Source organism: Alligator mississippiensis, chromosome 11 (assembly GCF_030867095.1).
Source record: "Alligator mississippiensis isolate rAllMis1 chromosome 11, rAllMis1, whole genome shotgun sequence".
In the NCBI taxonomy this organism is placed as follows: Eukaryota; Metazoa; Chordata; order Crocodylia; family Alligatoridae; genus Alligator; species Alligator mississippiensis.
The window spans coordinates 30,899,050-30,970,663 of NC_081834.1; the positions used below are offsets into that span (position 1 = coordinate 30,899,050).

The window sequence follows — 71,614 nt, forward strand, 5'->3', positions numbered from 1 at the left end:
CATCTGTGTCCCCCAAGCTTCTTGGATTAAACAAGGCAATAGTTAATAAGGCAGAATTGAATGATTTTGAAGGAGCCTCTGTAGTCTGTCAGGTTTACAATATAGTTTATTAAGAGCAGGGAAATTTATTTACATGATTAAACACAGCTATTATGGTCTGCTGGGTAAATGATGTGCTTTAAAAAAAGATAATTATTGAATTTCGGAGCTCATGACCGTGCAGGACTGATAGCATTGGACACAGCCAGTTTAATGCATGCAGGCACTGTGTAAGTAAGCACTCTCAGCCTGCTCTCCCCATGCCCATTAGCACGGATCTGCAACAACCCTGCCAAGATACTTAATTTAGTTGAGGAGCTGACAAAGACTCATAGTAATTGCTGTATGACCAATCCCTAGTAAAGTTTTGTACTAGAGAGCACTTTTAAAGTGTATGCCAGCAAACCATTGAGACTAGAGGCCCACTGGCCTCCAAGAGCTATTTCTATCTATCTGGCCAATAGCCTTATGATTAAAGGAAGCTGAAGAGCTACCCATAACTGATCCATCCACTTATAGTCCTCTCAGCTCCCAAGAAAACTCAGTCATGCTCCATTTTCAGGTATGGCCTGAGAATGATAGTTGCTACTATGCAGACAGCAAGTACAAGGCTTATGCATCTCTGATTGGGGTTGTTTGAGACAGAGATGGGGCACAGGCCTTGTACTAATCCCATGCAGAGAGGATATGGAATGGATATGTGCAGCATAATCATTTTTTCACCAGTTACCCAAAGAATCTCTAGCCTCCTATTTCATTCCTCACTACACTCCCAACTGAGCACCCCAGGGAAACTCCGTGAAAGATTCTACAAAAGCTGGAAACAAAAGCTGTTAGGAAATAAATCAAGCTGGGTAAACCGCCTCAGGCATGTCCAATGCCCAAGTGGCTGTTCCCAAATCAGGTTTCTAAATAGCTAATAGCTACGCAGATGTAGAAACCTGTGCATGGACAGGTCTACATCAACAGATTGTGCTAGGGAACACTGCAGGGAAGCATGGCATGCCCCTCCGCACATACAGTACCCTGAAATGGATGGATTGCATCTGTCCTTACCATGGTGAAGGCCACATGGTGATGAGTTTTCTGTCTTGGGTGTATATAATGGCATGCTCCCAGCCTTGCTTTAATGGACAGCTATGGAGTGTAGTGCTTACAGAGTGGGTACGCCATGCTTCACTGTAGTGTTACCTGGCAACAACTGGAGAAAGTGTAGACATGTCTTGTGTTTTTCTTAAGCCAGAGAAGCTGAGAAATGCAGACAGAAGGTTCTTAAAATCTCTTCTTCATTCCTTACAGGCAAAAGTAGTGAATTCACTTAGTGAGCTCAGCTCAGTCATCACATATTTATACTGTGGGCCATTTACCATACGTGATCTTGACAGCACCTATGTATGAGACTTGGTGCTTTGAGTACTCACAGGACCCTGAGCTGAAGCTCCAGGCTGTGACGGTGCAGACTATTTAGCTGTTGAATTGAGATTACTCTGTACAGCACGAGTATCAAATTTATCTGACCCTGTGAGCTGGATGAGTGGTGTGGCCAGGGGAGGCATGGGGGGCATGTGTCCCCCTCCCCCAGATTGGCCCCTGACTTGGTACCACTCAGAACAGGGCAGTTTTTTTGCTGCGTGGGCCAGTGGCATGTTGGAGGGACGCTAAGCCATGGCACAGCAGTATAGGAGTGAATATGGGGCTTTTGGCCCACCCACAAATTGTGTAGCCCCCTGGACTGAGGAGGCACCAGTTACCCTATGATGGGGCAGACAAGACTTGTATTCCAGTCCTGCTTCAGCCACCATAGGGCTGTGCCACATAGTCCAGGAGCCCTTGCCATGGGGCTATGCAGGGCCATCCAGCGTACCCCACATGCTGTTTGTGGGTCACTCCGAAGACCCACAGGCAGCACCAGGGGCCAGATGATACAGCTCTAGCCCACAGACCGTATCTTTGACACCCCTGCTCTACAGCTATCAAGAGAGATACATGATCACTTTTTGATGTAGGGATGGTTATGTTAGAAACTAGACAGTTTTCCCAGTCAGAGGCTTTTGGAGAGTCACATTTGCCTCCATTCATCCAATGGCTCTACATAAAACATTAGTGAAACCTCAGGGATCAGCATAAGAATTATCAAACATGTCAACATCTCTCCGAAGAGGTCCCAGGTCTATTCAGATTCACTTGTGTAGGCAGATGGACAAAGTTAACTTACGGACTTTGTCAGCTATTTGAGACTAATATAGGATTTTGGTCTCCAGAGATAAAAGGCTGTGTAAATTCTTCTAAATATCCAGGAAAAGGATGAATGAAATCAGATGAAAATTTCTTCATTTAAGACCTAACTGAACTCCTGTTGAAATCAGTGGAAAGGCTCCAAAACATGTTAGTCAAAGCAGGGCTAGGACCAGGAGGATTCCTCTGCCATCTGGACATAGGCAGGTATTTACTTAGTTCAAAAGCTTTTTACTGCAACTGACAGGACATAGAGAAGTTGCTGAATTTGTTTTTTTCCCTAATGGCACTGAATATTTGGCATTCCGTATAAATTGGAGCCATGAAATAGGAATCCCATTCTCTAATTTAATTTAGAGTTACGAATATCCTTTAGGAGGCTGCTCATCAGCCTGCTTCATGTGGCAATAAATTTATGGTTTAAGGACCCAATCCTCAGATGGTATAAATTAACAGAGCTCTGCCTATTGTAGTAGAGTTATTCTGATTTATTAATGGCTGAGGAACTGGCTTTCAGGATTTTCAAATCGTTGGTGTCCTAACTCCCATCCACCCTTATCCATCTTTATTTTGTTCATGAAAAAAAATGCTTGGAAAAAGGTCTTGAGTAAAACAGTTCTTCCCATTGTTAACCCTATGACCTTCTAAACTAACATCTCTTGCTCCTTCTATTAGAAGAGGCTTCTGGGTCTTATTAACTAAACAGGGTGAGTGACCATTCCCAACTGAAACCAGAGGCTCTGACAAGGAGCCCATTGTTTTCCAAGCTTCTTTCCCTCAATACTAGACCTGCATATTTCAGACTGAAATAGAAATAAGGAAGCCATTCTTTGTTCAGGCACTATCTGGAAAGCATCATGATAACTCAAGCCACATCTTCATCACTTAATCTCTGAGCAGTCATCTTTAAGGAAAACAAATGATTACAGCCACAGTTTTTAAGCTTAAATGTCTAAAGTTCTATAACAGTTAACATAAGCACCTATATAAAAAGGACCCAGTTTTCAGAGGGGTTAATCACCTGTACCTCCCATGATGGTCAGGAGAAGTTGTGGATATTCAGCATCTCTGAACATCAGGGCACCTTTATTAAATACTTAACTAGCACTTAAGTAACTCATTTTAAAGGCACAAATTTTAAAATTCTGGCCATGGCCTCAGATTTTAAGTAGACACCGAAAGTTAGGCTCTTGAATCCATGCTTCCAAACTTTCTTGATCAAAAGTGCCAAACAATTTCAGGCACCTATTTTTTAAAACTCTTGGCCCTCCTTTTTAGCTAAGGGATCACCAAGATCCAACACATCACATCTTAGGAATCAGCCTATCAAACTAGAGACCTTAGTCTATCACATCATGGAACTGCAGAGGATTCTGGCCAAGACATGGATGCATACCACTAAGGGGTTTCATTCCTCTAGGAGCAGTACCTCAGAATTCTGTCAACCAAGCAGCCGCTTAGTAGACAGAAGCCACTTTCCAAAGAGGCAATCTCATTTTATTCAGAAGTCCTTTCCTCAAAATTTGGATATTGCAATATTCATGCTATCTATCCTGCATGTCTCAAATTGTCATGAACTCCTCTTATTGTAAAGACAAACCCTCAAAGTGCATCTTCCATTTGTAATAATGGAGGAGACGATGGGGAGGAACTGGATGACATGCTACTTGAGCAGGTGAGTGAAGTTTCATGAGTAGACACCTATTGTAGACAGAGGGAGATGTAAGATATTATAGCTGAGTCTTTGAATGCATGATCGGAGAGAACTGACAGTAATGACACAATGACATGCAGGATGGGCATTAAAGGGAAATCACTGAAGTCTGCCTTTAGTTATTCTTGTGTAACCTTACTAACACAAAACACAGCAAATACATAAGGACTGGAAAGACTGCACTGGGGTTACATGAATGTAAAACAGTAATGCTCAGCCAGGGTGCTGTGGGGTCATGTTTAATATTGGCACTCATGGATGTAAACACCTACACATAATTCACAAGATAAAGCCAGAGATTTCAAATAGGGATCCACAGTATCAATAACATCCAGACCTGTTGGGGTGTTTCTGTAGCCAAAAAGCAAGTGAAAGCTAAGAGTGCGATTTTCTGAGGGGTGAGTCTAACAAGGGATGACTTGAGTCTTAGGAGGCCTGCCTTCAGTGTAAAAATGTTGAGAAGAGAACCTGCAGTAGAACTTCTGAGTAAAATCCTAAATTGCTTCCACTCTCAAGTTACTTCATTTCTTTTAAACATTTTACTTTTTATCTTACTGTGATATTATCTGCCTTTGCAAGAGGCTGCAATACATTCCCATTTTTTAAATATAATAAAGGGCAGATTTCAGTGCAATAAGCTAAACTTTTGCCTTACAGCATTAATTACTAAGAATGGCTGAGGGGAATGAGCACTGTCCTAATATAAGCTCAGCTTCTGTCACCTGAGTATCCCCTAGTCATGGCTTCCCAAACCATGAGGCAGAGTCTTTTTCTGCTTATAACAGGAACAAAATGCCAGGAATGTTGCATGGTGCAGACAGTTCAACTGTTTAGTACATTTACTGTCTGTGTTCCATTCCTGCGGTTTTAATGCAATGAGCAAAGGGGAACCTGAAAAATTGTTGAACAATTCAGTACATGCAGTCAAACATACTTCCAAACAAATGGTGCAGTTTCAGTTGGTAAATAGACACAGAATAAACCTTTGTCAATATGCCTTGCAATTTCTATTCTAGTACCATTCAAGAGTCTCACTCAGGATCTGGGTCCTAGCTGGGTAGATGGTGAATGTGTAGGTTTCTCTGCTTTTTTTGCTTTCACATATGGGTGCAAATGGGTGCAAGCAAATCAATGCATCTGGATCTGTCTACTGCATAGCCTCATTTCCACTAGTGATAGTTTGGGGACGTGTCTATGTCAAATTATGAATTCCATGTTGCTTTATGAACTTCATTTATGATTGTAACCTTCATTGTGGATTAAAACATCCATTTTGTCTCACAGACTTTATATCTCCTAGACAGATTAAGTATGAGGAGCTTTGACAAAGCCTTCAAGGGCCATCGACAACAAAGGGCTCTTCTCTACTGGAACAAGAGGGATTCCACCAGCAGTGGCTCTGACTTTAAATGAGTCTGCCTATATACAAACCTGTCTCTGAAGATGGGACTGGAATCCCCTGGTCTAAGCACAATGCTAGAATTGTAGTGGCCTAGCCTGAAGGCTAACAAAAGGAGAAATGCTACTTAGGGGGAAAGTTATTCAACCATAAGAAATGAGCAAGATGGACAGACCAGGAAGCAGAGCAAGATTGTCTAAGGATTTAGATCAAATCTTGGACTCACAGGGATGGTGTGACCAAGCCCAGGAAACTGTATTGAAGAGTTTGTTGTTTCTCAGAGATGTGTACTCATTTTTGCTTTAAGATAAAGAAAATAAGAAATTCCTTTGCTAAGCCTGTATGCCTTGCTTTACTGCCCTATTGACCCTGATGGGTATGACTGAGAAACCAGAGATCCCACAGCATCTGTCTAAGCAGCTGAGGTTAGGGAGGGCCATGGCACTGATTCCATGGTCTAGGCATTCATACTGTGGGGTCACACTGTGTAAGAGGGTGCCAGACATGGGATGTGTACTTGGGAGTATGGTTGAGAGAACCCATGATAGAAACTGTGGCCAGTCATTACCCAAACAATGGAACTTATAAACATGGGATTCAGAGGACAGATGCAATCACAAGACTAGCATCCATGCAAAAGGGAGAGGACCAAAGTGCGACACCCACAATCATTCTTGTCTACTGTTATTCACGTGAGAAGTTTCTGGGCATGAAAGAGAATACCCTGATAAAGGTTTTGCATCCTATTTCACAAACACTATTTGTCACTGGGAAGGTGGCTGATCATCACCGCCTAACATCTAAACATTTGTACTATCTAATTATAAATTTGTACACTGAAGAATATACAATCCACCATCACAGTCAGGGTGAACCATAAACATAAAAACTCTTCACGACTCATTGATGTTAAATCAGATTTGCATTCCACTGATAGACTTTGTCTTTGGCTATAGTTGGACAGTTTGTAGCTTCACAATAACCTTTAGTGTATTGCCCATATGGTATTATTATTATAATGACTGTGACAACCAGGCTTGCTGCTGGCCAAAGATTTAGAATTCTGTCCTATTTAACAATCAAAAAGGGTGAGTCTACTGTGTTTGCTCCCATGGAGTAGCATGGTACTCCACCAGTAATCACAATATAAGGCTTTACTCACTCAGGAGTGGCTGAATAGAGCCCACAATGAGTAAGGCATCACTCTATCCTTGCCTGGAAGCTTGCCTGTGTCTTTACCAAACATGCAGTTGGTCCAATAAAAGATAGTACTCACAAAAATTCTTGCTTCTCACATATCTCCTGGACCATCTCAGCAACCACAGATCTTACATGGTACGTCTGTCCTGACAGAACATTTGTTTGGCATGTTGGATGTCTAGCACATAGGAAAGTGGAGCCACCCAACTGAGCCAAGCTCCCTACGGCCTTCTAAACTTAGTGAAAGGCATGTTATCATGGTGGACTTGATGCAGATAGAAATGGAGAGAAAAGGTAAGAATGGGAAAAGAGGAGTAAAAGGGGAAACTGTTGGGGAAGAGGAACACAGTGGGCACATCTACATGTGCATTAGTGTGCTGTAATTACGGCACATTCAATCTAGTACCTGTAATAACAGGTACTAAGCGCTCTGTAATCAGTGCTACTGTGCAGTAGTGCCAGTGCATGTCTTTTACATGATGCTAATGCACAGTAAACTAATTCTACTGCACATTTGCACAGTTTTCACCATTATACACTAATGTACAGTAGAATTAGTCTACTGCACTTTTAGCATCTTGTGTAGATGCACTCAGTGAAAAGGAAAGAACAGATTGAATATCTAGTTAAGGCTGGAACCCAAATAATACCAATGGAATAACATTTGCAGTAAAAGACATTTCAGAGTGAGCCAAGAGTACTTGGCGCCCTGCAGGATTTAAGGATAATGCTTTAACTCTGTTCTTGTATTAAAAAAGGTTCTTCCTCCTTTCAACAACTAGTCAGTTGGAAAAGAAGGTCTAAGCCATAGCATGATAGTTCTGAATGTGTACACAACTCAGAATATGAACAGCAAGTCAGTTAGGGCTCATCTTAGGAGTTACTTTGGTTTTCAGTGTATTTGGGGCTTGGACAGTATATCTAAGATGGTGTGTTGCTGCTGCAGCAGTCTAGTAGCAAAGCAGCAGAAACAACACTCAGGTTTGAGAATAGATTAAAACCTTTCATTTTTTGGCCTTAGGCTTTGACAGCAGTAGAAAGGGGAAGGTCATTTATTCATGATATGACTGCTTGCTCTGGAGCAACTCTGCTTGACTGGTTCTTTGTAGTCTCTAGACACCATGTGGCATTGTAGCAGCTGACAAGTCAGACAGGCATTGTGTGTGTGCAGAAGGAGTGAGAAAGTGCTGAAAAGATTTATTTTACAATTTGCCATCTTGCCTACAAACCTCTATACTGGAGCAATTTTTTAATTCCTTGGTACTGTCCTTACTTCAATGGTCTCACTTTGGAGGACAAAAAAAAAATCAATATTTGAACTATTATACTATCAGAAAAATCACACCTTTTTCTGTACCAGCTGATATAACTGGGATCAAACACGTCATTCCTTATCTGAATATTGTGTTTATAGTAAAACACTGCACATTAAAAGACACCTTAATCTTAAAAAGAAATCACTCTTTTCTCTGGTGTTTTAATTATTCAAACAACACTCCAGTTTAGTGTAATGAAAGGAGTTAGAGGAAAAAAAAATATTCTTATGAGATTTGTTCAGTTGCCCTTTGTCTCCCAGTCCTGCAGCTTTGTCCATTTGGAAGACCCTGGCTCTAGGGCAATGATTCTCTACCAGGATCCCATACACCCTGGGGTGCTTTGAGCTGCTTTCAAGGGTGTCCCATGGTGCCACACAATATTATCACGGTTACGTGTATAAATATAATTCATAAGGTAAAACCCAGAGAATTCAAATAGGAATTCATAATGTTAAAATCCTTCTGACCTGTTGTGGGTTTTTTGAGTTCTTTGCAACAGAAAAATTGCTCTAGTACTTTTCTGTAGTAAAGAAATTAGTCAAAAACTAAGATCTGGCATTTTCAAAGGGGTACCTTGAGACTATCCAGCGTTGCCTTGAGTCTGAAAAGGTTGAGAATCACTGCTCTAGGGTAAAGTCCCAGTGACTCTGACTTTCACCCTTCAGGTCCAGCTGCAGGCTCAGCTTTCCAGGTTGTATCTTTTACACCCACATTAGGGAAGAGAAAATCATGTCGGAAAAGACAGAAATCTGGTTGAAGAGCCACAAAAAACAGTAAGGTGATGTAGGGCAGGTGGGTTACCTGAAACTATTTTTAGTTTGAACTTACTAAGCTGACTCTATCTCCCTAATGTAAGTATTCACAAGGACAATGTCTGGATAGATGATTAAGAACAATGAACACTTACTTTTAAAATACATGTAGACTGGGTTTGATAAAGAGAAAGGAGTTTGGCAACACAATTTTAGTAATTACTGTTATTGTACCATATCCACAGAAAAGCTGTTGAGAGAATGAGCTTTAGGTCATACAGAAGAAGAAAATTTAAAAAGACAGGAGCTGTCTCATTTTAACACTTCCAAATAAACAATGTGGCAGGAGTATGACTTTTCAACCCATACTCTAGTCTGTTTTGCTCCTCTGGGAATCTGTTGTTTGTCATTTGGATCTGTATTGTCAAGATCTGCTCATAAAGGAACAGATGTACCATTGTATCAATATCTGCTATCTTGTCCATCATAAAACACACACAGATGGATGCAACATCCATTTATCTTTTATAGATGTAATTTCCTCCCTCTTTTCCCAAACCTACAGAATTGTACATACCCAAATATAACAGAAATGCATTTCCACATAACTGATTTGCTTTGATTTAGAATATCATGAAAATTGGATCAATTTACATTTCCATTAAGTTCATATCATTAAATACAAGAGCAAAACAAATACATAAATATGTTTTTCCATTGATTTAAGGGGAAGCCATTAAAGAATGAGCTTCAAAATGCTGCCAGAATGGGAAGATACATTCAAAGGACAAGGGTAGGTAGATAGTCATATCACTTCCACCGTCCAAGAAGCCTTTTAGCAGCAATGATTCTTCAAGAAGAGTTGGTTTCAATCCATACTACTAAAAAACATTAGTCTTCAAGAAGAAGATCTGTAAATAAACTTTAATAACCTACAATCTTTAGTCATTATTTTCTCTACTGAAGTTGGTGTTGAAAGTCTAGTGAAGAGGGGCATAGACAGAAATAGGCCTTCAAATGTACAGAAAAGTACAGTTCACTTACAGTGACACACTTCTGTCACTATTCTAGAAGTCTAAATGGGTGATTCTCAACCAGGGTCCTACAGCACCCTGAGGTGTCTTGAGATTTTTTTCAGGGGTGCCATGCAGTGTTAGCACTGTTAGATGTGTAATTATGATTCACAAGATAAACCCAGAGATTTCAAATAGGAATTTCATAGCATTAAAAACATTCTGACCTGTTGTAGTTTTTCTGAGTTCTTTGTAAGAGAAAAATTGCTCTAGTACTTTTTTCTATAGTGTAAAAAAAAAAAAGTGAAAACTTAAATCTGGCATTTTCCAAGGGGCACTCTGAGTCTAACAAGGGGTATCTTGAATCTAGCGTGGTTGAGAACCAGTGATCCAAATCATGGATTCCTTGTTTGTAAAATTACTACTTCTAGTCATCTCTCAGTGTTTGTCTGTATCTCTGGGACCACAATGACAGCCTGTAATTTACTTAATGGCAGTTAATTAAGTGCTCATTAATGCTCATTTTTAAAGACAGCTCTATCATTATCATTATCATGAATAACTGCTGTTAGCAACTGCAAATAGAGTGGCTCTGAGCATGGGGAGATCAAAGAAAAATAAGCCAGCCTGTAGGTCCAGTAATGCTATATTTAATTATCTCTACAGTGAACAGTACAGTGAACCAAAAACCATTAAATACTGCAATTCTTGCTATATTTGAGTTCATATACCTCATTCAGTTACATTATTTATCCTCTGCTATTTTTCCTACACAAAGCTATTAGAAGATAGGAGCAGAAGGCTATTTTAGCAGTCAAGAGTCCCATCCATTGGCACTTTCCAACATGCTTGATTTATAAGTGATGTTAATATGTTGATGCATCCCTTCCTGTTATTTTACTCTTTTTTTCTCTCTCTAACTCTCTTACCATGCTGGTTTTAAGATCAGTTGTAATTATCTCATCTGGATGAGTTTATACACACTAATAAATAGGATCAGATTTTCTCATCCTTACTTAGAATGTGTCATACCCGTTTCCTTAAGTAGACTACTGAGTTCAGCTGGACCACTCCAGGAAGAATGAATCACTCCATGTGAGGAAGGGAAGCAGAGCTAGCCCAGAATTATCATCATGATTGTAATAACAACATGGCACTAAGGACCCCAGCCATGGACCATGTGCCAGGCACTGTGGAAGGTCAGAACAAAAAATGGTGCCTGTCCCAAAGAGCTTACAACAAGACAAGAGAAGATACAGATACAGCCAGACAGCACAAGGAGGCAATGATACATCACTGGCCAGCAGGATGGGTGTCTCAGTATGCCAACAGCACAGATCACAGTTAAGATTTCTGTAGCCATTCTGGCAATGGAGACTTTTGAGGAGGGAAATGAAGGAATCAGTTAAGTGGTTCTGAGGATGTTTATGAGGAGCTCCTCCTCCCAAGCACAAGGACTGAACAGAAGAAGGACAAAGGGGCTCGTTGGAACATTTGACAGGTGGGAAGAGTGGCAGCTGACACTGTGGGCTGATACAAGGCAGGGGTCAATATTTTGATAGCACAAGAGATGGCAGGTAGGAACAGGCTGTGAAGGACCTCTGAGAAAAAAGGTAAGCAGCTGATGTTTGATTGGATAGAGACCAGGAAGCAAGTTAAAGGATGCACACAGAGAGATGACATGTCCACAGCAATGAGTTAGGAGAAAAATTGTAGCAGCACATTTTATAGATGTCATGTCAGCTGCATTTGTCAAGGTCAAAAATAAAAGGATGTTACAGTCAGAGAGACATGAGATGACATCCTAAAAGTGATGCTTAGTTCTGTGGGTGGCCAGAAAAGGCTGATCTTAGACTTGTTAAACAAAAGAAGCTGTAAAATGTTGACATTGCCTGTTGTAGAGATCTAGATACGAAGATCTAGGGAAAAGTCTGTGTTGTCTAACACAAGAGGACTATAAAAGAAAAGCACCACAGTTATACTGCAATGTGAGGATAAGTCTACTCAAGTGTAAAAAGACAGCTTTAGACATAGTCCCATCCTCCTTCTGAGCAAGATTAAAATGGATGACTTTGGGAGAAGTCCATGAAATGTATGTGCAGATAATCACAGTTTGTAATTCCAAATGTGTTCTTATTTTACTGTCTTTTATATAAATGGTTTTGATGTGCTTATATAGGTGTGTTAGTAACAAACAAATAAATAAAAACCTTTGTCATGTGGATGATGCCTAGTAACAGGCCTCAGCAATATGGAGATCGGTGGGGTGTCCAGTATTGCTGCAGGAGCATGCAGTTAACGTAACAGCTAATGTGTGCCCCCAAGTGGCAGCTCCTTCTCCCCTTTTAAAGCAGTTAGGAGGTACACTTGTCTGTTGTAGCCAGATTAACAGATTGCTGATGACAGGAAGAGAAGTGAAGCTAGTGGTTGGACAACTCTGTAGGGCCAGTGTGAAAGTAATGTTTTCTGAGGTGAAACCTTCATTCAACATTGTTGGTTTTCAGATATGAGTGATTTAAAAAAGTCATTTTTAAGGCAGCATTCACCTAAAACCACAGATAATGTGCCTGCTATCTTAACTTCAGATTAGTTTCTATTGGTATACATTGCAATAGTATTCATATTTTAAGCCTGTTAACGCTAATGTGCTTCTGATTGAATCACATTAAATGATCCATGTGTTTTAATTAGTGTATGTAGAATGAGGAATTCATTTTCATAGGGGGAGGGTGTCCATGCCCATTCCCCAAAGTGCAGGACTGTAATTGCTCTTGCACAGCTGCAACTCTTTCGTAGCATGGATTTCTCATCTCTTTCCTTAAACACAGTGTGCTAAGAGGGGTAAAGAGGATCTGGTGGTAAAAGCCAGAAGCAAAATTGGGATAGCAACTTGCACCAACCTAAATGGGTAGTAGAGAACACACTCCCCCCCCTTCTACTTATGTACGCTAAGCACTGAGAGAAACTGAGGTTCCTAAAGCAGTCTCTCAGCCAGTGTTCCTGTGTATGGTGTTATTCCACTCTGCTCTGCCTTCCTACATAGAGCTCTCTGCAAATTTCAAGAGACAACACAACACCTATCACTGAGAGAAAAGGAAAAAAGAAAGGCATCATAGCCTAGAAAGTAATCCAAGGAAAAACATTGCATGTACACTTTTCTACTGAGTGTAACACTGAGAAGACTCAGATTTGCATGTAGTATACATCCCATACCCAACTCCACACTTTGCCTGTTGACTGCCTCCCAGATAAGATTTACCAGTCAAAAAAGTCCAGTTATATTTCCAGCATTTTGCAGAAAAGTTAGTCACTGAAGCATTTGGAAAGATACAACAGTGCATTTTCCAAAAGATTTCATTCCTTCCAGGGCACAGCGCACTGTTGCCTTTCCAGGCTTCTCTCCTGGAAGCGTCACATTTGATCTTGTTACAGTCTCTTGATGTGGATGTGACTTGAAAAGGAAGCAGTGACACAATTTGTACAAAAAAAACCCCAACAACTACCGCTACTGTTTGGTCAGACACCTACAGGAAAAGCAGGGTGGCAAAATGGCAATTCAAGGAAAAGATTGCATTTTTCTTTAAGGGGTTATGCACTGCAAAATACCCATAGCCATATTCTCTCCACTAACAAATGAGTGTTCCCCCTGTACCTTGAGCAGGAAATTTGGCCCTCCAATTCAAGATCTTGGCCTGTAACAGATTAGCACAGAGTAAAAACTGAAAGGTCTCTAATGAGTACTAAGGCAAAACTGTCCCCTTTGTAAATCAGTACTATGTCTGAAGTTGCCTCAATGTCTTTTGACTTGAAAAAGTAACTAATCTGCACTCACTGTGTCAGACTCTGCTCTTGTTTACAGTAATGTCAATCTAGAATAACCTGCCACGTGCTACAGAATAGTCCCATGGCAGTATTGGCTCCCCATGCTGTGCCATAGTATGGGAAGTGGGCATGGTGGAGTCCAGGAACTTGCAAAGATAAAAGCTCACAGAGCATAGGGGAAAAATAGCTGGCCACATTGCTGCTGCCTAACTCTTAGCATTTGAAGATAGATGACTTAGCAACATGAGACTGAAGCCCTGAAGCATGTCCAGCCAGATGAAGATCACCTCCCTAGGCCCCCTTTGGGCTTTAGTGCATTATCTCCCTTCTATTGGGCATAGCTCCAGTCCTTATGAAGAAGTGACCTGGAACAAAAGCAGTGGAAGGAAATAAGAACTGCCTGGAACTTGTTTCTTAAACGGGGAACCTGTCTTTTGTTTTTTTCCCAACAATGCAAGTAATTGCAATTCTAAGCATGTGTTGGAAAAGCTGCTTTTCAAAATCTAAAACTGCTGCATATGGTCACATGCCAAGTCTCTCTACTAATGCATGACTGAGCATCTGCACTGTCTTGAGAATGACAGTCATCTCCAAGGGCCAAATCCTGACAAGGGCCAAATTCCCTCAATACTTCAATGAGAAGTTTCCAGAATAGGAACTGCAGAATCTGGCCCCACAATAAAGAGCCACCACATTTTAATTGAAAACTTGGTCTATTTGGAGTTCCCTACACACAACCCCTAAAACCTGTTTTTCAGGATCTGAGCAATCTTTTGCATTGTTAATACAAGTTACATCCACTCTTACCACCAGCTCTTGTTACTGAGGTTCTGCTCCAACAACACATTTATGTGCACATTTCAGACTCCATCGACTACATGGGCCTACTCCCCTATTTAGTACATGCTTAAGTGCTTTAGGCAGTTTTCATGTAGCTGTTCCAATAGCATAGAAAGATCAAAGCAGAAACAGACAACCAGACCCAGCAAATACCCTCATATCCTTAATTCAAACATTAGACACTGACAGCTTAAATCCCCAATTTATGACCATTTCCCTCTTCTCCCCACAGTTGTTCAGAACCAAGTTATTTTTATCAAAACAGCAGCTGGTTTCCTTTCTAAATCTATCAATACTGGCAGAAGTTGAACTCACATTTTCTAGCAGTGGTTGATCAGTGGATTCTGTATTGCAGCACTACTCAGACATTTTTGCCATCATGCTGAAAACCTCTTTGTGGTGGTGAAATGCCTGCAGTCTAGCTTCATTTATGCAACCAACAGTAGAGTTGTATCAGTGCTGCATTATGGGAATAGCTTCCCTACTGTAGACAGAATTCTTCCCGGATTCATCCACTGATGTCATTCAGATTTGGAACATCCTAGTCATTTCTAGGACATCTAGACATCAGTCATTTCTGTGGCATCACAAACATCACCAGAGCTGAGAGGCACTCCTACAGTAAGATCTGAGTGGTGAATAGTCCTTGTTCTGGTTGCTGTGCTCAGCTGCAAATTTCTTCCTAAACAGAGAAGAAAGAAAGCAGCTTCTGTTTGCAAAAGTTCTCTCTTGTTCTATGTGCACTTCCAATTCAGGCACACCCCTCGTATATTCAGTAAAAGATTCCCCCATGTGATGAGCACACAGGATGAGACCCATCTCCACAAAGATGGTAAGAGAATTAGGACAGGGATTAAGGCTAGCAAATGGGGTTTAGTGCCTTTGTCAGGCTTGATGGTATGTGGCAAGGGTCTTAAAGGTCATTTTGCATTTCTGATCTCAGACATTTTGGAGCTAATGGGTCATGGTTTTCATGCAGAACCAGCCCTAGGCTAAGATGTTGCCCATCTTGGTGACAAATGCAAATGTAGCATTAAGATTTCTGCTGAGTGCAGTTCCACATGCGTACACTTTTCCTTTCTAATGAATCCTGAAGGACATGAAGTTCAGGTGCCATGTCAGAAATTCCAGCTTATACTTTTTAGACCACTGAATGAATAAGATTGTTGGGTTCTCCCAAATCACCTCTTTGTTCTTGAGAAAAGAGTTGTATAATAGATTAGCAGCTGGAAGCAGCAGTACCAGCGCACCACAGGACATGGTGTCCTGGCTTAGTCAGCCCACCCACAAGGCAGAGATTGTTAATATTGCAAGACACAGATTTTACAGCCTCATTTGGTAGATCTGAAATCCCATTAGGAAGAATATCTAGACTTTAAGGGTATATCCAGGCTAAACCTCCAAACTAGCCAGTTTCCCATGACTAGCCTAGGCTACCTGGTAGCCCCCCCCATACTAACTCAAATGCTGAAGGAGCCTTCCCACTAGGCTCTCATTGCTCATTAAGAGCATACAAATTTCACTAAAGTCATGCTTTGGTGTGTTTTGTGCTGCTGGCCAGAGTACCCATTCACAAGGGTTGATCCAAGGCCCAGTGAAGTTAATGGGACTCTTTCCCAGATTTATTTGGCTCTGGATCAGGCCAGTAGAGTTCAGGGACACAGAGGATAGTTGTTCCATATGCAAGGGTTGCTTCTTCTAATTCCTCTTATCCTTGGTGTACCCATATGCAGGTACCCATGCTACCAGTGTGTGGCTATCCCCTTCTTACAGGTCAGGATTTGTATTACTGTAATTTTGCACAGCCAAAAACAAAAAGCTATAGCCACTGCCATACTGGAGATCAATGAAATGGCCCTGGCAAGGAACTTCTAGCAGGGGGTGGAGAGGTAGGCTGGGGGGGGTGGGCAGAAGGGCAGGTGTACAACAACATACTAACATGCAGCATTTAAGGCATAGATGCAGCACAGCACTTAAGCGCACACTTGCATCCCATTAAAACCCATGAGACATAAGTGCATGCTTTGCCAAACAAGGATAATTGTTTAACCGGGGTTTTTAAATGAGATTCCCATCTCCATGATCATACAACAATTATATAAACACATATTATTTTTATATTAAGCAAACAGTTCCTCTGTGCTGATGTGCTGTACTTGATCCTACTCCTCCTGAAATCAATAATGGGAGTTTTGCTGCTGATGATTTTCCTAGGAGGTGGAACAGGCACCGCATTGGCATTTATCCTCCAAGGCAGGTTCAGTGTGCAAGGGTACTACTGGATGTGTGAGCCAGGCAAGCAAACTGGAAAAGAATGAGCCTCTCACTCCAGGACAAGGACATGGAAGAAGTTGCCTGGTAAAGGCATCAAAGCAAACAGCATGAATGAGACAGTGTTGATAGAGACAGAAGTGGCATTGAAGACTGCAATAATAAAGCAGGGGGGTGACGCAAAGATAAGTGGCAAAGGAACAGGCCGACTAAGCCAAGTGCATGTCCTTATGCTCAGCCTGCTAGCAGCCATAAAATGGGCACTGGGTATCAAAGCTCCAAGGAGTCTGCTTACTTTAGAAATAAGCAAGGTGTTGCTATGGAAAATGGAGGAATTTACCAAACAAAAAAAGGAGACTTTTAATAGTATCTGGGCTAATTACTATCGCTTAATTTTGCACCCACTGCCAATTAATGAAGGGTCCATTCTAAGTTTTCAATAAATCCTCATTTATATGTCTTGGGCAGCTAAAGGGCTTTGCCCTTTGAACCAGGGTCTGTTATGGCTCTGTACACAAAAAGCCTGCTGGAGTCAGTGTGATGCTATGTTTTTGAGGACTGATTCTGCTCCACTCTTGAGATGCTTTATACTAATCCAGTGACATGAAACAGATGGGAGAGCAGTTTAACCAGTTACCTGGGACTTGCTCTCGTGGGATGGAATTCCAAAGTGGCACAGAGCTAGCGTAACTGCTCTTATACTAAGGTTGAGCTATAGCACCCATGGGCTGCATAGGTGGCATGAAATCACCTTTGTTCCCTCTCCTATTCATGGACTGTGTACAGGTTGGCCAGACAAAGCATCTGGCCCAAGGGTCTGCAAGATTGCCCACCCTTAGTACTTCACATGGTCTAGTGCTTTGTTAGCCATTTTTCTGCAGAAATGAACATGCCTTTTTGTCCTTCTTGCCGCTACCCATCCCACAATTGCATGACCAGTGTGCACAGGTGGCCCTCTAGGTAAGGTAATGAATTTGAAGTTTTCACCCCCCTCTGCTGCACGCTTTCTTTGTGACCGTGGGCAACTTATGGAAACTCTCAGTTTCCCCCCACCAGTTATAAAATGGGGATACCGTTTTACTTGATAGGATGCTGTGTGGGGAATTTTGTTAATATTTGTGGAGTGCCCAGACAGGGTGGTGGTGGCCACTGCAAAAATTACTATAAATACATACTTGCATATAGGGGATGTAATAAGGAGCCTGGATCTCCTGTTACTTTAAGAGAGAGACTGCAACAGAAAGAGCACCAGGCAGTTGAACAGGAGTTAGCTGCAGAAAGCAAGGCATCAAGGGAGCAACTGCAGCCTAGATGGAATAAGCTGCCCTTAAAGTGAGGGGACATACCTGCAGCTGGTCAGGAGAACACCTGTCCAGAAGGGGGAGGAACCCAGGGGATATAAGCCTGGGTTCCTGAGGCAGAGAGGCAGTATAACTCTGAACTCTGTTGAGAGAGGAACTTCTACCAGTTCAGGCTGGTGGGGAGTGGGAGCTGCAGGTCATGGCAGGTACTCCCAGGGCTGAGAGTGCCAGAGCCTGAGCCCAGAGGAGACAACATAGCACCCAGGGGCCAAGAGGGCTGAAACTGGAAAGGCCAGGCCAGATCTAGTGGGCTGAGTCAACAGTCAGAGTAACCTGTAAGTTAAGGCTAAGAAGGCTGAAGCCTATATAGAGGTCAAACTGCGACCAAGTGACACCTGCAAGGTATGGGCATGGCTATGGGGGCAGCAGGAGTCCATGATTAAGAGCCCTAAAGCTTATATAAGGGCCACCCAAGCCACAGGTGGTGACCACTGGCACCATTAGGTCCACTGGGGTATGGGAGATACCTGTGGAGAACTGCCTGGTTTTGGAATAGTGGGCAGAGGGCCCAGTGACAAGAGATCTGTCAGGTTAGGCAAACACCAATGAGGGCACCCTGGTGAAGCCTCCCAATTAATACTGAGGAAACATCTAGGTGTGGCAGGCGAGATGCACAGTGAAGGATAAATAGAGGACCAGGATTGTGGGCAGAATTAAGGTGGCCCTAGGGGGTGACACAGCCATCCTGAGGCCCATCCTGCTGCAGGGGGCAATTCACTTACCCCTGCAGCATCGGGTACAGGCCACAGTCAGGGGACTAAATAGAGCAATAATACAATTTGGAAAAGGAGTGATTTGGCACCTATGTTCATGTCTTCATACAGTTTCTGGCTATAGCTTCTATAACAACCTACTACTTACTGACAGAGAAAGTAGTTTCCCTTTATCTCAAGAATTACAGGCCTTTGCTTTTGGTGCAGAAGGTCTTAGTTGGAAATCTGGCTGATTATCATCTGCATATGAAGATGTCAGAAGCGAACTAGCTAAGTCTGCAGATGGCAGCAAGTTATGGGGAAGTGTGGTCACTCTAGAGGATAGGCTGGCAATTCAGGCCGACCTGGACAGGCTCTCAAGATGGGTGGATCAAAACCTGATGACATTCAACACGGAAAAATGCAAAGTGCTCCACCTCAGAAAAAAAACCCCACATCATAGTTATAGGCTCGGCAGCGCTACACTCACCACCACCGTGACTGAAAAAGACTTGGGCATCATGATTGACGACAAGATGAACATGAGCCACCAATGTGATGCCACAGCTTGCAAAGTAAATAAAACTCTGGCTTGCATCTACTGATGCATCTCAATCAAGACCCAAAAAGTCATCCTTTTTCTTTACTTGGCCTTGGTGAGGCTGCAGCTGGAGTACTACATCCATTTCTGGGCTCTACTCTTTAGAAAGGATGTGGAGAAGCTTGAGGAAGTCCAGAGGAGAGCCACACACATGATTAGAGGTCAAGAAAACAGGCCTTATGAGGAAAGGCTAAGAGGCATGGGACTCTTTAGCCTGGAGAAGGCTCAGGGGTGACTTGGTGGCAGCCTATAAGTATATAAGGGGTGTGCATCAGGAACTGGGAGAATGTCTGTTCACCAGGGCACCCCAAGGGAAGACAAGGTGTAATGGTCACAAACTGCTGGAAGACTGTTTTATATTGGACATAAGGAAAAACTTCTTTACTGTCCGAATCTCCAGAGTCTGGAATAGACTCCCCCCAGAAGTTGTGCAAGCACCTACTCTGGGTTACTTTAAGAAATGCTTGGATGCGTATCTTGCTGGGGTTATCTGACCCCAGCTGACTTCCTGCCCCTTGGGCAGGGGGCTGGACCTGATGATCTCATGAGTTCCATTCCAGCCCTGATGTCTATGAAATCGATACAATGCCAGGATATAAACATTTTCTGTAATATATAAGTGTGATAGGGGGCAACTCCCTAGGCCTGGTCACAGTACCGGCCCACCCACCTGTCTAGGGCAGTCTGCCAGTCTCGTCTGCCACACCTTGTTGTTAAGATACTGGTTGTAATAATGCAGGAGGCTGCCCATTTAAGACCCCAATGCCTAGGGGTGTACACATGACTCTGACCTTCCCTTATTGTGTCCCATGCCTCGCAGATGACATCCTTCAGTTGCTCTTTGCTTCAGCTTGTGGCGAGGCCAAACTCAGCCTCTTGCTACACCTCATGCATTCATCCTTTCACTCAATCCCATCCGGCCTCATTCATACCACCCCCTGATCTAGTTCCCTCATTAGGGCTCCTGGATGATGTACTTGGGCTTTCTCTCTCCTTGGGCCCAACTCTTGCTCTGACCCCATTAGGATTTCATAACAGCCTGCTTGCTGGCTGACCCCTACCCTCTTCAGCTGTGATGCCCCCCCTTGAAGGGACCTTCATCTCTTATGGGCTCTGGCCCTGCCTCTGGGCCATTCAGGGTGCCAGATAGTTCACCGTGGCCCTGGCCTGCCCCTCACATTGGGCTTAATTGCTTTTTGGCCTTCTGGCCCTGGCCCTCTTGCATTGACCAGTGCGAGGGATCAGAAAGTCAGCCTAGCAGCTGCTGACCCCCATACTCCAGAGGGGTCTCTCCTGGGTCCCATCATAGAGCCCTCACCCTTATCCAGGTTAGCCTAACACCCCTACAATGCTGGTTGAGGCATAGCTCAACTGAGCCCCTGACTTCACCCCTGCTGGATCTACTCAGGGGCTTGCCTGCCCCTTTGTTGGCTTACAAGCTGTTAGCCCCATGCCTAGGCTAGACCTTGCTCTTACTAGGTCCTAGCCTTCTTCCAGGGGCTTGGGACCCCACTGGGCCCCCTAGGAACCTTTTGCCGCCCCCATAGTGCCTCCCTTATCTCCAAGGTGTTCCAAGCAGCAGCTCATCCGAGTGTAGTTGCTCCCTGGCTGCCAGCAGCAGACTGCTAGGTCAGCCCTGAGGCCTGAGCTAAAACGGAGGTTGCTCAGCCCCTGCCTCCAATCATATGGCCTGGCCTGTGGCCATGTGACTTTCTCATCAAGACTGGCCCACACCTGCCAGTTTCCCTGCTGTCTGCTCTCACCCTTATTGTGGCAGAGCACCTTTGGGTGCCTGCCACTTCAAGTATGTAAGACTCATCAAAAGCAAGGATTGTGTCTCTATTATTTTTAGTGTACAGGTAAACAAGTCACAAACATGTGGCATTTTTCAAGTGGCATATTTTGGTCCTTATAAAACAGCAATAGCAATTTCTTTGGTTGTCATTACATTTTGCACTAGTTCAGCATTTTAGAGCAAGAAGAAAAAACCCACGCTCCCTTACACAGAGTAGCACCACTTGGAAACAAAACAAAGAACTCTCCCCAATCACTCCTAACAAATAAGTGTGGGGGGAGATAAAAACAGTAAAGTCCTGCTTCCAAAAGGAAAAATGCAAACGGGGGAGAGAATAGGAGCTGCAGTTAGTTATCATCTAGCACAGACTAATGGGAAAACTGCTCTCTGGGACTTTGATTTTCTTCCAAATTCAGTTCTTAAGGTTCCCCCTGGTCTACAAATGCTATTAAATAGGAGATTAAAAGGCTTGCCGTTCTGTTTGACCATTTTGGTTTCCCTGCAGGAAATGCCAGGATTGAAGCTGCTTCCATTGAATTATGGAGCTCAGTTTCTAGGATTTATTTTGTTTAATTAACTGCTTTATCTTACTCTTTTCTTTCTGGAACAAGCTCTTTATTCACTTGGATTCCAGTGCCCACCACAGATTGTTGGGTGGAAAGTGCTTTCCAGGCCAAGCCCTTCCCATGCTTGCACCTTAAACAGACATATTTGACCAGACTACATACAGCACCAGCCAGGGAAGGATTTGTCTCTTGAAGCACCAAATACTGTCATTTTTCTTTCTGCTGGTCTCAGCTTCTAGACAGTTTAATTTTCTTTTCCATTTATGTCTGCCCCATGGAGTTGCTGCTGCTTATTGCCTGAATGGGAAGAAGGATTTGTCTATTGGCTGGAGTTCCAATTCAGTCAGCACTTGAAGACTTAAGCATATGCTTCAAATTATATACATGCTTAAATGGTTTGCTGAATCAGGGCACACTGTAAGAAATGAAGAAAAAAGTTCTCTTCCTGGCTCTATTCCTGCCTGACTCACTATGGGAGCTTGGATAAAAACTGGCCTCAGTTTTCTCCATCTTTGAAATGGCAGTGATGATTCTGCCCTAGTTCTCAGGGGAAAATGAATCCTAAATATGATTTCGTGTTCTTGGAGGAAAGCTTTTCTATTCTATTGTTTTCCTATTTTGGTTGTGTCTGGGCATGAAATTGGAGTTCAAGGACAGTTCTGATTTGAACTAGAATCCTACTTGTGTCCCATAAAATCTGTTGTGATTGGGCCAGGTGCCACAATCCAGATGATGGGCAATTAGCTAGTTTTAAGGTTGTTTTTAAAAATGAGGGAGATGAGCTCAAAACAAAAGCCTAGACTAGACCTCCCTGGATCTAAATTCTGCAGCTTGGGATCAGCTCTGATTAAAATCCTATCAGTGAGATGCTCTGAAAATGTTGACTGAGAAAAGAGGAGGAAGGAGGAGGATCAGAAAAATAAGTAAAGGAAGAAAAAAGCAATAAGCACGCAAAAAAAAAATATGAGCAAAGGCAAACTGGAAAGAATTTGCAATCTCCATCTGTGCCAGTCAGTGGGCATGTTTCAAAAAAGACGATGTGGAGCCAGAGATTGTACTTGGATCCATTTTTGAGAAGCATGAGGATTTTCCTTTAATTCTCATTTTCCTGGCTGCCCAAGCATATTGCAATGCTGCTGGCAGCACTACACGTGCTTATATAGTATCTTTCAAAGACACACACATGTTCTGTACGTGACTCCCTGGCTAGGACTTGGGTGAAGGAGACAGAGACTACTGAAATGAATGAGAAAGCAATGCTATATGACAAATTAATTCCAAAGGTGTCAGCTCCTTACGCAGCAGGCAGGTTTCCTGGGGGCACATCAGGCAATTCAAGCAAAGGATTCTTCCCTCCACCACAGCTGCACAGAGTCTGCATCTCCATGCTCATAACAGGGAAGTCTCGTAGTGATTAATGCTTCATTGTGAGAGCTAGACATTAGCTGCTTAGAGATTAACTTGATGGTGCTGCCCCGCAATGGACAGATGATGTAAAATCTGCATTCTGACTCTAGACAATATTAGGTTACAGTTTCTGTAACTGGCCTTTTCAGTAATCATGGACTTGTCTAAGCTGGGAAACCAAATCTGAAACTGATGAAACTGATGAAACAAAGGGAATAAGAACATACAACACAGGAACATATCACTGAGGGGACCTCCAGAATCATCAAGTCCAGTCTCCAAGTACCTCAGCCAACCATGTGCTATCATGTCATTCATTAAATGATCAAACTCAGTCTTAAAGCTAATCAGGGTAATGCCATATTAAGATAAATGCAGAGTGTGGAAATGAAAATGAAATTGGCTTTTAAAAGGTTCTCTCATTTTTAATTAATGTAATGCACTGATAGTCAAACAAGTTAAAGTTGGTGTTTTTACAATGCAACATTTTCAGATTGGTGCCTTTGAAGGCTGGTATTTTAATCTCAAAGTTAAAATATTTATATAAAGGAAAATTATAATTAAACCAAACATATGGATTTAAAAACATTGAGGTTAAGAGCTAAAGGAAAGTAGGTGCTGTTTAAATGCCTCACAGGTTATAAATGTCCAAATGTAAAATGACACAATGAACATTCACCAAAATCCAACATTCTTAATGTTGCCCCTAGGCCTGCTTTCTCTCAGCCTGGAGACCAAGGGGGAGTTTTACAAGTCTTCTCATGCCCATTTACCCTCTATAGTGCCTGTAATGTGGGCTGCACATTCATGGAAACTACCAATCACCCTTTTTAGCCTAAGATCCATTTTGTGGTCACCAGCCTATGATGCTAATATCTGACCCCCTCTTTATATCACAGCATCTTTTGACTGTGGTTATCCCTTTGAATGAGAAAGTACGCCTCCTAGTGGCATATCTCTATATAACAAATTACAAGGTGCTCTTGCCTGTGTTTGTCATCAGTTTGTTCTGGTTCTGTGCATATGCACATGCAAAGCAGGACACTGCAGTTTCTCCCCCAGGAAGACTAAAGATACCTCAACTCACACAACGCTTTTGGCATATGTAGTCCAAACCTCAAAGCGTTCCATAGAAATAGATCCTAAAGTCAGAATCTTAGAAACTGCTCTGCCCCAATTTATGCACCAACATACACAGCTCAGGCAACCAGTCATGTACTGAGTGCTAAGCTCTTTGGAAAACGTGGTCCTTGTTTCCTTAAATGTGAAAGCCTAAAAGCATTGAGGCTGAACACCTAAAAATGTAGGTGTTCAGTTAATCATCCATATTTACCATCCTGATAAGCCAGAGATACAAGACTATACACTCGCTCTCACCCAATCCATATGGTACTTCAAGCTTTGTGTACCTCGCTCATCACACCTTGCTAATAAATTCATATTTTGCTATGGAGAAGAAAAAGTTGTTGTTGACCGGTCAGCAGCCAACTGGTTCTGCAGGTGCTGTATTTGAATCCTGCAGAGCTCAAACATTTCACACAGCCAAAACTCACAGTCATCCAAATTCCTGATTCTATGAAAGTTTCACATGCCCTAAAGACATAGTTAAATCAAGTTGTGCCTGTATTTTTGTCGACTGATAAAGGTTAGGCTGGTAACAAGCTGTGATTGCTACTCTTGCCTCACAAAGCATAGTGCATACCCTATTATTTTTGTCACCCTACCTCCTTTGTTCTTAACCTGCACATTTATCTCATCTAGGCTCTGGGACAGGGACTGTCATTTGCTATGTTTATACAACTGCTAACATGATGCCCACTTGCAACCTACATAGTCTATGTTCAACAACAACATGAATGTTGATTCTTTGAAATGCTTCAGGTTTTTCTTGTAATATTTTTTCAAATACTGGGAGTTGGACACCAAATGTCCGTTTACATACATAGAACACAGATGCTCAGGAGTAGAGAGAAACAGATATAAATAACCACAACCCTGATATCAAAATCAACTTTCTGTCAAGGACCTTGCAAGAAGAAAGTTTTAGCTCTAGATCAAAAACATGACACACTTTGTTCCAGGCTACCCTGTGGTTCCCCACAAACTCATTCCATGCATACAAGGAAACTTTAATACATGTTTTTCTTGAAGAACTAAGAATTCTTATGTGCAAAAAAAAAAAAAAAAATGCGGATGAGCTTGCATGCAATGAGACATCTCTGGAGTTATTAGAATTTGGATCAAAGGTAGTGGTCAGGTATTTTAAATAGATGCTCACAGAGATGAGTTTTTAACCCAGAGGATCCAGGGGAGAAGAAAAATAGAGCTGAGGAGCACTTGTACATGTGAGGGGGGTTTAGTCCTTTGGGTTGCATTCTATGCCCCTAAATTGAAACCTCACCCTTTCAATTTCTATCATTGTATATACATGATTATCCTGCTGGCAACAGTAGCCTGCTGAAGGCAGAAGCAGTGAGGGGCCTGATCCTTTCTTTTTTTTCTGAGGAGCCTGCCCACTTCTCCCACAGCCAAGAGGCCATTAATCTTTAAATTTACCCCCCAGCCACAGAAGAGATGGGCAAGCTCCACCAAAGAAAAAAAGATTAGGTCCCTTGCTGCTTCTGCTTTAAAGCAGGCTCCTGCAGCTGGGAGGACACCTGGGAAAGGACCGGCTTGCCCTGGGGCAGCGTGGGAAGGTGGCAGTAGGGCAGCTGGGTTTGCTGGAAGCCAGAGAAGGTGGTGGGGGTGGTGCACAGGGTGCTGGAAGCCTGGGCAGGCTGTTAGTTGGCTAGGTGCTGCACCAGCTTGGAGGTGCCTGATTCAATGCTTGCCTGATCCCGCCCAGGCTTCCAGCATCCTGTATACCCTCACTGCTACCTTCTCCCAGCCACCAGCACACACAGCTTACCCCTGGAGCAGCCCAGAGTGGCAGTAGGAGAGTGGCTGGGTGTGTTGGCAGCTGGAAAAAGTGGTGGGGATGGTCACAGGGTGCTGGAAACCCAGGTGGGCTCAGGGAAGCATTGGGTTGGGCACCTCTGAGTTGGGACAGCACCCAGGCAGCTAGTAGCTTGCTAGGGCTTCCAGTGCCCTGTGCACCATTCCCATCACCTTCTCTGCCTGCCAGCAAACCCAGTTGCCCTCCTGCCACCTTTCCTCACTGCCCCAGCGACAAGCCGGCCAATTCCCAGGTGGCCTCAGGCATCCTGCTGGCTGCAGGAGCCTGCTTTAAAGCAAATGCAACAAGGAGCCAGATACCTTTTTTCTACGGAGCCTGCCCTCCTCTCCCACAGCCAGGGGCAAGCTGGCTAATGGCTGCATTGTTCCAAATTGCATTGTGGGAAACCAAACTATATCAGGATGTAGTTTATTTTGCAATGATGCATACTCATTTAAAACCCACAAAACTTGGGTACGTTATGTGTGATGTCATTAAGCCACAGAGGGAAATTTTTGTCACTTGTACATCGTGACATCGTGACATGTACAAGCACTGTTGTTCTAGAAGTGTTGGCTCCTGTTAAGGTTTCCATTGCACAGGGGGCAGCTACAGAGAAAACAGGCCTTCATTTAGTGGGTCAACTGCTTCTCTTGAAACAGTGCAGGGAGATAACTGCAAGTCACCTCCAGATAACCAGGCCCTTTTTGATGCACAACAGCTGTTCCAGAGACTTGGGGAGCAACAGGTGCCCTCGTTACTGTCTGGATTGTCATTCTTTGGCTTCAGCACTGTTGAGGCATGTTCAGGAAGCCTACCTGAACCAAGCAGGGCTTGGTGGGGCTTCTTCCATGCAGCTGTTTGCTAGCCAGGCACAGCCAGCCACTGCAAGGAGGATTTTGGCGCTCTGCGCGCGCGCACACACACTGAGGAAGCAAAGCATCACAAGGCAGGAGAGCACCTCAAGGCACAGCCCTCCCTCGGGTGACGCAACCCCACTACTCCCGGCCTGGCCCTTCTCAGCGCCAGCCTGGAAGGCACCGAAAGGTCCCGCCTCAGCCGCGAACCAGCCAATAACGGGAGAGAGCGCTGCCTGGCCCATGACAACGCGCCCCTGATTGGCTGCTGGGAGCACCAGTGGCAGCAGGAGGCGGAGGTCTGGAAACAACGTCAGCTTGGTCTGGTCAGTCTCCGAGGTGCAACCTGTCCCGGTCGCAGCCTTGCGGGGCGCGAGCGCCTCAGACACCAGCAGCCCCTTCCCAGCACGGTGCCAGACGAGGCACCGGGGCTTGCCCATCCCCTTGGCCCCGCGGCTGCCTGGCTGGGGAGACCCCGCCCCTTCTCGCCCGGGGGACGCGGCTGAGCGCCCCCAGCCCTCGGCCTAGGGCCCGGCGGAGGCTCTGTGCCGCGGGCGGGAAGGGCGCAAGGCGCCGCCAGGGGGCAGCCAGCCACTCCCTCGATGGGCAGCCGGCCGTTCTAGCCGGTGTCTCGGTAGTAACATACGTCATCAGGCGGCGACCCGGTTGCAGCGACGCGCGCGGAGCGGCGGCGGCCGGGAGCGGGGCTGCTCAGGTGGGTGCTCCGGCCCTACGGTGGCCCCTCAGGGTGCCCGCGCCGGGCTGGCTCTGCCGCGGTCCGCTGCCCACTCCTGACACCTGCCCGAGCGGGGCGGGGGCGTGTCGCTGAGGGTCACAGAAGAGGAGGCGGTGGCGGAGTTGCTTCTGCCCTCAGTGCTGCGGAGCCTGGGACGCGCGTCGGTGTGTGCGGGTCTGGGGCTGCCGCTCGGACCCCGCAGCCGGGACACCGGCTCGCTGCCTGGCGGGGGCCGGTGCTGTGGCCGCCCCCTTGACTCTCCTTTCCAAACCCCGCGTGTTTTGCTTCCAGAGCGTTCCTCGTCCTGGTGGACCTGCCCGAAGACATGACTACGCAGGTAAAGATGTAACTAACCCGACTCGCCTCTGGCTGGGGGCAGGGGGGTAGCGTTGACCACTTCAATAATGGATGCTCTTCTTTCCCGTTTCAGTACAGCATTCTCTTCAAGCAAGAGCAAGGTAAGAGAAACCCATGGGCTTTTAGGCCGTCCACTTTTCTTACATAACATTCTTATTTCCCTGAGAATTGATGTAACCAAAGAAACTCCTGTGATGTTTCAGGTGATGTTCTTGCCAAGTCTAGATTTTGAGTGGATTTAAAAAACTCTAGCAGCATTTAAACTGAGATGATGGGATGTGGCTGTAATGATGCAGCATTAGCCTTCCTTAACTTAAGTGAGCTGCCTTACTCTCTTCTTGCCTGGTTCAGGTACACTTGCAAATCCATGTATTGCCAAGAAGAGTAAAGCCCATCCCATTATCCACTTTCCTGATTACTGTAATCGTAGCGCTCTGTTCTGTGGTGCCATAGCATCTTTCTCCACAATCCCTTGTTTTCCTGAGCAAGTTCCAACTGCACAAAATGTCCTACTTCATTCCTGACAGCTTTTCAATGCTCTTATGGAGCTATTTATACTGGCAGTTCATCTCGCAAGAAATTTAGAGCCAATAAATAAATAAATACAGTGAATTACTTTCTTTTTTCTTTATTTCATCTTGAATCTAATTATTTTTAATCTCCTTTTTGTGGGTTTTGTTGCTTTATAAACTGCTTCTAGATATTGTCTAATATTGTATTAGCAACTTTCCCATTCTTATGTGGTCATAAAATACGTATATTCTTGGCATGCCATAATTTTAGGTTAACCGTGAAGCTACAACGTCTATTGTCTGATTCCGGACACTGATATAGGTTTCTACTGCCTGAGGCAGGAAATAAAAACAAGCAACTATTGTGGATAAATATATCAGTTAGATTTGAAGAGATAGCTAGGTCTTTTTCCCTAATTTTAATGCTTTATTTCAGCTCATGATGATGCCATCTGGTCAGTTGCATGGGGAAAGAATAAGAAAGATGGTTCTGAAACAGTAATCTCAGGCTCTTTAGATGATTTAGTGAAAGTCTGGAAATGGTAAGTGAGGTGTTCAGTAAGAACTAATTTAAAAATAAAAAAACAGTGTAGACTACCTTGCCAAACAGTATTTTTTCCCCCTCCCTTATTCTCAAGAACACCAGTATTGGTGTACTGCAGGGCAGCTCTATGATGAAACTTAGTACCATTCTGTTGTTTGAGCCTGTTTTCAGTGGTGCATACTTAGTCAGTAACTGACAGCATCCTGATGTATGTTGAGAATTTGATTTTTCTAAAATGCTTAAGAATAAAAATACACTGGGATATTATCCTTCACTAACAGAGGATGAATGATAAATCACGTTCTTTTAAGAAGCATTGACAAATACCCTTGTCTTTGAAAGTTAAATAGAAGGAAGACCTAGTGCAAAAGACTGCAAAAATAAAATAACACTTCCATTTAAAGAGCTTCTTATAAGTCATTTATTATTTAGAGAAGTTTTCATTGCATGAATTAATGCTTCATTGCAGCTAATTTGTAAAAAGAGAACAATCGTTTTGCTAAAATAGTGCTTGGAGGGGATACGCCCCCTCTACCTCCTCCTCACTCCATTGTAGGTTTTGAAAGCAGGTTGTGCTTAGCTGCCTGCCTTTTGTCACTTGCAGGGAGGTATAGATTTTAAGTTGAAGGTGTGTTTAGTACCTGAAACTCTTCTTAACTAGTGTTTTATTTCCTTTTTAACAAAAGGAATGATGAAAAATTAGACCTACAGTGGACATTAGAAGGTCATCAACTGGGTGTGGTGTCCGTGGATATCAGCCACACTGGTTCCATTGCAGCATCCAGTTCCCTCGATGCTCATATTCGCCTTTGGGATTTAGAAACTGGCAAACAAATCAAGTCAATAGATGCTGGTCCTGGTAAGATCCCTGTGTTCACTTGGTAACCTGTAATTTCTGCAATGCATGTACTGTACATATAGTATACCATTAGTGGACAATACAGATGATATAGTAGTTCTCTTTGTAAAACTGCAGCACCATGTACATTATTCAAGGGCAGCTACTCTGCTGATTCAGGGTAAACTAATATAGAACTATTTTAAACTGAGTCTATTCATGAGAGATTGCACTAATATGTCAGTCTTTTTAAAAGTTGATTGTAGTTAAATTATGCTAATTTACACAGGCAGGCAAGGTTTCTATCTAATCTTGTTTGTGTTACTTGCATGCTACCTCATTGAAAGGTCAGTTAGTGGTAAAGTGACTCATTTAGGGTGTAGACAGAAGTGCAGTTCCCCACTGTAACTGAGAATGCTTTGCAGGAAGTGTTCTGAGTTGCAACAATCCCTTGGAACAAACAGAAGTTCAACATGCAGCCAGTTTTCCCCTAGGAACAGCCCCTGTGCCCTGCTAGGCTTCAAAGTTTTCAGAATGGGAGGGGGAGAAAGGGAGTGGAGGGAGCTCATTCTAGGGGTTCCCCAGCCAGCAGTGGAGGGTGGGGTAGGGGAATTGGAGCCCCACACCTTGGGGGGGACACTGCAATGTACCCACCCCACCCTCCAACGGGCCAAAAACACCTCAGTGTGAATTCCCTCTGCTTCCTTTTTCCCCTGCCTCCCATTCTGAAAACAGCTTGAGGCTGGCAGGCAGCACAGACAGAAGTTACAGAAGACTGTTTTGAAATGTCTTCATTTGACCCCTCATGTGCTAAGGGGTCACATTTCCACCCCATTGGCCTTTTTTTTTTTTTTTTAAGCTGTCTGTAGCCGTGCACTTGTTTGGTCACAGCTAAAGACTGCTTTCTGTGGCCAGATTGGGTGAAAATTGTCACTTCTGTCTGTACCCTTAGTTGAGGATGCATAAAGTGAAGTAAAAGCCAGTTTGCCGTTTCATAGATGTATTAATCCAAGTGTTGTTAATCAGAATGTGGCAATGGAAGAATGACCATTTAAACACTGTGATGCACATTAAGACTATTGATGTGCTAGTGTAGTGCATCCTCCTTCTACACATTTGATCTTACTGGAAACTTGCAATATAACTCTTCTCATTGGGCCAAATACAATGTGTTTTATGTGAATAATCCTACAAAAATAAATATTATTGGCTAAGAAATATAAACAATATATACTGTTTTAAGTATTCTCTTTCTCTCTCAATACAGTTGATGCCTGGTCCTTGGCTTTTTCACCAGACTCCCAATATCTTGCAACAGGAAGTCATGTGGGAAAAGTAAATATTTTTGGTGTTGAGACTGGGAAAAAAGAATATTCCCTGGACACTAGAGGAAAATTCATCCTTAGCATTGCATATGTAAGAGACTTAACTGATATTCTCTTTTATTATAGTATCATCAGTGCATTCTAGTGTAAATCAAACTTTCAGATACTGTATTAGCCATTTTAACAAGAACTTTAAAAAAAATAAAGACTTCCTACTAAACATTTAATCACTAATTTCTTAAACTGAACATTGCACCTGTATTTGTAAACTTCATTGACCTTTCCTCTATGCATGGTGGTATTTACTACAGTAGATCCTCTGCTGAAATTTATCCAATGTTGTGGAAATGCCTTATGGAAACATACACTTCAGTATACTTGCACTTCCAGCAAAGACGCCAAAATGATTAGATTACCCCTTTAAAACTGAGTCCCCATAAGGTGGTGACCTTACTGATGGTAAAACTGAAATTTCATAAGATAAATGAGTTCTCCAAAGGGACAGAGAGAAATCTGAAATTCAAATAAAACATAAGCCCACAGTCTCTTTTTAAAATAAATATTTGCAATAGAAAACCCCTCATTACTATAAGTAAACTGGAATGAATGATGCATCTAGGGTAGGAATAATCATACTTTTAAGAGATTTAATTTCAAGCTGTATGATGTTCTTTAACATCAGGAGAATGAAATGTCTGAAGAATAAAATCAGTAATATGCACAAAAGTAAGATCCTTTTGAAAAACAGAGTCCGCACTGTTAAATATCTTGCCTTCCAGGCTGTCTTGATCTGTTTCTCTTCTCCACTCTCCCAGTATAAAATGTTAATATGAATATTTGTTAAATGTATAATGTTATATTGTTACAGAGTCCAGATGGAAAATATTTAGCGAGTGGAGCGATAGATGGCATTATCAATATTTTTGATATTGCAACTGGAAAACTTCTGCACACGCTAGAAGGTAAATACTTTGGAATATTTGTAAGCTGCAAGTTACAGATTCATTCTTGATTAAAGTGTTAGTTACGAAATGCTTGATCACTGTGTAATGAACTGAAATGTCAAGCTAATTTATGCCTGTCTTGGTTATTCATGCATAAGGTTACCCCAATAGCTCTGTTTCCAAACCAGTGTCCTTTTAAATATCTATTCTGATTGAAGCACTGTCCCTTTATTTGTAAATGTCACTGTCTGTTTCTAAGGGTTAAAGTGTGCATAAATCCAGTTATTAATCTCAGCATGTGTGTAGGTGACAGAGTAGTTACCAACTGACTGTGCCGATTCTCAATTTCAGGCCATGCAATGCCCATTCGCTCATTGACATTTTCTCCAGATTCCCAGCTACTTGTCACAGCTTCAGATGATGGATATATCAAAATTTATGATGTGTAAGTTATCATTTCACAAGATGCACCTGATGGAAGAATTAATATTCTAAGAATTTTTTTTGAACTTTTAACATTTTGGAGGGTCTCTTCTTTTTAGCTTAGTAGTTACAGATGCATTGTTTTATAATTAATAAAGCATCATGGAGTTAGACTCTTTAAAAGGTGCAATAGTACATGGCAGACGTGGCTTGAAAACTGACGGCTTCTACCTATATTTAGATGTGTGTGTGCACCAGCCTTCCCTTCAGCTTGCTCTTGTCTCGACTTCTGAGTTTCCACTGCACATTTGTGAATGAAACAGAACATCTTAATGTTTGCCCTTTATGCTCCGGTGACACTTGGTCTCTTTCATGCTACACTCCCATTCAGTGATCTGTTGCTCTCCTGACTCATCTTGTTGTCTGGACTCTCTCTTCTCATCTCTCCTCCTAGTGAAATTCCTTTCCAAATCACTATGCTCTGATTTTATAGCTAAGTCAAGATTTATGCTTTAATCCTCACTGCCTTTCACTTAGACATCATGATTCTGTCACCTGCAGAAGGAGAGGCCTGGTCTTGAATTACAGTGACCTCAGTCACAGAACTCTGTAGACAATAAGGTACATTCCTTGTACTGTACCTTAACAGATGGGCTGCATATTGAATCAACTTTTGAATAGCTTTTGAATAATTTTACAGAAAAACAGCAAAAGCAAGTGTTGAAAATTTACCTGTTCTAACTAAACATTTTTTCCCAGATCACTCTCTCTTGTCTAAGTTGCAATCTCTACTAGACTTTAAGAAAATGCACACACAGCCCCCTGTAGGTATGATGAAAATAAGATGGCATATCATTCTATAGCATGCTAACAGTGGTTGAAGACCAAAGTGCATCACGGATCTTCTCCAGCAACCTTATTAATAGTTTTAGACAGGATCCATTGTACACAACCTGTTATTCAATTGAGATGAACAATTGCACAGTTATGAACTCTTGGAAAAAAAATAACATGGCTGTTATAGGCTGCACTGAATGCAACCTTGTAGTTACTCACTCTTCTGGGATTTGCAAGCTGAAGTTTAATATACTTTCATTAAGTGACTGCTAAATCTAAACTCTTTCTCCCACAGACAACATGCAAACTTGGCAGGGACTCTAAGTGGTCATGGATCCTGGGTATTAAATGTGGCATTTTGTCCTGATGATACCCATTTCGTTTCCAGGTATTTCTTATTTTTAGACTTTTGGGAAAGGTAATCTTTCACTTATAATGCAGACAGATCACAGAATAAATGTGTTTAAAAAAACCAAACAAACAAAAAAAACCCCACACACACACAAAAACCCATTTGGAATTGAATGTACACTGACTGGAAAAGCCATTTTAAATTATTAGAGGGGAGACTGATATTACTTTGACAAGTACCTTGTATCATCCCACTGAAGTCAGCAAGAGTTGTTTTTTTGTGTGTGGTTTTTTTTTTTTTAAGAGTGAAATACTTCTGAATGTAAGGAAAGATACTGCACTCTTACTACATTAAACTAGAAAGTAAATAACAAAATCTAGTAGGCTGTAAACATACTGCGTTTGTTCCAGGATAAACCATTTTATCCCAGGACAAAGTGCAGTTGTTCAAACAAGCATCCATGTCTGTTCCAGGATAAATCCTAAAAAGATTCATGGGATAAGAAGTACTAACAGTTTATCCTGGGGCATTGCAAAATGTGTCTGGTTATTCCAGGATTGTATTATTTAATCAGTGGCAGAAAAGTGGTAGTGCATTCAGTCACTCACTAAACCCTGATAAAACCTTAGCCAGGGACATAAAGGCATGAATGCTCAAAGTGCATTGACAACTTAATTTGACAGTTGTAGCCTAATCTGATGCTTTGTGTCATTGTACTATAGTACATTGTAAATCTAATGAAGACTTAAAAACATTATTCTTCAGAACAAGACGAACTGTTGAATCTGATTGATGCAAATTGACTAAAAAACTTCAGACTGTGCTTGCTATGCTTGGAATTCTCCTTCATTTACTATGTTCATATAAAAATAACTTAACTTTGGTTTAAGAAATGCAATTTCTAGAGTTTGGTAAAGATCTGCATTTTATGTTGCTTCTCCCCAACTTTAATAGTTCTTTATACAGTGGTATGGGATCTTTGGGCTGTTGATTTTATATTGCAATTATATTGTTACTAATTTACATAGTGATTAACAATATTTTCCAGTTCATCTGACAAAAGTGTAAAAGTTTGGGATGCTGGAACAAGGACCTGTGTTCACACTTTCTTTGACCATCAGGATCAGGTATATTAAGAATGAATAATTGTGAATTGTGTGCATTCTTGCCTCATGCCTTAAATTGTACTAATAGAAGAACTTACACTTTTAGGATACATGGGTTTGATTTTAGTGGGGATAGGATATTGGTTTGGCTTTAAAGGTAGTGCCATGGTATTTTACAGCTGAGAATTTATTTACAATATTTGAAAAATTAATATCCTAAAAATATTAACTTTTTAAAACTTTGGCTGATCTCTTTCTGTATAATCCTTTGTACAGCCGCAACCAAAAGGCAGTTACAAAGGGCAAAATGGATTCTCGTCAGTCTATTAAATCAAAAGATCTTTGTACACACTTTTTGTAGTATACAGAGCACATGTCCTTTATGCATTTTTTTTCCACATATACACATTAAGAACAGGCCTGAAAACTGGTTTAGTGGCTTTTCCCTGTTAAATATCAAGATTATTGGTTCTTTAAAAGACTTGAATCTGAGCACTCTGTAGTGGGTAGCTAGCTTTCAACAGGGGAGAGGAAGAAGTAGTTGAGTCTTTACCAAGCTAATTTTTTCCTCCCACATTTTTTTTTAACATAAATCTTGACAAACTGAGAGCCAGAGGTGTGGAGTTCTTGTTTGTTTTTTGTTGTGTCCATCGTGTTGTGGTCGTGTCCGTTGTCGTCGTCCCCCCAGCATTAGCAATATTTTACTCTCTTGATATTCCTGAGCTGTTCGTTCTCCTAGCTGTCCGGTTAATCATAAAGTTTTTGATGAAGCACAGTAAAATGAGATTTGGATTTTTGAAGATAAAGTAAATTGTTCTCTCTTTGAGAGTCTATAGATCTCTTGTCTTTGGGTCTAACATGCACACTAATAACTCCTCTAGGAAGTGGGTGATGAGTAACAGCGCACATGAAGAAAAATTCCGCAAACACAGTTGTAGATAGTCTATTACCCTTTTTGGCAACAAGCTAATGTGCTGTTTTTGTATTCCTTGTACAAGATATTCTCAGTAGTTTGTTCAGACATTTGACCCTGTTAAGTCTCCCAGGTTCATATTGTTTGTGAAGTCCAGTAGATAGACCTCTAGGTTCTAGGTTACCTGGTGGTACCGGCAGCCATTCTTGTCTGGTGCACTCCTGCACACCTTCCAGCCTTGCATTTTTTCAGGTTTTTCTCTGTCCTGAAATGAAAATGTCTTTTCTTGGAATAAGGTAATTCCTCTTGTTTAGACTTGCTCATGTAGCTTTTTACTCCTTCATCCAAATCAAGTCCAGTTGCATTGGATGGTGTACAAGGCTGATTATTGGTTTGACAGAATTTGAACCGTAGCCACTGACAAGAATACCAGTGAAAAATGTAAAGATGACTAATGCATAAGACCTTATCAGACAAGCAGATGGCAGTGTTCTACTTCAACAGCTAAAGGGTGACATAAGAGGGGAATTACTTTGCATTAAGAACAGTGGAAAGAATGACCTTTAGCAAATGCCATCCACATTTCTTGTGTTCAGCAAACTTATGGACCACAAGGAATATGAAGAAATAATGTCCGATCTTGTTATCCGCTGTCGTGAGCTATTGTTTATATATTTGTATTGGCAGGTCTGGGGTGTGAAATACAATGGAAATGGTTCCAAAATTGTATCTGTTGGAGATGACCAAGAAATCCATATATATGACTGTCCAATTTAAATACCCTGAAGCAATCCTGATGGCCAACTGTAATCTACAGGTTTTCAGAAATACTGATTGCACTTCTCGTGTTGCCACTTAAAAAAAATGCTTCTTATTTTGTTAATGTGATAACATTTTAATAATGCTCTTCTGAATCTTGGACTCTGACATCAATAGAAAAATCCAAATACTTATACCATTTATATGTATTTTTGTCTTAGGTTTGGCATGAAAGAATTTACATTTTTAAATAAATGAAATAACTATTGTAGCTACAAAATATTTTGTCTCAAGTGCAGACGCTGGAATGTATGTATTTGGAAATATATACTTGTGTGTAGTATCTGCTCACTTAAGCTACCTCCATATCTTTTTTTTTTTTTTTTCTTCTTCTGAACTATATAAATAAATTTGAGTCTGAAATTGTTGACTAGCTCTGGCTAAAGCTAATTTAGGAAACGTTTCTGAACCTTAGACCACGTACACACGTCAGCCATCACCCCTGCTACTGTTAAATATTTGTCTTTATGTGAACAGGGTCATTAAGTTAACACCTGTTTTAGCAATTGTGCTAAGGCACATGGTTCACTAGTTGTGGCCTAGTCTATAAATTTTTCATTTGATTTCCCCCCCCTCCATAAAGTTAATATACTTACTTCTAGTGAAGATATATATAAACTGCATTTTAAAAAAAACAAAACTGTTTCTTAGTATGGTTTTGTAACGTAATATGTTACCATGCAACAGAAAGAGGTTACTTACTGTGGAAAAATCCTGCTGAATGCAGGGCAGGAGCTGCTTAATGTCTCTGAGATGTCTTTTCATTATGAATGCTCTGCTGTGTGCACATGTGCTGCATGCACGTTACCAGCTGTACCCATGTGACATTAGTATCCCCTGCCACTCCTTGAGCTTCACCGAGGTCATAAAAGAGAGTACTGCACCTTTGGCATGGACTTACAGATGTGCAGGACCTTGAGGAAGAGTGCTGAAGACTGGGCTGAGAAATGTGCATATGGACAACAGGGTGTGAAGATCTCAAATTACTGAAGGGTAAATAGCTTCACCCTGATGCTTTGTATGTTCCAGTTCATGATCTGTGGGTGACTACAAAGCAGTAACCAGTTATAGGAGAACAGCAGTTAGCACATGACTTTCAATGGAGGCTTCGGTCTGCAGGCTTTAGAAGCTTCATTGTACTTTTACCATTATGAGAACAGAGCTCCAGGTGGCTGCTTTTAAAAAAAATCTCTGAGTTGTATAAACACTACTGATACTGCCTGTGCTAATGTGACAGTCGGCATCGTGCAGGGCTGCATGCCCAAGATGGAGAGTTGTTAGTATGGCAAAACCTAGATTCTAATTGCAGGACCAGGGTGGCTGGTCAGGAACCTGTCTCGAGGAAGGGAGCCAGAGATGTTGTGGTTCTAGTGACCTCAGATATGTCTACAGGTTTGTTTTCTGGGTATTCACTCTTGGGCCAGAGTTCTAGATTCTAAATCATATATATTGAAAGCCACAGAAAACTTGCAGACTACTACTTTTTCAGTAGCCTGTCACTTAAATAAAGGTAAGCCAAAACAGTTTTCTGTGATGCGTAGTGCTCTAATTGCAAGTGCATTGGTGGGTTAGTATCCTCAGGTAGTGATTTGACCGATCACTAACAGGTAATTCCTGTGTGGTGTATGATGGGTATGTTGAAATAAGGCAACTTGAAGGCTGAGATGCCTTAACTAGTCCCTTAATGCCATGAGTGGGGATAATGGTGGCTAGTATCACCATCCTGAATTCCAGTCTACGTACAGGCAAGCTTCCAGATGCGAAATTAGTTACTGCTGCTTTTTTTTTTTTTCTCTACTAGGGATTGTGTGGTAGTTACTCTATAAACATCTCTGGTACTGATGGGGAACCCCTTCTATGTTAGTGATGAGACGATCAATAGGATTTAAATAATAGTTCATGAGAGAACCCTGAAGAGGGATGGGAATGAGGAAGGTGGCTGGGAACAAGCCCTGGCTGAAACAGCTTAAGGGATTTCACAGCTAGAAATGAAATGTAATAGTCTGTGGTAACACAGGAGCATCCAGGCCTGAAGTCAGCCCAGTAGTTCCTGAAGGGAAGTAATCAATTCTGGGATTTCACAAGTTGGTTCTAATGAATTACATTTGCCTCTGGCAACACTGTCTTCTCAAAAGCAGCTCACATCATCAGTGGTAGAAGAGAACCAACCCTCCCCACCATGTGATCCAACTTGCAGAGCAATTGCTCTTTCAGTGTTTACCTTTAGATGAACAAATACAAAAGAAGGCATTTCACACTGGAATGTGCAGGCGCAAAGAGCAGTTTCTCTCTTAGTGCTGAACAGTTCCACCTCCCTTAAGGTCAAGTTCTGTGCAGTCAGTCTACATGTTGCCAGAAGCCAGATCCTTGCTTTTGGGTAATTCATGCATGCTGCAGCATGAAAAATGTTCTCTCCATCAAGCAGGAGGCTACAGTGGCTGGGTTTAGGGCTGGCTGTTAGGAAGATAAATTGCTCAAAACTGCATTAAAAAAAAATCTGTTTCAATTATCTTTAGGACCATGGTAATATTCCAAGTTTCTCAAAAATAAACTGACCATTTCCAAATGGGATTGAAGGGATCTCCTAGGTGTGGTTCTCTCCATAAACTAAAATAGGGACAAATTCATTCTGCCCCATGGGCTGGATGAGTTGCATTGCCCTGTAAGCCAGATCCAGCATGTGTCCTAGAGCAGCCAGGGTGGGCACTATGTGCAACATTGCCCTGGTCCCACTATTCTGGGGGTGCAATGTACATGGCTGTCATGTGCAGCACATCTCCAGAGCTGCAGTGACCACTCCAGGGTCATCATGCAGCATGTGGCAGCCACTCCATTGCTCCAGGATATGTGCTGTATGTGGTACAGTCCCAGAGCGCCGCTGCCTCCACAACCTGTGGGTAGCACTAGAGGCCAGAACTGCCGTTATTTTGGATAAGTCTGGTCACAACCTTGTTCCACACGGCACCTATACGCGTGCTCTGACGTGTTTTGATTAGAACACATCGGAGCAGATGCTATTAATCAAGTCAGCTGGAGCATTCTAATCAGAATGCTCCCACATGCTGCAGCATCTCATGTATTCAGCATCCCTACATTTTAAAATGGCTGTGGGAATGCTTTAACTAAAGCTCATCAAGCAAGTTTAGTTAAAGCACCCCTGCTGCCATCTTGAAACAGGACCCTGAATATATGAGATGCTGCAGGTGCAACTTCAGAGAGGGAACTGGGCTTATTTAGTCTGCAGAAGAGAAGGCTGAGGTGGGATTTAATAGCAACCTTCAAATACCTGAAGGGTGGTTACAAAGAGAATAGAGTTAGACCAGTGGTCACCAACCTTTTTAGGTTCAAGATCATTTTTGGATTTAAAAGGAACTGAGGATCTACCCCCTCCTCCCAGCAGGTAAGTCTGTGGGCAGGGAGGTGGGGAAAGGGCTGGTGGGGGGGAGCAGATTGAGGCCCTAGACCTAGCCCCCAGTCCCTCACTGCTGGGGCCTTGATCTGCCCCCACCCTCCAGTGTCAGCGGGGGAGGAAGCACATCTGACATGAGGTGGGGGAACAGAGCTGCAAGTGGCTCATCCGAGGGCATGGGGGGCACGCAGCCCAGGAGGGCATGGCTGGGGGGCATGTGCCCCTGGATGTGTCTGCAGGGTGGGCTGCAGGCAGGGGGCACTGCAGTGTTCCTGGCCAGGCTGTACTCGGACCAGGTGGCGGTAGCACTGCTGCAAGCAAGGCCACGGAGGGGGTCATAGCCCAACCCCAACCCGTGCTCCCAGTGCTGTAGCTGCCCACTGGCCTGGCAGGAACAGCCCTGCATAAACTCTCAGCCTGCAGCTGTAGCCCCCATGCCCTCACCAGCCCCAGGCCCCCTTGTCTGCGGGAAAGGGGGGGGGGGTGTGTGCAGCACTAGGCTGTTCCACCAGGCCTGGCCCACACTGTGCTTGGGGGGACTGGGGGGGGGCACTACAGCCCCTCTCCATGGCCTCACGCCACTGTCTGGCTTAAGCACAGCCTGGCCAGGAGCAGTCTGGCAGGAACAGCCTACAGCCCATCTTGTGGGCAGAGATGGGGGCATGTGCCCCCCATGACCTCCCAGGCTGTGTGCTCCTCCTCCCTGCACCCCCTGGATGAACTGCTCTTGGCTCTGCCCCCTGCTGGCTGTGCAGGACCTGCCCCTGCTCCAGCCCTGCTACCTACCTCAGAGCTGCAGCTGTTGGCACTGCCCCTTGTTGGGGGGCGGGGGGGCGGCACGTGTGTGGCAGACAGCTCCTGCTGCAGGCTGGGCTTTGTACCCTAAGCTCTGGTGCATGTGCCCCCCCAGCTGCTGCCCCTTCCCTCCCCCACTGACTGACTTGCTGGGCTGGGGGAGGCATGTACATTCATGCATGCATGTGCTCAGCCCCAACCCAGGATTGGCTTCAAGAGGCTCTGGGATTTACCAGCTGATAGCGATGGACCACTTGATGACCACTGAGTTCCTGTTCTCCTTGATTGCAGATGACAGAACAAGGAGTAATGGTCTTAAGTTGCAGCAAGAGAAGCTTAAGTTGGATACTAGGAAAAACTTCCTCACTAGGAGGGTGGTGAAGCACTGGAATGGGTTATCTAGAGACGGTGGAATCTCCATCCTTGAAGGTAATTTTAAGGCCCAGCTGGACAAAACCCTGGTGGGGATGGTCCTGCTTTGGGCAGGGGGTTGGACTAGATGATCTCCCGAGGTCCCTTCCAACTGTAACTTTCTGATTCTAATTAAAAGGCTCCCCACCCCACATCAGAGCATGTGTAAAATGCCCTTTAAAGCATTCTAAGTCTTGTCATAGATTCAGATTCTAGCGTTAAAAGGGACCACAGTGGGCCATCTAGTCCGACCCCCTGCCCCTGGCAGGCAAGAAAAGAGTCACCAAACCTGGTGTCATGTGATCCTAGCCAGGGGCCTGTCCGGTATCCTTTGCTTTTAAGACAGCTTAGAAAAGGAAGAATAGAATAAGTCTCAAATGCCTCTTAACCAAGATAAAGGGCATCTCTATGGGAGGCAGCTATACCTCTTCCCATGTTTGTTTGTGGATGTTCAGCCACAAAGCAGAATGTAGGGTTCTAGGTAACACACACACACACACGCGTGCGTGCGTACATGTCAGAGGGACATTACCTGTAGTTTTCTCTCATGGCCACAGCCAGTAAAAAATAATTGAAGAAGTGCCTTAGCTCAGCTGTGTTCTGCATCACTTTTTGGAACAAGAGTGCAAGGGTGCTGATAGTTCAGGACTGGCTCCTGGTAGCTAAAACAGATTTGTGTGTACAGACTGATGTTTAAGCCTTTACTTAAAGCACTTTGAAACTTAGGAGAAATTTTCTTACATCTTTTACATTGAAATATAGTACAGCCTTCATTCTAGGCTGACACTACCCTTACCACTATCAACTAAATTTCACAATATGCTGCTGTCTTGCATGCAATTTGATCTCTGTTCCAGAATGATTGTTTTGCCAAAATTTAATACTACAACTTTGTAAAGTGGGAGAAAATCCTTTCATTTTTCTTTCAACTGGCTTACTCTTACCACCACCCTCTACTATTTAAACGCCCACTTCTAGCCTTAGTGAATGATGAGGTATAGATTTTTGAAGTGCACTGTGTAGTCAGAGTAGCTTGCCCACTGGCCCTTGTGTCACCTTCTCAACTAACATACCAGGATGCCCCAGCCAGTACAGGAATGAGGAGTATTTTGATTAACCCACAAAAATCTTGCTTCAGACTGGCAAAAATCAAGAACTTGCAAAAGTAATAACACACACTGAATAATTGTAACATACCAAGACACTAAAGGTCAGTTTTTAATAGAATATCCAAGTTGGAATTTCAAAGTCTTTCTGAGTTGAAACTGGAAAAAGGCCCCTTTTCCTCTGCTGAATCATTGTCCTATTTCCAAAGGAAATAGAACAGAGGTAGGGAGGCTATGCTAGACAGATTACATTTTGTAAAAGGAGTTGCCTTTTCAGACCAGGCTTGGATATGGTCGAGACTTTTATACAACACAGTCTAGATTTTAGTGCTTCTTGTTCCTTCTCAGGGTCTTGCCAGAATTACTACAGTTTGCTATGTAAATTCCATTATATACAGCTGCACATTAAGAAGCATCACTAGTGAAAATAGCATTTAAATTTAGTTGTAGCCCCTTCCAGTTTATGCATTTTCAAACTATGTACCTGTCTGACAAATACCATGCATATAGCAAACTATTAGAATTGGAAAAAGTTTATTTGCAGGAAGCATCCACTACGGCTGTGCAAAATGGCAGCGTTCCATTTCGAATTTTGTTTCGACTCAAAACAGTTACGCCATTTCGATGCTGTTTCAATCTTTTGCCCATAGGATATAATGGGAAAGGTCAAAACAGCCTATAACTTTGACATTTCTGGCTTGATTCGGTTGAAACTTGCAGGGATGGGAGCCCCTTCTGTGGGCATGAAGCCTGCCAGGTTTCCCCAAGCCCCCTGAACCTAGGTCTTGAAAGCAAAACCCCTGTCATGTGTATGTGTTAAGCCACAGCAGTGTCAAAACTGCAGGCATGCTAGCCCCTGCTGAGGCCACAAAGCCTGCCAAGTTTCAAGGAGATACATGCGGGAGGTTTGGGGGAAATTGCACCTCAAGCTGTGGACAGGCAAAACTTGTGACATGGGTGCTTGTGTAAGTGACTGTGTCTGCCTTGGGGTAGAGGGGGGTGAAAAACTACAGGCCTGTTAGGTCTTGCTGCAGCCATAATGTTGGCTATAAAAGGACCAACACGTAGGATTCATCATAAAATTCTAGTTTATTAGACAGATGCAAAAGTCAGATCTTAAACCTTGGCGCTGATCCGCTTAAACACACACACATGCTCACAGTAGCTAGCTATGAATACTAAGCACCGGTGTCAAGATATACCTATCCCCAAGCACTAGAGTCTGCTGTCGATAGCTAGTCAAAGCTTCTTTCAGTGCAATGTTGCCTCAGAAGGGGGTCACTGGCTGGTCCTTTTGGCTGGACAGGCAGGGTGCTCGTCAGGTCAAAGAGGGGGTCATGTTTCACTGCCTTTTATCTCTCTCCAGCAGACTTTGGTGACTCTGGGCCTACCCAATCCAGGGGCCATTGACTTCATGTGACATCCTCTTTGGTGGCTGCTAGATAGCAGCCGTCAGTTCCAGGGGTCATATGCACAAGTACATGCAGTCTTGAGAGTCCGTTGATGGATTTTGATTTTCGTTGCTGTAATGAATAGGGTTCTGGGAGCAGTTGATCAGCAGGTATTCAAGAGTCAGTCTCCAGCATTGGTTAGTTCATACAGGGGCTTCTGTACCTTCAACAGTGAAGTTTCAAGGAGTTCCCAGCTTTGTATAGATTCTTTTCTCTCCTTAGTTTGTGGCTTCCTAGGTGTTAATCCTTACTCATTGTGTAACACAGTAGCTAGCTATCATAATCAATCATGAATACTGGTCAGGCTGTGAAAGGACTATGGCTGCCAAGTGCAGCTCCTCCCTTTGATGTGATCTTCCATCTGCTGTAGAAGACCAGGGGCTTCTGTCAGGCTCATTGCAGCCAGTGGGAGGACTCCTATTCACAGCAGTGGGCACTGGAGCAAACCCTGAGGATTTTATGGTGAGGTGGGCCAGGTCAGGTTGAAAATTAACTGTACCTTTATAGAAGGCAGGAAATGGCATGCTAGCAGCAGCTGTGCATTACCAACAATAACCTCCAAGAGGTTAGCATGGTAGCATCCCTCCCTAACAGCTTGTTAATATTGTGTTTAGTCCCATCATGCCTGAATGAATAAACTGCAGCCCCAACTCATCCCAATAGCCTTTATTCAGTGTAAAGCTCTGAGGGCTTTCCAGATCAAGCAAGTGTGTTAGGTGAGTGGGTTGGGACAGGACAGGAAACAAGAACTGCCCTCATTTCACCAGACTCAGCACTGCATTAGATTGTGCTCTGGTTATACATATGCTTTGACTGCATGTTGCTACCAGCTCATGGTGAAGCTGGCTGTCCTCAGCCCTGATCAGCCACTACCTTCCTGACCGAACAGAGGGGCATCTGCCAGGGCTGGGGAAATGATACAGCATGCCATTCTCCAGCCATTCACTAACCTCATTCCTCCATCGTCTCCCTTCCGTGCATTAGTAAGGAGAGTACATGGGATAAGACTGGCTCTATGACAAGAACCATTCTTCAAGGAGCTGGGGTGGAGGCGAGTTGACCTCTGCTGACTTATGGCTCCTGGGGCAGGGGGCTGGATTTCATGATCTTCCAAGGTCCCTTCCAGCCCTAATGTGTATGAAATCTATGTATGATTCACTCAGGCACCAGCTCAATACAGGGAGGCAGCAGTTGGATTCCTGCCCTTGCTAACATAGTTATGTTTAAGTTGTACCATATAAGAGTACATTTGTTAGAAAGCATAAAATGTAAAATGGTGAAATGCCATGGCACATGCAACAAATAGACCAAATACAAGGAGGGTGACACATTCCTATGCAGAATACTATTTTACACCCATAAAAGCACCTACAAACTATATTTTTATTACAAGTATACCTTACTTTTAAACATAAAGTACATTTGTTATGAAGTTAAGTTATATCATATAACGTTAGCAAGGGCAGGAATCGAACCACTGCATCCCTGTATTGAGCTGGTCCCCTAGTGAATCATGACTGTGTAACACTAGCGAGCTATGATAACAAGTTAATGAGCCATGATTAACACCTAGGAAACCACAGACTAAGGAGAGGAAAGAATCAATATTGAGCAGGTAACTCCTTGAAGCTTCACTGTTAAAAGGTACAGAAACCCCCTTTTGAACTAATGAACACTGGAGGCCAACTCTTGAATACCTCCCAATCAACCGTTCCCAGAGCCCTATTCATCACAGCAGTGAATTAATCAAAATTCATCAATGGACTCCTGAGACTGCACGTACTCACAGATGTGACTCCTGGGGCTGACATCTGCCATCCAGCAGCCACCAAGAGGGATGTCCCATGAGGTCCATGACCCCTCAATTGGGTAAGCCTGAGAATTGGGGAGTCACTAAAGTCTGCCAGAGAGGGATAAAAGGCAGTGAAGAATGACCCCCCCAGTGGCATCCTTTGACCTAACCAGCACCCTGCCTGTCCAGCCAGAAGGACCAGCCAGCAACCCCCTTCTGAAGCATCATTGCACTGAAAGAAGCCTCAACAGCACACTCCAGTGCTTAGGGATAAGGTATATCTTGACACCAGTGCTTAGTATTCTGTGTGCATGTCCCCCAAGGTTTAAGATCTGACTTTCGCATCCATCTAATAAAGTTCTAGTTTTATGATGATCCTGCAAGTCAGTCCTTTGTAGTCAACATTGTGGCTGCAGCAGGGCCTAGCAGGCCTCCAGTTTTCACCCCCCTCTGCCCCAAGACAGGCACAGTTGCACAAGCACCCATGACACCAGTTTTGCCCATCAGCAGCTAGAGGTGCAGGGCCCCAGAACCCATAAGCCCCTGCACCCATCTCCTTGAAAGCTGGCAGGCTTCATGGCCTCAGCAAGGGCTAGTAGGCCTGCAGCCTTCACCCTGCTGTGACTTATACACACAACATGAGTTTTGCTTTCAAGACTTAGATGCAGGGGGTTTGAAGAAACTGCACCCCAATCTCCTTGAAACTTTGTAGGCTTCATGCCCTTAAGTGTGCAGGAATGGTAGTAGCCCCTTCTAATCCAAAAATCAGGATAGAAATAAAGTTGTAGGCTGTTTCAACCTTTCACATTATAGCCTACGGGTGAATGTCAAAACAGTAGAACATTTTGACTTGCCTTGTTTTGTTTCAAGGCTGTTTCAACAATATCTGTTTAGTTTTGATTTTGCTGTTTCAACCTCAGAACAAGCTGAAGCAACATCAAAAATTTGCACAGCCCTAGCATCCACTATTCTTTTACTGTGAATCCCTCTTCCCTCACAAATTCAACCAAGTGTTACTGTGTAACACCATGGTGCACTCAAGGTACTACATGTTCAGAGAGGTAGGTTTTTCTTAGGAGCCTACAACTACAAATAGAAATTCTTGTATCCTAGTATAGCCAAAAACTGTCTGAAACTTATAGAACCTAGTTCTGCATTGTGGTTGCTTTGAGGCAAGATTTCCTCTTAAGACATAACAATCCCCATTTTGATTTAGTGCCTCACAGTAAACTTTGAAGCCTAGCTTTCAAACTTCTTGAAGTTTGAAGTGAGAAAGGACACAGAATTTGTAATAGGCAACCTCCAATAGCAGAAGCTGAAGGAGCTGAGAGAAACAGAATAAGATTCACAGGTTGTGGAAGAGCTTGTTAAAGCTTCATACTAAAATAAAAAACCTGGGAGCGTATTACTGCAGCTAGAGTACTTTCCCTTGTTAAGCAACAGAAAGAAGGATAAGAAAGCCTTTGAGTTAAGCACAAGTGACAAAACAAGTTTGAGTGTAAGCTCACAGGCGATCAAGAGCAAAGCTTCCCAATTAAGTAGCTAAACTCCCTTGGGGAAGTAATTTAAAGGAGCTGGTAGACCTGGTATTTCCACATCTATGGCTAGTACCAGAAACGCTGGAGTTGCAAGAAACAGGTTTGAACATTTTTTTCCCCTCCCACCAATTTAAGGTAAAAGTGCAGCAGCTGTTAGTTTGGACTGCTGAGACAAGTGATAGGATTTGTTAAACTCCCATTTTAAAAACTTAACTTACAAAAAGCAACCAGTTATTAAATTTCAAGGGTCAGGAAGTATTGCCATGGGAAGCTCATTACTCCATAAGATCAATGAAGTTACAGATGTAATGCATGATTTGCCTATTATTAAGAACTTACTAGAACCAAAAGCAAAAAAAAGTTCCCCGAAAAGTAAGGTGGAATCTGTTCATGCATGTTTGTGCTTCCTGTAAAGTAAAGCAAAGCATTTCACAACTGCTCCAAGTATTACATTAAGTAGGTTTTTGGTTGGGTTTTTTTGTTTGTTTGTTTTTTTTAAGAACACATTGCTGTGTGAAGTTTGATGCATCTGAACCTTAAGACTGCTGCACCCAGGAGCTTTCTACAGCTCTTCCCATCTAGAAGAAAGGGAAGTTTCCCAATTTACTTACTGATCCATAAATTAAGAGGTTGCTTTTGCCCTCTGCACAGAATAGGGGTGGCCAATGCAGCTTCTGAAGAACTGAAGATATTCTTTTGCTCTGTGTTCCTTATTTTGTTTAGTTTCCTTCAGCTGTTATTCTTAGAGTCATTATTGCTGCTTGAGAACTGAACAGCTTTCAAGGAGCATGCATCTTGCAGCTAAATGGGTTAGGAAGTCTGCCACCCCAGTACAGAACATGGCACAGCTATACCTCCAAATGTGAAACTGCATCGTGCCATTTAAATTGCAGTATGAAAATAGCACTTTAAAAAATAAAAACAAGGTACAGAGCCCACCTGTCCTTTGGAAATGTGTCTAATTTCTACCTCAAGTTTAAGTCTGTTACAGAACATGAGAAAAAACAGGGGTAGGAGAATATTCATCTTAAACAGATGTACTGTAAAATTGGTATAAACAAAAACAGCACATTTCAAAAGTCTAAAACAAATGGATGGAGATAAGGGCATTCCACACTATGGTTTGGTTGTCAAGGATTAGATATGTATTCAAAAGGACACATTGTATGAAAGCAGGTATGAGAGCTTATCCAAGACTTACACTGGGTACAGGTTAAGGTATGAATTTATCTTAAGAGCCTGACTCTGCTGCTTGCTACAATAAAAAGAGTACATTTTTTGGTTTAGCTTGTAATTTTGGAAAGGAGTAAGCCAGACTAGGCCATTTATCAGAAACATGTCCATACAGGGAGATAAGTCAGATAAATGTCTCAGGTAGATAGAGCATGGTATTGAAGAAATTAAATACAGGTACTATAGAATTAAGTGACAAACTCCAATTTTACATGGCAAGACAACCAAATCATTCTGTTGCTTTAGTGAATAATTAATGCAACTTTATGTGCAACAGTATCTGTTCAATCCATTCTTCATTTTACCATGCAGTCTTATGCAAACTGCTAATTAAGTAAAGGCAATGGACAGTTCAAACTAAACATCTGATTAATTCTAGAAGGGCTGGAATTATTTGAGTGACTGATGGATAGACCAAATGACTTCAGTATATCTCGTGGTTCTGGGCTAGCATAGAATAAAGCAGGTATTTATGGACCTCCACCATACATGTGACAACAAATTATTAGCTGAACTTCTCAGAGTCAGAAAATGTGCTTGGAATTCATTTTTATTCTAGGAAATTAACTTTACAGTATGAAAAATATTTACACAAGATGTTAAGTTAGCCTGAACTGGTATTGCAGGAGTCTTACATAAATACAATAAATGAAGTCACTTTGCTTTGAGTGGCAATTCAGTATATTGCAGTTGCTTATAAAGGTTCACAAATATCTAACAAGTCCCTCTGTTCTCAGCTGCATAACCTGGAAGTGTTTAAGTTGCATATGAAAGAAAGCTACATGAACACACTTAAATAAAAAACTGGATTATATAAAAGTGATGGTGCAGCAACTCAATTTGCTGAACACAAGGAAAAAGAAACAAGAAAAATCAATGGCCATTTAAGCAATGTAGTTTTCCATTATGAAAAATGTACATCCATTTTATATCACTTCAAGATGTCTGGCACTGTACTCCTGTTCTAGGTCCTTCCTCATCATCTTCATATGCTTCTCCACTATTACGGTAGGTTTGCTCTCTTGGGTCAAAGTCTACAAGATCTACCTGATCCATGTCATCTGTAATCAGGACTTCTTTTCGTGGAGGAAGCAGACCTTCCAGCATACACAATTTCTCCCTTGGAAGCCAGTGGTGCTCTGGAAATTGGACCTACAATAAATAAATGTTATTCTGTAAATAATTATTCCTTAGCTGAAGTGCTACATAAGGCATGAAGGAGAATAAGACAAAAAGCTTACCAAGAACTGTACGATTAGACAACCTCTGTCCAATGGAGATTTGTAAATGGGCATCCCTTCACTGTTGATACATTTTAAGTCACCATGCTTTATCACTTCTCCTATCCAGAGAGAGGTATTAGTTTAAGCCTGAAAACTGGTACCTTTACATTGACTTTATAGCCCAACAGTTTTTATTAAAAAGAAACGTTCCCATTTGAAGAGCATCTCTCCATTTTGTGAAAACCCAGGCAGACATCGATGTGGTGGGGGCAGCTATTTTTAACAGTAGGTGAAAAAACCCTAACTTAAAAGAATGTTATCAATTCCCCTTTGAGAGGTATTCTTTCGATTTATCTGCTACATGTGGATTTACTAAATTCCTAGTTATTTGGTCCCAATGTCTAGCTTCTCAGAAGCTTGACATCTTTAGAGAACATGTGTACCCACAGACAACACCATTGTGCTAGACGACCTCACCTAAGGACTGACTCAACTTCTGAAGGACATCGACAAATTGCATTTTGAAAGCCAAAAAAACAGGAGGGTTTTTGATTAAAGCCATACACAGAGCTAACAGTTGCCAGAAATTTAACTGCTGTAACAAATTCAGAAACACAGCGGCACCTTCAATAGAAGCAACTGCATCAATGGTTAAAACCTACCTGGTCTAGTAGATATAATAAGGATCCTATTATCCAGTGTTTCAATAGTCTTTCTGAAGCCACATAAAGCCTCACAGAGTTGGATTCTCATTTTCATAATTAAATCATGTCCCCGTCTCTGAAAGACACTGTGATCCCTTTGATCAAGCACAATAATGACATCACCAGGTTCCAGGTCAGGTTCTTGATCACCTTCTCCATGAAATACCATTTTTTGCCCATCTTTCATGCCTAAAAGGAAAAAACAAGTTACAAATTGGTTTTATTAAAAAAAACCCTAATACTTTACAATCTATTTAGAGTCCCTAAAAATTTTACAACTCAGTTCCTTTGAGTTAAGAAACAAACTAGTTGCAAGGTTTTCAGGGTAGACCTGCTTAATTCTTACCTTTATCAATATGAACTTCTATGATCTTTTTCTCTCTAACAACTTTACATCCATTGCAGTTTCCACATCTATCTTTTGGATTTATTCTTTCACCTTGGCCTTTGCATTCTGAACACACTGTTTGAATTTGCTGCACCATGCCAGGTCCAATCTGTTGAACAATAACTTGCATTCCTCTTCCTTTACACATGGGACACTTTTCTATGGCTCCTCTCTTTCCACCGTATCCTTGATAGAGAAATAAAAAAGAATTCACCCGAAGCAAAGTTTTAAAAGGAAAGCTAGTCACTCAGCCATACCAGACTGAAATTTCCTATTAAGTCTCTAACTCTTTGCCTCTAAGGGAGGGAGGAGTACATTTAGGATAGGCTAGATCCACTGGAAATTCTGTAAAAACCTATGAAAGCTTAATTTTTGCATCATGTATCCATCTCTCACAGTTATTAAAATCCCCATCAAATTAAACCAGATTTTAGGTATACTACCATATTGCTCACACTGTCAGCTTTTATCCTTCCTTTCACTTCAGCAAGTGGTCATAAAATCTTTAACATAATTACAGCTTTTTGAAACCATGTCATTCACTAGATTTCTTTAAGCCCAGGTTGTTAGTATTTGCATATAACCCAACTTGTTCTTCCAGAGGTAGAGCGCCACATTAGGTGGTCATGTGACATTATCCATATGCCAAGACAACAAGACTCAAACTTTTACCTAATGCAAGTCAATAAAAGGCAGCTCAAAGAACACTCCTAGCTGTTGAATATTCTATAGCTCTTAATTTGATTCTTGTCTGTAAAGATCTTGATCTCTAGTCTCTATTAATATGCAAGTAAGATAACTGCTTCATCATCAGAGCTTTTTAATTAGTGACTGGGTACCACAGCAATTACTCAGTAGAGGTTCATATAAACCACTTTTGGAATTAGTTTGTACTTTAAAAGAAGTGAGGATTTTCTTTGTTGTTAAAATGCTTACCTTCACACTTTGCACAAATCACATTCTTCTGTAGTGCCAGCTTCCTTGTGACTCCATTATACAAGTCTTCAAGAGATACGCTTAACTGATGCACAACATTCTTCCCTTTAAGGAAAAGGATTTTAAATAGGTCAACACTGGGACAATTATAATTATCCATGACTTCTTATAAGGTTTCCAAGCAGATTGCTTGTTAGTGCAAGACAGTAGCATAAGAAAGACTGAGTATATTACAGACAACAAATACTAGAGGGCTACATTCATCCCTCTCAAATATGCACAACTTAACAGTTGTCAGTTTCACTTGCACAGGACTATAATTTGACTTTAAAAAAATCAAGCAAATGTCATTAATCCCATTTGCCAACTTGGTTACGTCAGCAAGAATAAGAGCACTATCAACTTGATATTTGATCTTAAAAAGTACTTTAATTAGACCCATCTTCAGATTTTCAAGCAGTGGCACAAGCAGGGTTTTCCTGGGTAAACCTTTCTGGAGTGTAAGGAAGGGGGCGTAGGTTCCAAGAGCAGGCATCCTCCCCACACTTCCATCTCCAGCTGCTGCTTCAGCCCCATGTGTTCTGCTTACCCCCTAGCCCATGCTCTTAAAAAGAGCAGCAGCATGGTGCCTGTGCATCAGCTGCTGCAGCTACAAGAACATCACTGGGGCAGCTCTTATTGCTGGGGTGCAGACTCTATAGGGATGAGGGATAATTTTGGCACCTTTTAAGCCAGTGCCAAACGCTATGGTTTTCATGCCACTGCCACAGCATTAGTGACAGGAAAAAGAATTTTTCTGAAACCATGTATTAAACTGGCAAATGGTGGTGAAATGGTGACAGTGCTACCAAAAGCAAGACATGAGCTCAAGTAAAATTTTAATGAAGTTATTTGTAGTAACCCCAAATATTACAATCTTATGACAGTAGACACATATAGCGAGCAATTTTTCAAGTTGATGGTGCCCTTTGAGGCTATCTGCCTGAAGTACATCAGTAAGTCAGGGATTTGCCTTGTAAGTATTACCCACAAGTCTTAACTCCCATTCCTCTGTTCTGACAGCCTCTCTACCTAGTACCTTTCTTCTCTGGATTTCCATGTCCCACTTAAGAAAAGAAATAAAGTTAGCAACATGTCTTAAATCGCATTATCTATATTGTTAGACTCTAGTTTCTATAGAAAATGGATCAGTTCATGCCTTGCAAAAGTTGCTGTTACAACAGGTAACATCTACACTATGTTCATTTAGTAATTGTACTAAAAACACACTTGCTTCTTATTATGCACTAGTGTGTGGTTAAGTTCTAGAATTTGTTTAGAACTATGTACCTCTTCTCTCTCTAGTCATTCGGCCTCCACCACCAAAGAACATGTCAAAGATGTCCATGGGTGAAGAGAAGTTGCCGCCACTCAAGCCTCCTTCTTTAATAGCCTGTTCCCCACCCTGGTCATAAAGGTCCCTTTTCTTTGGGTCCGACAGAACTTCATATGCCTGGGATATGAGCTTAAACTAAAAAAAAAGAGAAAGAGACGCTCTGAGCAACTATGACCAAAAGCATGAATAACTAATCCAGTTATACAAGTTAACTGCCTCAGGATTTCAACTGGAACAAAAAAACAAAACAAAAAAAACCTCTTGCAGGACTTGCAATTCATTTATAGAAAGCTTTTTAAACAGTTTGTAAACATATGCAAGACAGACTAGCAAGGTATTTTGTTCCATGGGCATGTACTCCCCCCTCCCCTCCATATAACCAGCTCCCTCAAAGTGTCTGCCCACTAGAGTTTGAATGTTGTTTGCAACCGTTACACCATTTTATGCACCTGAAGGCCTAGTAGAATATTGTAACTAAACCTTAGATAAAAAAATCCAGTACTTTGGGGGAGGAGGTTGGGTCCCAAAGAATCCTAAAGCTGTTCACCTAGCTCTTGCAGCAATCTCTAGTAGTACATAGCAACATAAACAGCAACAAAGGAGTCTATGGCCATTAGAACTACAGAGAAGTTTAAATGACCTCAACCAGGGAGTTCATCTTTTTCCAACTAGAAAACCTGTTGTAAGTGCTTCTATTACATTAAGCAGTCTGTATCGATTATGTCTTGCCCCCCCCAATCAAAGAATATGTAAAGCCTGTCTTAAAAGTGATTTTATGAATCCAGACTTCTACATTTCTTGTAATCATGAAATGTGTTCAAGGCAAAATAGAAAGATGCATTCAAAATTATACACATTAATGAGCTACAAAACTGACAAGCATGAATCAAACTATACTTCCACTGTATTCCACAGAAAGCCTATCAATCCTATTATCTACTCATCAGTTTTTCTTCTGACCCAGACTCTACTGTGTAGCAATTACATTTCTAAAATCAATAGCTCAATTTCCTTTCTTTAATAAATTATCTGCACATCAGAAAAGAATTCCCTAGTCTCCAAAAAGCATTCTTCCCACACCTCTGTGGAGCAGAACATATGAAGCAAACACTGGAGTACACAATTAGAATCCTCTAGTTTCATCCTAGTGAAAGCTTCAATGAATTGTGCTATTTGTACGCTAGACCTATCTACTACGCATCCTGTGCGCTGACTGATGAAGCTGGTTTAGAATTACTTGGAAGTAGTTTTCAGAAGCTTCACCAAGTTTGTGAGCGCATCACTGGAACTATGATTAACTTTCACAGCTTTCTTATTACACTGCCCTTTTCTCAGGTGATAGATGAAAAAAGGAGTTCTCTTTTTTTACTATCTCCTAAAGGTTAGCAAAACCTTTATAAATCTAAAGGCACCTAAAATGGCTCCCTCTGGAGTTACCTTGCCCATCAACACTAGCCTTTTCCATGCAAATATCATGTTGTTCTGAAGGACAGCTCCACCACTTCAAAGCAAAGGGATCTAAATAAATACTAGGGGCAGCTGCCAGTCCTTTTATACTGGATGACTTTTTACTGAAGTTTATACCATCCAATCTCTTAGGCCTTCTCTTCAGCATGGCTTGGAAACTCTAGGAACTGAAACAAGTTTTAAAGCAGGGGGGGAAAGAGAAGAGAGGAAGAAGGAATAAGAAGTACCATAAATCAGGCCAGATCATAATAGCCAGCTCTGAGTTAGCCTATTTCTTCCACAAGTTAGCCCCCCTAAATTAGCTTTAGTTTGACAGCTGAATTAGCAATGCTCCCTTTAAGTCCAGCAAAGCAGAACAAGCTGCAAAAGGAAAGTTTCATTTGAATACTTATTTCCTCTCCAAAAGGCCTAGAAGATCCAATATACTTAGTGATGAATGTACCACAGTGCACTTGGAGGCCCCTGTATTCATCTACTAAATATAGGACAGAATTAAGGAGAGAACACCAAGGGCTGCGTAACACCATACTTGACACTTGTATAAAGCATCTAATGCTTGCGCAGGCTGTAATCACCTGTGTGGAAGCAGCTAAATAAAGTCCCTAGCTTCTCACCACCAAGCTTAACACCGGGGGCTCCTGGGATCTTATTTTGATAACAATGCCGTTTCCATAGGCACAGAGTCAGTGCCCCGCGGGCCCCGGCACAGCTGCGGCCGCGGGTCCGGAGGGCAGACAAGGTCTCCGCGCACAGGCGGTCAGAGGCTGCACAGACCCCCAGAGGCCGCGCCGCTGGGGACAACGCGCCGGCTCCGCCCAGCACGGAGCGGGCCCCGGTTACCAGGGCTCCCATGTCTCCCAGGAGTGCTGCACCGCCGCCGGCTGCCCGGCCCCTCCGCGGAGCAGGTGTAAGGAGCTGCCCGCGTAGCGCTCCGGAGGATCCCCGCCGCCCCGCACCTACCCGCTCGCCCTCGCTCGGGTTCTTGTCGGGGTGGTACTTGAGCGCCAGCTTGCGATAGGCGCGCTTTATCTCGTCCGAGCTGGCGCTGGGCTTCACCTGCAGGATGTCGTAGTAGCCGGTCTCCTTCACCATGGCGCCTGCGGCGCGGCGCGGCCGTTGACGCGACCCCAGACCAGAACCGACCCCTGCCCGCAAACTCCGCCCGCCCCTAGCACCGCCTCCCGCTCCGCTCGCGCGCCTCGCCTGCCCGCCGCTTTTATACCGGCAGCGCCGAAGCTTCTGGAATGACGCCGCCCTACGCCACAGGCTGTGGAACGGTCTAGAATTCCCGCGCGTGACGTCACGGCCCCCCCACCCCAGAAGAGGAGCCGAGGCGGGGCCTCGCTTGAGTTCTCAGAGTGGGTGGGTGTTTCCTTGCAGCCTCACGGGTTCTCCCCCTGCAGGGGCGCAACGTCCCCTGCGCTTCCTATCCTGCTCTCCTGCTGCTCCTTGAGTTGTAGGAAGTCAGGGTTGGAAGGGACCTCAGGAGGTCATTTAGACTAGTGTTTCTCAACCAGTGGGACACGAAAGTCACGTAGGTGGGACTTCAACTCTAAATATTAATGATTAATGTCAATTTTCAAATGATACTAAAATGCATGTAAACGTAAAAATACACTTTTTGGGAAAAATGGGGTTTTGTTTGCATCGTGGTGGGGACCAGGGTTTTTTGATGAAATGGTTGGCGGGAGGTAAGGTGCAGAAAGCTGAGAACCTGACATAGTCCAACATCCTGCTCAAAGCAGGGCGGTCCCCAACTAATCCCAGCCAAAGCTTTGTCTAGCCAGGGCTTACATACCTCTAATGATGGAGAGTCCACAACCTCCCTGGGTAACCTGTCCCAGTGCTTTACTACCCTCCTAGTGAGAACATTCTTCCTTAAGCATCCAGCAGAGCCCCACCCCATCCTTACACGCAATAAACGCCTCACTGCTGCTCCCTATACTCCCCCCCCCCCCCCTGCACCCCCAGACATCCTCAGAAAACTGGGACCCAAAGACTCCCTCTGACCCCTTGGCTCTCCTTCAGCCAAACAAAATAAATCCTATTAAGGTGCTCCCTGCTCAGCCACCCCCAGCAAGTACCTGAGGTACCTTTCTTTCCTGGTTCCCCATCCTCAGTGTCCACAGATTCTGTCTTGGTGCCCCTGTTGCAAGGACAAATTTTAAGGTCGGTGAACCTCAAAACATGACCTCGCTAAGGTAGGTGCTTAGGTGGTTTCTCCAGGAGGTTGAATCATGCTGTTTAACTGTGCAGATCTACGCTGTCAAATGGGATTCCCAGCCTGACTTGAGTTGATAATGGAATAACAAGGGAGCAGTGTTGAAAGGTGCAAACACAGGATTTTTTAGGGAGAACAGGTAACAAAGGGAAAAGGGGAATATTAATGAAGTGAAGGGGAGAATGAACACTAACAACAGGCAACCAATATACTTTCCACTGTCATCTGTTCTTAGTTTGGTAAAAGAACAACCCTGTATCAGCAAATGCAACTGGCGAACAGCAATGGTGGCAACCCAATGACAAATCCAATAGGCGCTCACTCCAAAGGTCAAAATCCAATATAGGTGGCAGGAAAGTCCCTCAAGGGACTGGGCTTCTGAGCCACAGTCTCACTAAGACACCAGCCCTGCCAAACCTCACACGCTAACAAACACATACAATTTGAACACATCTTAATAAACCAACTTCCACACATAAACACGCACTGCCAGGACCACACTCCACACACAACAGCTCCAAGCTGCAGGTTTTAAAGGCCTCAGTTACATCACTTTCATCGACCAGTCATCTGAGGTAAAGGATCTGTCAATCAATACCAACCAAGTGTGCAACCTAACTATGGGTGGTTGAGCCCAATCTATTCGAGTAGGTCGGGGACAAAAGGGTTTGGGCCTTTCCTCCTTCTTCTGTCTCTCCCTCTGTCAACAGAAACACACCGGGTAGGCAGTGAGATAAGAAAATCGCTTTACTCACTATTCAGGCAACAATCTCGTACAGCTGTGTCAGGAATCTAGTTCGCCGATTCCTCGGGAACTCTTGAGCATACTCGGATGGTATACCAAATCGTGATGGGGCCGTCCAGGTTTTCGCGGACGCAGGACCTCCGGTGAGGGTGATCAGTCCTCTCCGATATTATGCGGGTCCCCCTCGTTGTTTTGGCGCGCTCCCCTTTTAACCGGGCAGTGTCTGCCCGCCCCCTGCCAATCAGTACGAGCGGGAACACTGCTAACCGCGCCCATCACTCCTCCTCCCCATGCTATGAGCACGGCTTGCTCTCACGTTGGTGTTTGGTCATATCTTTCTTATTTCTTTACCACATGCCCCCTTGACCAAATGCCAATCTCGAGCATGGTTGGGCTCAAGAACTCCCTTCAAATACAGCATCTAATACAGGTATATAATAAAATACTAAACAATGACTAAGTCTAATCAAGTCTGTCTAGCTGCAGCACGACGTTTCTGCCGGGAGGTCATCACCAATGGGTTCAGTCGCAGCAACGAACTTCACATTGTGTTATGCATCGACGACTTCATGCCGCTTCGGGCTGGAAAACAAAACTCGGGGTTCATTAATAACATGTACTAAACTGTACTGCGTCGACTTAGCCAATTATGATGAGCTAAGACGGTGCGTGTGGGTGTGACTGCTTCAAGGGAAACAAGATAGGTTTTTGGGTACTTGCCGGGCACAAGTACAACACCGGGAACTGGAGTCGGACGCTTACTGGTAGCTGTGGGAATGGTCAGCCACACTGTTTCTTGGGATGAGTAACATGGCTTCCAGGCCAGACGTGGCACCGGGGTGAGTTCATCCCATAAAGCTTTAGTGGCGTTCATGGCAATTAGTACATCATTATTGTACTTGGTCCAGTTCTTAAACGATCCATTTTCCCTCGGTCTTAGCTGTTCCTTGTACAGTCCTATCTGGCGCTCCACGACACCATTCGACTGCGAATGGTAAGGTAGATGATGATGCCACTGAATATTGTGCTCTGTCACAAACCGCTCTAAACTTCTGGAGATAAAGGTGGCCTTCCATCGGAATGTATGACATGGGGTACTTGCCAATGAGCGAAGGCAAGCTGTAGACATCCCTGAATTACGGGAGCAGTGGTCTTCCTCATGGGGAGAACGAGGATTTGACGAGTTCCCTAGTCCACAATTACTAATCCCTTATTCGGTGGTTTGGCTCCTGGGAGTGGCCCGAGCAGGTCTACTTGCCACACCTTTCCTGGAGCAAAGTGTGCTGGTTCATAGACGCCTCTTTGGTGCTTGTGATGCACCGGTTTCTCTCGTGCACAAGCGGAGCAGGCTTGGACTATCTTTCTCCATTGTTTTACACTTGGTCCTTCGCTGCCTTCTTCCCTCCAGCGTGCTTGTGCTCTTTTTGCTCCAAGGTGTCCCCAGCGCTCGTGGAGCCAAACGAGAAAGGGATCAATGTCTACAACGTCGGCGACATGTAACTGAGGCACTTCCTTCTCATCCATGGATCCTTGGTGTGCCAGCAACTGATCTATAATGGCATGCACAGGATCTGTATCGGGTTGGTGAGACCGTGTGTGTTTGATTAAGGGGCGAACAGAGAAGTGTGACAAAATGGTCTTGACATCGTCCCAGAGAGTCATGTGTTCCGTAGCTTGCGCCTTTCCGGTGACAATCCTGTATATATATTCTGAATCTACGGCTATAACAGGTACCGGAAGCGTCCCGTCATGGTGACGGTAGGCATGTTCAAGAGCTAGTTGGAAACCTCGTAGTTCAGATGCTTGAACTGACTCCTCTGGATGGGATGTTTTGAGCTCGTAGTCATGACAAGGGTCACAATAATGTCCATATCCTCCGCCATCGCGGGATGTGCCGTCTGAAGCTATCCATGCCGGGGACATGGTCCCATACAATCGCGGGACACTGGAATCGTCCTCTTCAGTGACCGAGATCACCTCTCCATCAGCAACTTGCCACGCCGACCAGTGATACTGGTGATGAAGGACTAGGGCGCTCCAAGTCTTCTCCGTGCCCTGATACTCTGGATGGACCCTGCTAGGATTAAGCAGTCCTAGTGTGGTGCCGCTGGGTGCGACAAACACACCTGGGCCTGCTGCGAGGTGTTCCCCCAGTTGGGCTGCGAGCATAACCTTCCCTAGACAACCATATCGATGTTGGTGGCTTTTTAGTGTGCGATGACCTGTATATGCGAGTTCCCCTGTTTCAGTGTCATTGGCTGTAAGCCAGATATGCTCCGTGGTGTAGCCTACATGGATCGTCAGGAGGCTACCGGCGGGGGGCGCAATCAGGAGCATCACTTTGACCTCTGCCATAACCTGTTCTAGTGCAGCTTGGTCATGCTCACTCCATGGGACTCTACGTCGCATCTTCTTACGGATTTGCTGTTGCAGACGCTGGATAATTTTTAGATGTGATGGCATCATGAAGTTACGGAACCAATTTAGCTGGCCTAGCAAGCCTTGAAAGTCTGCCTGCATAGTAGGCCAAGGCGAGGACAGCTCCGGGGTAGCATTGTGTGCTGTCCCCGATTGCCATGGTCCAGTGAATCGTGTCCCTAAAAACTTGATGTCCGAGGACGGCTAACTCATGGACTTTGTCGGATTCACTGTCCATCCTTGATCGCTCAAGTGGTCCTTTAGGTTTGCAGTAGTGATGCGGACCGCGGCACGGTCGTGCCCCATAATAACAACATCGTCAACATAGGTCCAGATGTGGACGTCTGCGGTCTTTGGGCGGGTATGGACAAAGCTGTCGATTGTCCCATTCATTGCTGCAACTGCTAGGGCTGGTGCGTTGCGGTAACCTTGGGGATAAACCTTCCAGGAAAACATCTGTCCGCCCACACGCATATTAAGGATCCCATACGGATCATGTATAGGAATCGAGTAAAACATGTCCTTTAAATCTAGCGTGGTGGCAAACCACTCTCCGCCTCTCTGTATCTCGGCCATGCCGTCGAGGATGTCCAAGACAGTCTGCATGGTGGACATCTGGAGCGGCTTACAGCGACGATTCGCTTGTCGGTAGTCCACCACTAGACGAGCCTCCGTCGGCTTTCCCGGTTTGGGGATTCCCCATCCGGCTGAGCGGTAGGTGGAGGACTTCACGGGCTGGATGCATTCTCGCTTGCACAAATCAGCCAGAAGATCTCGGATTTGGAGCTTCAAATCAGTGCGCATCGGGATTGGCTGATACCGCCAGGGTGTAGAGCTCACTAGCGCTGGCTGGTGTTTTTCCCCTGACATCACAGTCAATGGGAGTGCTAGATATATGACGTTTTTTAAGGCCAACGTCTTTATTGCAGGGATACCCAAGATATTTATGCCCCCTAAGACTCCATGCAATACCCTTTTGTTGATCCAAAACTTGACCACGGGCGCAGATGTCATGGCATTCAGCCCTTGTACAAAGATGACCTTGGATGTCTTAACGTGGGGTGTCTCAGATCTCAACACATTTACTTGAGCTCCCGTATCTAGCAAAAAGCGTACAGGGGTAGGGGTAGAATCTGCAGTCGCACTCACATCATAAGTTGCATGTGGGCGTTCATCATTGGTAGGTCGGCTGTCGTTGCCCATCTCAACAGCCGCTACTCGTTTTTTTCCCTGTCTAGCTCCTGCTCCCTAAGCTTGAAGCCTAGGTTCAGTGCCAGCGTCCTTTGCCCCTCATCTAACCCATGAAGCTGATTCTTTGTCAGACCGCTCTTGCTCAGCAGGAAACTAAACATAGCGCGTTCCTTAAGTGTGCGGTCTGGTGATCGTCCACATGGTGAACGATCAGTTCGGGGTTTTCTAGGCGTTGCTTTCCACACTCCTATGGCCTGTACCGCCTGTACGATCGCTGGCGAGGTAGGCTTGTTTTCTGCTTTACACGCTGTGGTGAGCTTTCCCAAACTGCTAAGAACATTCCCTATCAGCCCTCCTACCAGTGGGTGTAATAACAAGCAGAACATGGGTGTATTCGTACCTCCATAAATCTCAACGCAGGCCTCCACTGCTGACATTGATACAGGAACTTTACCAGGATCCTTACACCAGCGATGCGGCCAAACATTGTTCGCCTGAAGTGAAGTCAGGGTTAGTGGGTCCTGTCCGGCATCCCAAGTCAAGTAACTGACTCCCGCTATCGTGTACAGGAGCTGTGCGGGTGATGGATCATTGGGCGGGTCCACGTGCCAAGCGTGAGTTCGGCTCAGCAGAGCTGGAACCGTGGTGGCACACAGAGGGATTGGCCAAGCCTGGCTGTGCAGTACTTGAGTCATGTTGCTACACGCTCCCCGCACTCCATGCGGGCTGGCACATTAGGATAGCACACCCTTCCAGGTCTACTAGGTCTGCCCCGTGCTCTAGTATCAGTCGTCCTAACCATATTGCCAGTGTTTCACCCGGATTTAGTCGGGTATCCCTTGTTAATTCTTGGAGTTCCCCTCTAGTGCGCGTGTGGAAGGTAGTGAAGGTGCGGGTTCCCGCGCCATCGATGACAGTCTTCACTATGGCTACAGGGTTCGCATGCAGAATGGATGTGCCTGTGTCGGTGGGGAGGGCAGAGCGTGGCTCCGGCGGGATGTTATATGGAGGAGGTTCCTCGGGCGGGGCTGACGGGGTCTCTCTAACGTCGGGGTTTCCCGCCCAGGGCTCTTTGGCCACGCCTTCTTCTTCGCCCGTGGCGCCATCTTTAAGCGGCGGCTCAGGCTGTGCGGCGCTCTGATGCTCAGCCGTTCTAGTCAACGTATCTATTATGCTGGCTTGGTTCGCCGCATGCCGCAGCAAGGTAGTCACTGAGCGAAACAGGATATTAATCATTTTCCCCTTGTTCCACCTCTGTCCTGTCCACCCCGTGGCATCCCGTCCATCGGCCTCAAGACTCTCACGGAGTGCCGTTAGGATTTCATTCTCAGTGCCCCCGAGATTGAGATCGGGGCAGCTGAATTTATCGGGAGGGGTTTCGCAGCTGCTCCCTTCCTCTAGGTACTGTATACACTTGGCATACTCTTTTGCGGGAGTACGGTCATCCGTGCCTGCGAGCCTGACACGGCTAAGTAACACCTCGGGCTTTTTATCGGGTGGATGATAAAGAACTGCAGGGCTGGAAAGGAGACATCCTAGGGCTGCAGGACTGAGGCCCGACACGACCCATTCTTTAGGCGGCTCCTCGCTATCTTCGGTCGGGAGGATGGAAACATAGCCTCCCATCTTCCCATCCTGCCCAGCTTGATGATACACCACATGAGCCCATAAATTGTCGGTGTTTGTGGTTGGGGGCCGGTGATGGTTTCCCCACGGGCAATGACTAATTAACTCGTCAGCATCTCCTTCGTTTCCCCTTTTCCCCGAGGATCCCATCCTCGTCACCATGTGCAACCTAACTATGGGTGGTTGAGCCCAATCTATTCGAGTAGGTCGGGGACAAAAGGGTTCAGGCCTTTCCTCCTTCTTCTGTCTCTCCCTCCGTCGACAGAAACACACCGGGTAGGCAGTGAGATAAGAAAATCGCTTTACTCACTATTTAGGCAACAATCTCGTACAGCTGTGTCAGGAATCTAGTTCGCCGATTCCTCGGGAGCTCTTGAGCATACTCGGATGGTATACCAAATCGTGATGGGGCCGTCCAGGTTTTCGCGGATGCAGGACCTCCGGTGAGGGTGATCAGTCCTCTCCGATATTATGCGGGTCCCCCTCGTTGTTTTGGCGCACTCCCCTTTTAACCGGGCAGTGTCTGCCCGCCCCCTGCCAATCAGCATGAGTGGGAACGCTGCTAACCGCGCCCATCACTCCTCCTCCCCATGCTATGAGCACGGCTTGCTCTCACGTTGGTGTTTGGTCATATCTTTCTTATTTCTTTACCACACCAAGCAGCATCCAACCATTTCATCAATTCACTTTTGCACTATATACATTCACCTGTCAATCACAGCGATCTCCCATCTATACCCCAGAACATACACTTCACATTCCTGCCAAGCACTCTCTCAACTGCGCAGGCCCAACTCTAATAACTCAGGCAGCAGTTCAAAAGGTCAACTTCTTCTGGAACTTCAGATGGCAACACTTACTGCATGGGGTCAATAATGTCAACTTCAACTTTTATGAACTGAATCGAAACTCTCTTGCTACACCCACAGATTTTTGGTGCTTCTTGAAGCTTCATTGGCCTTCTGTGCCACCCATCCTACCCGAACAGCAAATTAACTGCTGCCATGACACACCTTGTACACCACTGTGAAGCTACCTCCCACACGACAAGGACACACTGAAGGAATACCTCAAGAAAAAGAAAAAGAGCTGGAAGAAGCTGGCTGCCAACCAACTCCAATCGTATCACAACCTCAGGCAAGTGGCAGTGTGTTTCCAGGTAAAGCATCTTGCCCTCAAAGCAGAAAAGTGAGAACAGAGGAAGGAAAAGGAAAGAAATAGCCTACATCATAAACTCTCCCCTGCAGAAAGACCTGCAACTTCTGCAGGCGGGTCCATGGCTCAAGGATCAGATGCATAAGTTACCATAAGGCCCCTCAACGAGCCATAGTGGAGATCATCCTCAAATCAAGGGACTACTGACAAGCACAACCTCCAAAACGGTACCCCTTATGTTATACTATTCCTTGTCGATCCATTTATCTCACCATTTTAACTGAGCTACCGCATCTTTTATTCCTTTAGCATGCGTTACTCCCAGTTCCACCACACTTCTGTGCCTCAGTTTCCTCAATTGTTGTGTGACTAACTTCCTCTTTACAGCCAATGCCTATGTAATGGGCCACACACTTTTCACATGTGGATCATAACAAGCAACAATAAGCCCTGCTAATATTATTTGGAGAGATAAAAATAGTGCTGAAGAGGGAGCTATTTCCAATTCAGTGTTTTACCATTTAGCAGTGTTCCTTCACTTGTTCCTTAGCTAGCAAGGAGTATTAATAAAAGAAGTGAGCATGCAAAAAAGAAATTAGGAGAGTAGAAGGAAGTTACTTCCTTAACATATTTTTAACATTGTGCACAAAGATTTTGAATGAGGAATCAAATGGCCAAAAAAAAAAAAGATTAAATTGATGGTTTACTAAAACGTGCAACACACACTAAAAATTTCACTCACCTGCTAATATTTCCAGCATGGACTCATAATACAAGACAAGACATCCTAGGGCTATTACGGAAAGGGAGTAGAGGTGGACTTATCCTAGGCTTGCTGGAGGCCAGTTAAGCATCTGGTACAGGCTAAAATGAGCCCTGGGTTCTGATAGTTGGGTAACAGCCAGGGTGTGGGGCAACCTGAGTTCTGCCCACTTCTGCTTCCCTCTTTTCAGCCTAATCTTTAACCACTTCTGATCTGCTCTAAAATGTTCCCCAAGGTTTGAATTACACTTTGACTGCTGTGGGGGTCTGCAAAACAAAATTGGGCTGACCATCACAATGCCCTAATAAAATCCCTTAGAATTCTGACCCCCCTCCCCTCAGGTTATGATTGTCAAACCTTACAGGGGGGCTCTCATCTCTTATGGGGGGGCTGAGCCCCCCCAAACTCCCACATATTTGAACCCTGATGTTCCCTGTACCACAGGCTTATGTGGTAATGGCACAGATCAGGTTGGGATTATCTCAGGGCTGGGCAGTTATTTCAGCTGGAGGGCCGAAGGCCATATCCATCTCTCCCCTTCTCCCTCTCCCTCTTCTCTTTTCTTCTCTTCTCCCCAGCCAGAGGTATAGTTTGCCCTGAGCTCCGAAAGACAGCTATGGACCCAGATAGGGACTTCTGCCTTGGCAAGTGGGTGGTGGTGTCAGCTGTGGGCACAGCCAGAAGGTTCTGGAAGCCCAATGTGGAACCTGTCAGCATTGTCACAGCTGACACTGATGCCCACCCGGCGTGGCAGAAACTCCTTCCTGGGTCCACAGCTGACATTGCCAGCAGGTTCTGGGTCAGGGCTCTGGGTGAGAGCTTCAGTGGGCAGTGGTGTCAGCTGTGGACCCCACTGGTAGTTTCCATGTCAGGACTCTGGAACCTGCTGGCTGCACCCACAGCTGACACCGCCACCCACCTGCTGCAATGGAAGTCCCTATCTGGGTCTGCTGTTAATGCCATTGAGTCAAAGGCTGATGCTGCTGGATGGAAGCGGTCCTGCCCTCCCACTGACCTGGCACCACACAGTGGCCAGAGCTACCAGCCACCCTTGGGCCAGGTTCAGTGAGTTGGTAGCCGTCCACCCGCAAGCTGGATCAAATCTGTTGGTGGGCCGAAGCTGGCCTGTGGGCCATATTTTGCCCACCCCTGGATTATCTTGTGCCAGTTTGTTCCCTAGTGAGGCTATGAAGTTGTACAACAGCAGCAAATCAGGTCCCTATCAACACATTCTGCTCTCAAACTAGACCACTGTACATCCAAAGAGACTCCACTGAAGTCAGCGGAACAGAGAAGAGTTTTGCTCTTGTGTGTATAAAGCATTAAAAAAAAAATCACAAATATTCTGTTGATTGATACTCATTAATACAGGATTGTGGATTTTCTAGCATAGATAAAAAAAAAATCCATGGAAAATTGTTAACATACTCAAACTAGAAAACTACTTCTGGGACGCATGCTTAACCAGCTCAGGCATATTAAACCATATACGGGTAATTTACATGCCCAGGCAAAATTAACCAATGGAGCTTGAATTTTTAATACAAGACCTGGCAACAAGCCACTAATTTGCTACTGATTAATTACTCGTAGACTTCAGCAGTAAATAATTCTAGGTAAGATCTGTAGAAAACCAAAACCTGCTCACAAATAATTCATAAAGAGGAAAAACCAACCTTTATAAAATTATTCACTACAAATAAGCCACAGCACTAATCTTATAATAGATATATAATACATCTTGTAAACCATTGTTTCTCAAGAGTAAGGTACAACGCTGAATCTAAATGCAGGCATGCAATATCACTGAATACAGTAGGATCATAAATGACCGCAGTTTTTGGCCTAAGAATATGGTGAGCATTTTGAAAGTTGTCTGTAAAAGTTGTGAGAGCTAAAGATATATTATGAAAAACAGTCTTCCTTGGAACATGGATGCTGGAAAGAGAGATCCTGAAGGGGCAAATGTGTAAATCAGGGCACTGTGCACCTAGCAAATAAAAGCCTGATGGAAAAGCAGTTCACTCACCACAGGCTAGCGAAGGTTACAGGAAGTCTACAGTAGCATGCATTAAATCAAAGTAGAGAATATTTATAGCAGTGGCAGAAAATCTGATACTGTGCTTTGGTAATGGCAGTGGTGTGCACTGCCTTGTCTGTGGTACTTCCTTGTTGGGTGTTCAAGTCCTATTGTGGACTGCTTATGGTTTCCATGGTAACTCTTGTATCCCTATTTTTTATGCCATCTCATATTTGTAGTCTGTTACATAAGATGTTAAAACTTGGTCACACCAATGGTCTACTGTGTTTTACTTTATTTCTTAGTGATTCTCTAGTTTGATCAGGACAGTCCTTGGACGCTTCCTTGTAGGTGATGGCTGTTTGCGTGAAGCAGTTGTTAGCAAGCCTATTTGAGAACAATTATGGTTAAAGCACAAGATTGAGAATCAGGAAAACTAGGCGTGTCTGCATGAGATGCTATGAGCTACTGCACCATAGCATTGGTGGGAACAAATTGTGACAGCAATGGTACTGCGCAGTAGTAATGAGCTACTGTGCAATAGCTTAAAAAAAACACCCATGCGGGGACAGTACTGTGCAGTAATGCTGGTTATGGTGAAGTCACTTAGTACTTGGCCAAGCAAGTATTAAATGACTGCACAATAACAACTGTGGGGTCCTCCACTCATGTAGACGTGGCCACTGGGTTCTATTTCTGATTTTGCCACAGAATTGACTTTGAGCCAGTAACTTCAGCTCTCCATACCTAAGTTTTTCCAACTGTAAAATTGTGAATAATATTATCCACTTACCTTGCTTGGCAGTCCCTCTCAAGCTACTGCTGCCTTCCGCCCATCCCCCCAATGTGAGAGGAGCGCATGGGGCGGGGCCACGCCTCAGCCTGGGGCCAGCACACAGAGCCAGGGAAGGAGTTTTAAACTCCCTTCCTGGCCCCGGACCCCAGCCAGGGTTTGCCTGGGTAGGGGAGTCCATCTCAGGCTTTTTGCCCCCCCACCCCTTGCCTAGCCCCTGGCCCCTCTGCTCCAGCAGCAAGCAAGAAATAGCCTGGCAGGGGCTGCCTTGCCCCTGCCAAGGAGACCCTGGTTGAGGTCCCATGCCTGTGTTTAAACCCCACTCCCTCCCCTCCACCTGAGCCTGCCAGTCCACACCCCTACCCTCTCCAGTCCAGTGGGAACAAGTCTGGCGGGGCCCCCCCCAGGCAGACCCAGCTGTGGTCCCAGCTGGGTTTCCCACCCCTATGGCCTTGTCAGCCAGCCCTCACTGCTCTGGCTACAGAGCAGAGGAGTAGAGCCATCCCAGGCTGTGGCCTGGAGCTTTGAAATGGGGACTAATACCCAGAAAAGAGTCTGAAGGAGTTGAAGCTCCAAAGAGCAGCTGGAGGGATGAGGGGAAGGGCCTGGAAGGGTTGGGGCCCAAATGGTGGCTGGACATGCGAGAGTGACAAAGGGCCCCCTCAGGTTAGGGTATGAGGATGGGAGGACAAGAGCGTGGGATTCCCCCTCAGGTTAGGCAGCCTAATAATGAGCCAGGCTGTTCAAGGCACTGAAAGCTGGACTCCGATTCTCTGAAGGCAGCTTCCCAAATATTTTAACTTTGACATCAAGGTGTGTCAGGTGAGAGGGAGGCCAGGTTGGGGAAGCTAGAGTAGAAGAATGGGCATAGTGTGGCCCCGAGGGGGTGCAGCTGTTCTGGAAGCAGAGCCCATTAGTGAGCTATTTCAGAGCCTTGTTACACCTTGTGCTGTGAGCTGCACAAATGTTCATCTGTGTTAGTGGTAGCTCAAGTTTGGAGCAGTCGCACTTCAGGCCAGCAGAGGTCTGGAGGACTGAAAAGTAAGATCGCCTGTCCCCACTCCATCCTCCCCTTGCCCTGGGTTCCCCAAGTTCCATGCTCCGCTTCTGCCCCTTGGGGTTCCCTCCTGCCTTCACATGCCCCCAGGGCATTACTTACTTGTGAGGGCCTGGCTAGGCTATTTGTTCCAGGGGAGCAGGCACAGAAGGGTTAAACTGCCTGCCCAGCCACCTGCTCCCCTGGGACAGAAACAGCACAAGCAGCGACAAGTAAGTGGGGGAGGAGGGATGGGATCTAGGGTGCTGGGAGGGCAAGTGGAGGCCTGATTTGGGTCAGCAGGGCTGGGGGTGGTGCGTGAGATGTTTACACTAAGGTGCGGCCTACAGTTGCTATACCTGTAACATGAGCTGGGTAGCACTGATCAGAGAAAATCCTACCCTGGAGTGGTATAACTTTGAGACACATAACAAGTGCTTAAAACTAGTTTTAGGTATTAATGCTTGAACACTCCAGGGGTTAAGAGCTCCAGGAGCAGCCTAAAATTACTGTGTAATAAAGTCCTAAGCTTAAATATGGTCATACTGGTACATGCAATGCAATACAGTCCAAGGGAAGTGGTGCTGGCTCCTACCCTGGAGGTCTTTAAGAAGCGGCTCAATGCCTACCTGGCTGGGGTCACTTGAGCCCAGTTTCCCTCCTGCCCAGGCAGGGGGTCGGACTTGAAGATCTACAAGGTCCCTTCCGACCCTACTTCTATGATTCTGTGATTCTATGACTGGGAGCAAAAGGAAGGCACAGGGTAGCATAGGACCCCTGCAGGACAAACTAGGACAATTGGTGACAGAGGCAGGGGGCAAAGCTGAGATCTTCAATGAGTTCTTTGCATCTGTCTTCCTAGACACAGACCAAGACAAATCTCCCAGTTGGATCATAGATAGACACAGGAGGGACACCAGCCCACCAACTGTTAGCACAGACTTAGTGACGGGGCACCTGGAGGGTCCTTGATGTGTTCAAATCAGCAGGCTTGGATGAACTTTATCTAAGGGTGCTGCAGAAATTGGCCAGTGTCATAGCAGAGCTGCTGGCACAGCTATTCGAGCACTCATGGTGCTCCGGTCAGGTCTCAGAGGACTGGAAAAGGGCCAATGTCCCTATTTTCAAGAAAGGGAGGAGGGAGGAACCGGGAAACTATAGGTCAGTTAGTCTCACCTCTATCCTTGGGAACACTCTGGAAAAAATCCTTAAGGATCACATTTGTGGGATCTACCAGTACTAGTCATTGTCTTCATCAGTGACTTGGATGAGGGCTTGGAGAGCACCCTGTCCAAGTTCGCAGATGATACCAAATTATGGGGCAAAGTTAACATACTAGAGGGTAGGGAACAGATTCAGGTGGATCTGGTCAGGTTGGAAAAATGGGAAGAATGAAATAGGATGCAGTTCAACAAAGACAAGTGCAAAGTACTGCACCTGGGCAAAAAGAACCATCAACAGTCCTTGGGCCTGCACTGTTCAATATCTTTATTAGCGACTTGGATGATGGGGTGAAAAGCACCCTGTTTAAATTCACAGATGACACCAAGATTTGGGGTGAGGTGAGCACTCTAGAAGGGAAGGACAGATTACAGCAGGACCTGAACAGGTTACAGGGGTGGGCAAATGAAAATAGGATGTGATTCAATACTGACAAGTGCAGGGTGCTGCACTTAGGCTTAGGAACCAGCAGCATACCTGTAGGCTGGGGAACTCCCTTCTCGAAAGCACGGTGGCAGAAATAGATCTTGGAGTCATTATTGACTCCAGGATGAACATGGGCCGACAATGCTAGGACACTGTACCTTGTCGTGCATCCACAGATGCATCACGAGCAGGGCCAAGGAAGTGATCCTCCCCCTCTATGTGACACTGGTCAGGCTGCAACTGAAGTACTGCATCCAGTTCTGGTCACCACATTCAGGAGGGATGTGGACAGCATTGAGAGGGTCCAAAGAAGGGCCACCCGCATGATCTAGGGACAGCAGGGCAGACCCTACAAGGAGAGGTTACGGGACCTTAACCTGTTCAGCCTTCGCAAGAGAAGGCTGAGGGGGGGACCTGGTGGCCATCTATAAACTTACTAGGGGAGACCAGCGGGGATTGGGAGAGACCTTGTTCCCCTGAGCTCCTCCCGGAGTAACAAGGAATAACGGCCATAAGTTGTTAGAGGGTAGGTTTAGACTAGACATTAGAAGGCACTACTTCACAGTCAGGGTGGCTAGGATCTGGAACCAACTTCCAAGGGAAGTGGTGCTGGCTCCTACCTTGAGGGTCTTTAAGAGGAGGCTTGACATTTACCTGGCTGGGGTCATTCAAGCCCAGCTTTCTCTCCTGTGCAGGGCAGGGGGTCAGACTAGAAGATCTACAAGGTCCCTTCCGACCCTACGTCTATGAATCTATGAACACACTTACAGGCTGGGGGATGACCTTCTTAGCAGCACAGCAGCAGAAAGGGATCTTGGAGTCATAGTTGACTCCAAGATGAACACGAGCTGTCAATGTGATGAAGTGATCAACAAGGCTAACCATACTTTATTATGCATTAGCAGATGCATGATGAACATGTCCAGGGAGGTGATGCTTCCCCTCTATGCAGCACTGGTCAAGCCACAGTTGGAATACTGCATCCAGTTTTGGGCGCTGCACTTCAAGAGGGATGCAGAGAATCCTGAGAGGGTTCAGAGGAGGGCCACTCGTATGGTCAGAGGCCTGCAGGCAAGGTCCTACGAGGAGAGACGGAGGGACCTAGATCCCTTTAGCCTTCGCAAGAGAAAGCTGAGAGGCGATCTTGTGGCTTCCTATAAATTCATTGGGAGGGCAGCATGGAATAGGAGATGCTCTATTTACTAGGGCACCACCTGGAGTAACTAGGAACAATGGCCACAAATTGACAGAAAGCAGATTTAGGTTGGACATTAGAAAGAACTTTTTCACAGTAAGGGTTGCCAGAATCTGGAATGGGCTTCCAAGGGAGAAGGTGCTTTCCCTTACCTTGGGGGTCTTCAAGAGGAGACTGGACAAGCATCTAGCTGGGGTCATCTGACTTGAGCACTCTTTCCTGCCCAGGGCAGAGGGTTGGACTTGATGACCTACTGAGGTCCCTTCCAACCATAACATCTATGAATCTATGTCATGAGTTTTGCTTGTCAACAGTTTGAGGTGCAGTTTCCCAAACACCCTGAACCTATCTCCTTGAAACCTGGCAGGCTTCATAGCCTCAGCGAGGGCTACCATCCCTGTAGTTTTCATCCTGCTCTGCCTTCACACCCACACATCACAAGTTTTGCTTTGAAC

General features: G+C 44.4%; 2 protein-coding genes across 4 annotated transcripts; one reads left to right on the forward strand and one right to left on the reverse strand.

The window, feature by feature from the left end:
* The first annotated feature begins 27,172 nt into the window (after nucleotides 1-27,172).
* On the forward strand, nucleotides 27,173-36,889 carry SKIC8 (SKI8 subunit of superkiller complex). The gene is made up of 11 exons (XM_006261340.4): nucleotides 27,173-27,530; nucleotides 27,843-27,888; nucleotides 27,982-28,009; nucleotides 28,857-28,962; nucleotides 29,651-29,823; nucleotides 31,070-31,218; nucleotides 31,996-32,089; nucleotides 32,423-32,516; nucleotides 33,627-33,719; nucleotides 34,732-34,810; nucleotides 36,390-36,889. Exons 2-11 carry the CDS (start codon nucleotides 27,877-27,879, stop codon nucleotides 36,477-36,479), a joined length of 918 nt encoding a protein of 305 aa, XP_006261402.2. The 5' UTR covers nucleotides 27,173-27,530; nucleotides 27,843-27,876; the 3' UTR covers nucleotides 36,480-36,889.
* An 11,899-nt stretch (nucleotides 36,890-48,788) lies between these two features.
* DNAJA4 (DnaJ heat shock protein family (Hsp40) member A4) lies at nucleotides 48,789-55,592 on the reverse strand. Of its 3 annotated transcripts, none has more exons than XM_019477879.2 (7): nucleotides 55,572-55,592; nucleotides 52,837-53,017; nucleotides 51,508-51,612; nucleotides 50,530-50,757; nucleotides 50,142-50,372; nucleotides 49,498-49,598; nucleotides 48,789-49,408 (listed from the first exon to the last, which is right to left on the reverse strand). In XM_019477879.2, exons 2-7 carry the CDS (start codon nucleotides 52,892-52,894, stop codon nucleotides 49,193-49,195), a joined length of 939 nt encoding a protein of 312 aa, XP_019333424.1. In that variant the 5' UTR covers nucleotides 52,895-53,017; nucleotides 55,572-55,592; the 3' UTR covers nucleotides 48,789-49,192. The 3 variants fall into 3 exon arrangements, with proteins under 3 accessions (XP_019333424.1, XP_006261401.2, XP_059570747.1); XM_006261339.4 differs by lacking the exon at nucleotides 55,572-55,592 and adding an exon at nucleotides 55,310-55,519; XM_059714764.1 differs by lacking the exon at nucleotides 55,572-55,592 and adding an exon at nucleotides 55,406-55,518.
* Between the last annotated feature and the right edge of the window lie 16,022 nt (nucleotides 55,593-71,614).

Bases quoted from the DNA above. Each gene is read 5' to 3' on its own strand.
- SKIC8 (XM_006261340.4), top strand. The intron at 31,219-31,995 runs GTAAGAGACTTA...ATATTGTTACAG, and splicing joins TCATCCTTAGCATTGCATAT to AGTCCAGATGGAAAATATTT. The intron at 32,517-33,626 runs GTAAGTTATCAT...TTTCTCCCACAG, and splicing joins TATATCAAAATTTATGATGT to ACAACATGCAAACTTGGCAG.
- DNAJA4 (XM_006261339.4), bottom strand. From the start codon at position 55,441: ATGGTGAAGGAGACCGGCTACTACGACATCCTGCAGGTGAAGCCCAGC. The intron at 51,613-52,836 runs GTACATAGTTCT...TTTTCCTTAAAG, and splicing joins AATGACTAGAGAGAGAAGAG to GGAAGAATGTTGTGCATCAG. The intron at 50,758-51,507 runs GTAAGCATTTTA...TTCTCTATCAAG, and splicing joins GATTTGTGCAAAGTGTGAAG to GATACGGTGGAAAGAGAGGA.